The sequence below is a fragment of the Hibiscus syriacus genome, unplaced genomic scaffold (genome assembly GCF_006381635.1).
Source record: "Hibiscus syriacus cultivar Baekdansim isolate YM2019G1 unplaced genomic scaffold, ASM638163v2 tig00112488_pilon, whole genome shotgun sequence".
In the NCBI taxonomy this organism is placed as follows: domain Eukaryota; kingdom Viridiplantae; phylum Streptophyta; class Magnoliopsida; order Malvales; family Malvaceae; genus Hibiscus; species Hibiscus syriacus.
Window position 1 is genome coordinate 238,239 of NW_024063342.1, and position 72,089 is coordinate 310,327.

At 37.7% G+C, this 72,089-nt stretch overlaps 2 protein-coding genes and 1 pseudogene across 3 annotated transcripts; 2 read left to right on the forward strand and 1 right to left on the reverse strand.

Moving 5' to 3' along the window:
* Positions 1-34,720: 34,720 nt before the first annotated feature.
* LOC120180051 (heat stress transcription factor C-1-like) lies at positions 34,721-36,003 on the forward strand. 2 transcript variants are annotated; one of them, XM_039185481.1, is made up of 2 exons: positions 34,721-35,046; positions 35,146-36,003. In XM_039185481.1, the coding sequence occupies exons 1-2, from the start codon at positions 34,834-34,836 to the stop codon at positions 35,935-35,937; spliced, it is 1,005 nt and encodes a 334-aa protein (XP_039041412.1). In that variant the 5' UTR covers positions 34,721-34,833; the 3' UTR covers positions 35,938-36,003. The 2 variants fall into 2 exon arrangements, with proteins under 2 accessions (XP_039041412.1, XP_039041413.1); XM_039185482.1 differs by having other exon boundaries at positions 35,155-36,003.
* An 8,418-nt stretch (positions 36,004-44,421) lies between these two features.
* LOC120180059 lies at positions 44,422-44,934 on the reverse strand. Its single transcript, XM_039185486.1, has one exon. The coding sequence runs from the start codon at positions 44,932-44,934 to the stop codon at positions 44,422-44,424; it is 513 nt and encodes a 170-aa protein (XP_039041417.1).
* Positions 44,935-59,891: 14,957 nt separating this feature from the next.
* LOC120180061 lies at positions 59,892-62,257 on the forward strand (annotated as a pseudogene).
* Positions 62,258-72,089: the final 9,832 nt, after the last annotated feature.

Genomic DNA, 72,089 nt, shown 5'->3' on the forward strand with positions numbered 1-72,089 from the left:
TCAATCTTGATATTTCAATCCCTCTCTAGAACCAACTAAATCTCACTTATTTAAAGAAATCGGGATGGAAACAAGATAAGAAACGGGTCAATGGGTTTATTGACCCCTAGAGCAAAACCCCGGGAGCTAGCTCTTCACGAGCTCTACCTCCACCATCACCCACAGCAGACGATGATCCCGAACTTCAAGCTTTTTCAACATATAGACGATCATGTCCCGACGATGATTCTCTGGCACCGAAACCGGCACAGCAAGACGAACAAATGCCTCCATATTTTCGAACATTTATGGAGTCATTTGATCTAAGGTTTGCTTCCATGGAGTCTCAACTGACTGAGTTTCAACGAGAGATGCGTGATCGTATGGATGCTCTCACACTTGAAGTGATAGCACATTATCCTCCTCCTCCCGATCCTCCTATGGACGACTATACCTACCTTGCTTTAGACTGCTTGAATTGAACCTCGAACTCAGAACTTTGAATTGTAAACATTTTGATGTTCATGGATTGATTTTTTTTTGGATGGATGATTGGATGTTTGAACTTAATATATATATTTTGGTCTGTTTGAATTTTTATTTTTTACCTTAATGTTATTATTTTGTGCATCATTTACATATTAGTTGCATAAGACCAATTTTTTCCATTTTCACATTATTTATGAATATTGAATTATGAAACTAATGGCTAACCTTTCTCTTGATTGTGTTCTTAGTAGCTTAAGCTATATCTATAAAAATTAATTGGTTTGTCTTTTACAGAAACCTTGTTTAAAAACGTTTTTAGAGTTTTTTTTTATTTAACAAAAAGGGGAGAATATATATAGTAAGAGGGAGTAATTTCAACATTGATATTTCAAAAATTATTTTCATATAAAATCTTAAAATTACTCAAATGTTGTTATATCAAAAAGGGGAGATTGTTAAAAACATTTTAGATGTTTCAATATAACAAACTAAATGAATTTTAAGATTTTACAAATGATTTTCTAAGTATATTCGATACAATTATTCGAATATCAAAATATTACTCCAAGTCTTTCAAAGTTCAACTTCAATCCTTACTAAAGTGTAAAATTGTGTTTTATACTTAAAATATTTTTGAAACAATTTTCACAAAATATTTCGAACAAAAAATAAGCCAAAAATCAATTTTACAAAGTGATGTACCGATGCACTACATTGATGCATCGATGCACCCTTGAATAAATTGAATTTCGAATGCATTTTGTGTACCGATGCACAAGGCATGCATCGGTGCACTCCTTAATATTTTGAACATCGAATGCATTTAGTGTACCGATGCACAGACCCTGCATCGATGCACTCCAGGCTTGTTTAAAACATCGAATGTGTTTTATGCATCGATGCACTCCTAGTGTACCGATGCACTCCTAGTGTACCGATGCACTCCTAGTGTACTGATGCACTCAATCTTCCAATGGTCGAAATATTTGAATTTTACACATAGTGTACCGATGCACTATCCCTATGCATCGATGGACCATACACTCCCAACTATTTTATTAATTGTTTTCACACACTAATAGTTCTATTGACTCTACTAATGATCCCCAATGTTCAAAAGTGATTCAAGGAGTATTTAAACAAGCTTAGGAGCCATTGATCAATTAGAAGAAACAACAATTATCAAGAATCAAAGAGAAAGCATCAAACATCAAGTTTGAGCATTTTCAAGCCTATTTCATTCAATATTCAGTTTTGCTTTCAAAAAACTTATTGTGCTCAATTGTATAATTCTTGAGGGATTTGTAAGGTTACTTTTTGTCCTCAAAAGAAAGGCAAATTAGTGAATTTGTGGAAAATCCTTAGTGTGAATAGCTAAGGTAGTGGACGTAGACTTTGGTTGAGAAAGTCGAACCACTCTAAATCGCAGTGCAAAAATTTTCAATTTTCATCAAAAGCTTCCACCAAAATTTTTATTGCCAATTCACCCCTTTTTGGCCTATTCTGTCGATCGATTAACTCAACAGACTTCCTAGATATGATTCTTTTAAGCTCTTGAGTTTTCGTCGGGTTCCTAAGCCCGCGACAATTCTAACAGACGAGACTCATGGCGCTCAGCAGGGTTATCCACTAGCATCTGTCGTTTGATCAACATTAATTCCACTTTTAAGGGATGGCCCAGTTATTCCATCACAATGCTTCCTCTCTACTGCAAGATTTGTGGAATTTACCGCCACTTACATCTCGCTTCGTCCATTTTCATTTTTGTTTCATTTTTTTCCTCCATGTTTGTTACCGCTTTTCCTTTTTCTAGTTTTTGAAGAGGCCATCTCAATAGCTTATTTTTTATTCGAAGTAGTATGTGTAGAAAACTAATTATTTTCACCATGCTCTTCCACTAAATCAGTTTCATCCAATACCATAATAGCTTTAGAACCCTATTATCAGAAATAAGGTGTGCTCCTCGAATACCTCCCTCTGGAAGAGTATGACGTATCCTAAAAGATCGGAGAAAGCTTTCCAAATAAAAATCTTGTTCAGTGGAGATGTAATCTTATTCCACTTAAATGAATCCTCATCTTCGAACCCTCGAAGCACTAGCTTGGTACCAAGTTGGTCTGGCTCTAAGCCAATCACCATATTGGAGGAGGTTGGAGTTGTTCACTATGAACATTGAGCATTCCACAATGATATGCCCTAGTAATCCGCACCCATGGAAAAAAGCATGGAGTCTCTTGTACTTTAGAAGGCACTGTTAGGTGTTTTCATACGTTCTCGTTCCCATATTTAAGCACCTTCTATGAGGTTTTTTTATATCTATTTCCACTTTGATCCTTAAAAATTCACCAAGACGACCATCTTCATTCCTCAGATCCATTGTGACCAACCTGCTAATAGTGTTGCATATCTTTACTCCCGATGTTTGGTTCATAGGGGGAGCCCTATCATCCTCACCCAAATAGGAAGGGAATCAAAGTTAAACTCATCCACACTGAGCGTTGGATCAAAGTCACACACAGCCAGTAGCTCTCCATCAAAACTCCAAGGAGTTTTTCTCATCACCTCTTATTTATCTTCAAAAGTATTAAACTTAAATAGAAACATGTTAGGGCCCAGACATGACCCTTCCATGAGATTACTTGTAACATCCCAAACACCGGTTTAGTGACCAAATTGCAAAATTTTAAAATTTCATGATCCAATTAGATAAATAGAAAAGTTTAGGGACTTAATTGGAAATTTTCCTTGTGTATGATTGGTAAATAAATATTGAAAGATGGAAGGGTATAATGGTCATTAGACAAGTGATGAATTAAAAATTCATTAGTGGAGGTATTATATACACGTGGAGAATGAGGGGAAATAAAAGAAAAATCTGGAGATTTGGTAGTTATCTTCTTCTTCTCTTCCCGTGACTCTATTGGTAAGGTAAGTTGGTCTCAAGTTAATATTTCCTTTCATTTTTAAGTTGGTTTTGATTCTTAAAGTGTTAGGAAAGCTTAAGGAAGTTTAAAGAGAAGTAAAAATTAAAAGATTTACAAGTTATGACAGACTGAATATAAGGGTTTTTTAAGTGAATTGTTGAGAGAGAGTTTGTAAATGGATTTGAAGATATATTTGATTTGTCATCAGTCAGAATAAGAGATTTAAGAGGTTAGAGATGATTAATAACTAAGTTCAAAATTTGGTAAGATTTTTAGTTTCAAGTGTTCTAGTTAGATATTGGATGTTACGATAAAATAAAGTGATATAAATTTATTTGAATAAGAATAGTTGAGTTTAAAGGCTTTAAAGAAGAGTAAAGTGAGGAAATTAACAAAGCTTTGGAAAATTTTCGGTTTAAATGAGTAAGTTATGGGTAAGGGGTATCGATACTGGATGAACAATACCGATACTCCAAAGCAAAAATAGGTATTTTTGGGTTTGGATATCGATACTAGATGAACAATATCGATACCATAAGTTAAAAATTGATGAATCCTTCAAAGAGTATCGAATCCAAAGTAGTAGTATTGGTACCAGGGGTATCGATACCAATGTTTAAGTATCGGTACCATTTTTAAAGCTGAATTCCAGAATGTAGAAAAGGTATCGATACCACAATAAGGAAGTATCGGTATTGTACCTGGGGTATTGATACTATTCATAATGAAATTTTAAATTAAGTGTTTCGTTTAGCTTATGTTATTAAGGATTAATTATAGTGATATGAATTCCGATATTTATGCCAAACTTATTATTGTGTAGATTACGATCGAAAGCAAGTACAGGATAATTCAAAGCTATAAGAGTGTTCAAGAGTTATAAGTGTTTTACTTTGACTAGTGAGGCCAAGGTGAGTGCATGCTAATATGTATATGGTGTTTATGGAAATGAGACTTGTGATTAGTCTATTTCCAATGTTTTGATTGCATGATTCGATGAATACAAGCATATTGTTTACATGGTTTCTATGTGTACATGAATACAAGCATATGTCTACGTGTTATATGCATTGTTATACATGAGCTATGTGTTACATGTTATCCTATGTGACTATGATCTATGTGGATATATTAGAATAAGATATAAGCTATGTGACCAGGATTTATGTGAATACATGTCTATGTGATAAACTATGTGAAATGGTATAAAAGGTAAAGTCCATAAGTATGTGATATGAGAGATAAGAGTATAATTGGCATGCCAAGAGTCGAGGGTTCTATGCGGTCCTTCGGGATAATTCTACGTGGTCCTTGGGGACATTTCTACGCAGTCCTTCGGGACAATACTATGTGGTCCTTCGGGACATTTCTATGTGGAGCTTCGGTGCAATTTCTACGCAACACTTCGGTGCAATTTATACGAGCTGTGGTGACATCATTTGTGCATTACCTCAATGCACTCACACACTTTAAGTTCTCAAGAATGTACCATGGTCTATTAAAAGAAATAACATGAATAAACAAAACATAGTATTACATGTTCTTGTTTGGCAAAGTGTGGGATGTTGCATGTTATTGTTTTGTGAAATATATGATGTATTTTGTACATTATGAAAGTTTATGATTACATGTTTCAATGTTTCATTTATGCATGATATGACTCACTAAGTCAAAGACTTAGCGTGTGAGTGTTTCACACGTAGGTACAAAGAAGCAGGAAGAGCAGAGTTAGGATCAATCAAGACAGCATATTTCTACTAGAAAATCAAATCAGAAATGATTTACACAGTATGTATTTTGTTGTATTAAATGTGTTGGCATATAACTAAAGCTTTGAATCACATATGCTCTAATTGTTTTTGTAAAAAACACTATTATATTTATGTAAATTATTAAGTTTTTGTTTACAAAATAAGTTGAATTCTGTTTATTTATTTTTCATCAAAGGTTCTACCATTTTCATACAAATGAATGTTTAAATTTCAACTATCTTTTAAAAGTAAATGTTTTGAAAAGTTAATGCGACACCTCAGATTCGTATCTGGGTCGGATACGGGTTGGGGTGTTACATTACTAGCTCCCCAAACAGAACGTAAGACTTTGAGAATCGTATATCCGTTTGCTAGCTTGAACAAGATAAGTTTTCCAACCATCTATTTGTCAATGACATCAAGGTCTTCATCTCTGATAACGCTAGGGGTTTCAAAAGCAATAGCTTCTTCTTGAGTAAAAGATAGTTGATTCATAAGATGGAGAACCTCTTCAGACATAGTTTCTATCCAATAAAAATAGGCAAAGCTGTGAAATAATGGGTTTTCGAGAGAGAGTTGGAAATGCTTGGTGAAGGGTTATGAGGGGAACGATTATCTTTTATAACCTCAAAAAATTATTATTTGAGCTCGATAAAGACCCTTTGACCTATACAAAAATTTTCCAGAGGATAATTTAACTCTCCCTTATTCCCAAAACCACACGCTAGAAATCCTACCTAAGTGATTATTGACAGCAGTCCTCAAAATAAGGTTTTGTTCTATTTTACTATCCTCGTCATTTGGACTTATCCCTTTTAGAAGGGATGTGGGACTAAAAATATTTTATTATTTTTTTACCCCCCCCCCCCCCCGAAGGACACTATCTAAAGGCTTACCTCCTGAAATTATCTGCTCTCAATTCCTCACGCAACTGCCATATCTTTTAGTGAGAGTTATCATGATTACTTGTCTCATTTTTTTAGATTTGTTAGTTCCTTAATTAATCATTTCCCATGTTTTTCTTTTCTGATGAATTATAGCAACCAGCTTGCTTTCCTTACCAACTATGGAGTGGTTAGGTGGGAGTCCAAGAAGGAAAGCAGTCTTTGACTTCTTGACACAAATAAAACACTCACCAAGGATTGAAATTCAACCTTATTACCGACCTTGAGGAGAGATCTTGTGATAGAGTATCTCTTTCTCTCCCTCCTTAGACGAACTACTTCTCAGTGATTGCCTACCCCACCATCTCACATGTTTCCTAATATGTAAACAAGAGTTCCAAAATAGTGGAATTTTCTTTCTCTGATCCTTTGTACTCAGATACACCTAGCAAAGTTGTTGAATAGGACCTTTAGCAGTGTTAGCAGCCTTGCAAGAATGATCCAATCTGATATCTTGGTAGAACCTTAATATGATTGAACTTGAATATCCCATCAAGGATAACCACCCATCCATATTTGGTGTGTACTTCTTTTCCCACCATAAACTCGAAATGAGTTTTGATCTGTATGAAATCCTAGAGCAGCTTTCTTAAAATTAGAAGTGAAGGACCACCAAGAACCATCTTAAAAGACCATTAGGAAGAGAACCTTCTGAAGGTTTAAAAACTTTCTTTTCCGATAAGGTTTTTACCTTAGCTTGAGTTTTGAATTCTACAGAACACCTCTTCCCGAACCCATAGAAAAGCTAACTTGTTACCTAGATACCTTTTCCAGCTTGGCTTGACCATTATCACAATTGGGAACTTTCTATTCCTAATAAAAAATTAACTATATGTGCCTATCACGAATCCAATTAGTCCACAATGATCACCCGAATAATCTTCTGCCTCTTCTTTCCGATCAATATTATCCAAGTTCCCTTAATTGGCTGTTGACTTACTTCCTACGAGTTTCTTGATGAATCTCCCCTTAGCCCAGCTTTGATATCTCGTCGAGCATGACCTGAGAATCTCATGTCCAAGAACACAAGGGTTCTCTCTTATATATTTTTTATTTAGTTTCGAAGGAATAGAAATCCTACCCCCTTCCCGGATCAAACTATTTTCATGAATCCCAACCCTATTTTAACCACAATGGTTTTCCCTATTTTTCTAATAGGATGTATTCTTGGAATTTTCCTACTTCTAAGTCCCAATCTACTCTTAGATCTAGAAAATTCACAGCAATATTGGAACTTAAATGCAATAAAATGCTAGGAGTGAGAGAAAACTTACCTCTTTCTGATTCCTTCCGAGGGGTTCGCATGATGGTTAATTGCTTAGCATTATTCGGAATAAAGCCCCTAAACCTTAAATTAATGGTTGACTCTGAATCAATAATGGTGATTTTAAATTTAGTCAAATTTTTAGGGTTTTGGGAATGGATTTCAATTCTAATGGAAATGCAAACCCTACAACGAGATTCGGGGTACTTTTTTGAAGGAGAAGTTAAGAATGCAAGGAAACCCATAACAATACCAATGATAGATAGGGAATATATGACTAGATTTTGTCTTACCCAAAAAAACAACCATTATCAAAGATACAAGCCTTTGAAAACCAATGCAAACCATGTTCCCAAAAAATAGAAACAAGAGAGAGGTTAGAGGATAATCTCTCTCTACAACAAGCCATCGTAGGTGTTGTTTTGTTTATGTAATAAATTCAAGTTAGTAATTTTGTTATTTTCTTTTAATTTTATTATTTTTTTCTAAACATCTGTGTCAACTTCTTCATTTGATCGACGCTAATCATTACAATACAAAGATGATAATTAATAGTATTGATATGATGGTTCGTGATACTAATGTAATAGTCTACGTGTTAATGATGGTATCATTACAGCAGAACTGCATACTTGGTCTATAGCGGCCTTTTTTGTCCTATAGTGTCATTTAAAAGTGTCATTAAAAATGCTACCGACGTAAAAAAAGCAAAAAAAACACCGCAATTGTTAGTGGCATTTTCTAGTAATAAACGCCGCTAAAAGTCAGGTTATGTAGCGGCGTTTGTATACTAAAATGCTACTAAAGGCCAGGTTATATAGCGTCATTTTTAGTATATAAACGCCGTAACAGGTTCGTCATATAGAGGCGTTTTTGGGCACAAACGTCGTAATAGGTGTCGGAACCGTCTTTCGGTTAGGCTCGGAATTGGGCTTCGACTTGGATTAAATGGGTTAGGAGTCACCATCGATCATTTATTTTAAAAATAAAACGGGTTGATCGGATACCCTATCTCTTACATGGTCTACGCCTCACCAGTGACGTGTCAGATTCGGGAGTCGGTTACAGTCAATGAAGGGTTAGCACCCTTGAACTGCCCTTTCGGTACTGTATAATTTCCAGTTGTCTTTAATTAAGAAAATTGAAAGCTTAAATTAAAAGGTAAAAATAACGATCCAAATTACTTACTTCCAACAGTTTTCAAAACGTACCTTTACAAAGTCAGGGAACGTGTTAGAGAGCAATAGGAATAAAAATAAAAGCAAATATAAATAAATAAGATATAGGAAGACAAAAGGAAACCAGGAATATGACACAAACGTAAAATGATAAAGAAATTACAAAGGAACAAAAGTAAAATGAAGAAAATAAACAAATAAATAAAATTTATATACAACCAATGAATAAATAAATACGAAGAAAATAAAATAAAATAAACATCAAAGGAAAAACAAAGTAAAAATAAAAAATGATTAAAATATACATAATAAAATAAACATAGAACAATGGAAATGAGAAAAAATATGAGTAAAAACGGTTATAATAGTAAATATAGTAATAAAATAATAATGATGAAATAATAATAAAAATAGTAAATAAATATGTATATAATAAAATGTACATAAGAGAAATATATGTAATAAAAAGGAAATAAAATAATAGAAAAACGGGTAACACATATGTATATATAATAATAATTATCAAGATATAATATAATATAGCGCAAATAAATAAAAAAATCTCAAAAATAGGAATAAAATATAGTAATACGAAATATGATAAAATATATATATAAATGTAAAGGGGTAAAATGGAACAAAACAAAATTAGATGGCTGAACTAGAAGATAACCGAGGGAACTAAAACCGATTTGGGACTAAAAATGAAGTAGTTAAAACAAGGGGGAAGAAAATGCGATTTACCCTCTAATGCGCAGAAATGCGCGGATCCTTCCCGGGTCAGGGTCTACGCGCGGGTCACCAGTTTGAGTTAACGAGTCGCCTATTTAAGTTAAAAAAAAATTTTAAACTTCATTTGTTCTCTCCTCCAAGCCGAGGCCATCCCTCATTTCTCTTGTTCTCTGTAATGTTCATCCAAGAGATGAACACAACCATGCTTTCCAGAAAACGACCCTTGTGCCACCTCGTCGGCCGCCGTTGTACGGCGGCGAAAAATAATTTTTTTGGTTTTTGAAAAGCTCTTCTCTTTTAGTTTCTAAAAATCAAAATAGTTTTTCGAGATCGAGCCTCAGGGAGAGCAAATCTACGAACGAAAGTTCAAGAAAATCTCCCAAGTTTATCGGCTAACTTTTCTTTTGGGGTTTAGATCGAGCAAAAACGAAAGTAAAATATGAACAACACCCACATGCAAGCGTATCAAACGAAAAAGGTTAGGTTTTTACCTCTGTAGCCTTCGAAATTTTAAATAAAGCTGTTTGGATTGCTTTGAATATTGGTATAACTTTGCTCGAAATTTTCTGCCTTTTATTTTGTATCAACTGTCTCCCCCTCAATACAATAGGGATTATATCTTATTTATACTGAAAAAAAAACCTATTTTAGATTACATTTTTGAGTCCTAATAGAACTCTAATGCTGAGTTGTTTTGGTGTTTCATGTGGTCACGACGTTGAGAAAACCTACTGTAGAGGTGCGTGAGGCGCGAGGGAACTCTGATCGGGTCTGGTTGACCAAACGGCGTGGATGAACGAGATGGGGTTAGGGTTTCCAGAAACCCTAACTTGTTGTATGTGGGCTAGTTGCTGTTGGGCTTCATCTGGTTTGGGTTTCTGCTGAATTTTATAACTTGGGCCAAATATCAAGCCTGCAAGTGTAATGAAATGATGAATAAGTATTCATATATATATATTAAATAAACATAAATATATATATTATGAAAATGAGAATGGGACGAAATCGTGTGTTCACAGCTGCCCCTCTTTGCTCATTATCGTGTAACGAAAATAGAGCAAAGATTAAAAGACACAGATTTCGTCCCTATCAAATATCTTCTGTCGTAGAGTTGAAATTCGATGTTGAAACTGGTTTGTCAATCACAAAATGACTCCCTCGTCGTGAGGTTGAGTTTAAACTGGAAAATTCTGAGCATGAAATCCTTCGTCGTGAAGTTAAAATCGAACTCAGAACTTTTGGCACGTGGCCTCTGAATCGTCTTCTAGCTCAAGATACTTTGTCGCGAAGGTGAAGCTTGACCTGAAGACTTTGGTGTTGTGGGTTACAGATGACTCCTTCATCGTGAAGTTTGGTCAACCTGTTTGTGAAGTTGGAATTGTATATGGAATTGGGAAATTGTTTATTGACAACTAGTCGTCCCTTCGATGTGAAGTTGAACTTGTGTTGTCGCGAGTCCAATATCCTTCGCTGTGAAGTTGAAATTGGCTCTGAAACTGGGAAATTATTTGTTGACAACCAGCCGTCCCTTCGTTGTGAAGTTGAACTTGTGTTGTCTCGAGTCCAATATCCTTCGCTGTGAAGTTGAAATTGGCTCTGCAATTGGGAAGTTAACAGTCAGTCGCCCCTTCGCTGTGAAATTGAGCTTGTGCTGTCTTGAGTCCAATATCCTTCGTTGTGAAGTTGAAATTGGCTCTGAAATTGGAAAGTTGACAGTCAGCCGCCCCTTCGCTGTGAAGTTGAGCTTGTGTTGTCTTGTGTGGATGATTCCATTCGTCGTGAAGTTGAAACCGCGGGTTGTGTGGGTACGATATCCTCTGTCGTGGAGTTGAAATCATGGATGGCCCCTTCGTCGTGAAGTTGAGCCTTGACTTGAATATCCTTCGTTTTGAAGTTAAAATCCAAGTATTGTATGTTACGGGTGGACACGATTCCCTTCGCCATGAAGTTGAAACCGTGGATGACACATTTATTTTGGCTTCGAGCTAGATATCCTTCATTGTGAAGTTGAAATCTACTCTCGAGCAAATTGTGTCGCTTCGAGTTCAAAATCCTCCGCTGTGAAGTTGAAATTAACTCTAGCTACAACCTGGAAAAGTTATGCATATATGTGATGCTATGAATGCAATGCTCTTAGGTGTGCCTAAAATGCATATTGCAACATATGCTATCTTGGGGCTCTGGAGAGAAATCTCAATCTCCGGTTGCCTGTTGTTCTTGACTCTTGGTTTTGAAATCTTGAAGTTTTGATCCTTGATCTTGAATTCTTTAAATGTTTCAATCTGATGTGCACATTTTATTTGCTTCTTGATTTGGGAAATGCTTCTCGATTATCTCAAGTATGTGCATGAGCCTTAATCGGCTTCGGGTACCTGTACTTTTCAATGAATCTTTGTATAATAATATGTGATTATCTTTTGTATAAGTAAATAAATCATTAAGTTTAAATCCAATTCAAGATGCTCAAGCGGAATTGATTTAGAGGAAAGATTGTCTTTATTCATAAGAGAGAAAAGATCAAATAATACATGACAAACATTTTGGAAAATGAATACATGATGAAGTGTGTATATGAATGTCTTAGATCTTGATAATGTGGGCACTTCTGAGCTAAAAATCCGTCAAGTGACTTTGAACACATCCTTTGCCAAGGGATCTTTGAGAATGCGACAACGTTCTGGAGAGTGTAACCCTTCTCTGACTTGTTGAGTTTGTTGGGGATTCAGATACGGGGATGCTTCCACTGTCTGGATTTCTTGAACTGATATCCAAATCGCCCTTTCGGGTTTTCAACTTGGACCCATCCTTGATTGCAAGATGCCCTTTGCGGGTTTTCATCTTGAACCCACCTTATTTTCTTTTCTTTTTCTTTTGTTTTTTTTTTCTCTTTTTTCTTTTTTCCTTTTCTTCTTTTTCTTTCAATTTAGGGCGCCCTTTCGGGTTTTCACCCTAAATGATTTTTTTCCTTTTTCTTTGTTTTTCAATTTAGGACGTCATCTCAGGTTTTCATCCTAAGCGAAGTACTTTTTGACTGTATCCGAGTTAATGGGATGTGGCAGTTCAGGTCCGTCCATTTCAGCCAGGACAAGGGCTCCTCCAGAGAAGGCATTTTTCACGACATAAGGTCCTTCCCAATTTGGCATCCATTTTCCTCGGAAATCTTTCTGGACTGGCCAAATTCTTTTTAGCACCATATCTCCCTCGTGGAATATTCTCGGGCGCACCTTTTTGTCATGTGCTCGGATCATTCGTTTCTGATAGATTTGACCATGATGAATGGCTTGCAGTCTCTTTTCATCTATCACATTAAGCTAATCATATCTGGATTGTACCCACTCTGCATCATCCAGTTTGACTTCTGTCAAGACCCAGAGTGACGAAATCTCTACTTCAATGGGTAGCACTGCTTCCATTCCATAAGTTAGTGAAAATGGAGTTGCCCCAGTCGAGGTTCGTACCGAGGTTCGATAGGCGAACAAAGCGAAAGGCAACTTCTCATACCAGTCTTTGTAAGTTTCAGTCATTTTTTCCACTATCTTCTTAATGTTTTTGTTTACTGCTTCTATTGCTCCATTCATCTTTGGTCTGTAAGCAGTGAAATTGTGATGTTTTATGTTGAACTGTTCACAAGCAGCATTCATCATTTTGTTGTTCAAGTTTGTAGCATTATCGGTAATGATCCTTTCAGGTAGACCATACCGACATATAATCTCTTTCTTCATAAACTTGTAAATAGTGGAATGAGTGACACTGGCATATGATGCAGCCTCTACCCATTTCGTGAAGTAATCAATTGCTACGAGAATGAAACGGTGACCATTCGAAGCCTTCGGATGGATTTGCCCGATAACGTCCATGCCCCACACAGAGAAAGGTCATGGTGACGTCATTACATGAAGTGGATGAGGTGGAACATTGATTTTATCTCCGTAAATCTGACATTTATGACATCTTCTAGCATAGTTGATGTAATCACTTTCCAGTGTGGACCAAAAATATATGCATCTCATTATTTGTCTTGACATCATATGTTCATTCGCATGTGCTCCACAAACTCCATCGTGTACCTCTTCAACTATCATTTTTGCCTCTTCAGCATTGACGCACCTTAACATGACTTGATTATGGCTTTTCTTGTATAAAACCTCTCCGTCAAGGACGTATCCAGCTGCCATCCTTCTAAGGTTTCTCTTATCGATTTCGGTGGCTTCTTCTGGATAACTCTGATGCTTGATGTACTATAGAATGTCGTAGTACCAAGGCTTAGTGTCTTTCACTTCTTTAATTTGGTAACAATGAGCCGGGTACTCATACAACTGCATGTCGATTGGCATCATTTCAGCCTCCCCGCCAGCCTTGAATGCTGCTGCCAAGGTAGCTAAAGCCTCAGCCATTTGATTTTCTTCTCTTGGCACATAGTGGAAGGTGACTTCGTCGAACTCTTCGAGCAGATTCAGTACTTGTCTTCGGTATTCTAGCAGCTTTATATCCTTGGTTTCCCATTCTCCGTGGAGCTGATAGATTACTAATATTGAATCTACATATATCCACAAGGTCTTTATGCTTTTCCCCAGTGCAGCTCGGATTCCCAAGACACATGCTTCATACTCTGCCATGCATTTGACGCACCATCGAAATGCATTCTCCAGGAACTGTCCGTTGAAGTCCCTGCTTCTTCTAAGGAGATAGCCATCAAGTCTTCGTCTGGGAAGTCAAATTCCAAAGGCTCGTAATTCTCATCGGTTCTACTGGCCAAGAACTCCGATATGGCACTTCCTTTGATTGCTTTCTGGCTCACGTACTCAATGTTAAATTCCGACAAGAGCATCTGCCATCGAGCTAACCTTCCATATAGAGCAGGTATACCCATCATGTACTTCAGGGGATCTAACTTGGAAATCAGCCAAGTAGTGTGGTACAACATGTATTGTTGGAGTCTTTTTGTAGCCCAGACTAAAGAACATCAGACCTTCTCGATAGGAGGATATCTGACCTCGCAATCGGTGAACTTCTTGCTTAAATAGTAGATGGCTCTTTCCTTCTTCTCGGATTCATCATGTTTTCCTAGGACATACCCCATGGAGTTCTCGAATATGGAGAGATACAAGAATAAAGGTTTTCCCGGAATAGGGGACATCAGGATAGGAGAGTGAGACAAATACTCCTTTACTTTCTCGAATGCAATCTGACATTTTTTATCCCATGCTCCTGGAATATTCTTTCGGAGAAGACGGAAGATTGGGTCACACTTATCGGCTAACTGAGATATGAACCGAGCTATGTAATTCAGTCTACCTAGAAAACCTCAAACCTCCTTCTGTGTTCGTGGGGGAGGCAGATTTTGGATAGCCTTAACTTTATCAGGATCAACCACGATGTCTTTCCTGCTGACTACGAAGCCTAATAGTTTCCCGGATGTTACCCTGAAAGTGCACTTACTAGGGTTCAATCTTAGTTGAAACTTCCTCAATCTCTAGAAGAGCTTCATTAGATTCTCGACATGTTCATTCTCGGTTTGTGCCTTGACAATCATGTCGTCGACATAAACTTCTATCTCTTTATGCATTATGTCGTGGAACAGGGTCATCCTAGCTCTTTGATATGTTGCCCCAGCATTCTTTAGTTCGAATGGCATCACCTTGTAGTAGAAAGTTCCCCACATTGTGATGAACGTGGTCTTCTCCATGTCTTCAGGATGCATCTTGATCTGGTTATATCCCGAAAATCCATGCATGAATGAAAAGAAAGCGTTCCCGGCTGTATTGTCTACCAACGTGTCAATGTGAGGTAGAGGAAAGTTGTCTTTAGGGCTCGCCTTGTTAAGATCACGGTAATCGACGCACATGCAAACTTTCCTGTCCTTTTTAGGAACTGGCACTATGTTGCCCACCCACTCCGGATACTTGGCTACTTAAAGAAAACCGGCATCAAATTGCTTCTTGACTTCTTCTTTGATCTTAAGGAGCATTTCTGGTCGTATCCTTCTCAGTTTCTGTTGCACGGGTTTGCATTCTGGCTTAATTGGCAGTTTATGAACTACCATATCTGTGCCTAGTCCCGGCATGTTCTGATACGACCAAGCGAACACATCTCTATACTCCTGAAGTAAGACTATTAGGTTTTGTCTTGCTTCAGCTGATAGAGTTGTGCCGATTTTAACCTTTTTCTGTCATCTTCAGTGCCCAGATTCAATATTTCGATTGCCTCTTCATGTGGTAGTATTCGTTTTTCTTCTCTTTCTACCATTCTGAACAATTCGGTAGGCAAGTTACACTCCTCTTCAGTTTTGCATTCATCAAATTCCCCGAGGCAAATGACTGATTCAAAATCCACTTTCGGATCAAGATCATCGGTGCCCACATTATCGTTATCTGGGGTCCTGAAGGAACAAAAATATGTGTGTGTATGAGAGGAAATATCTCACATGAAACAGTCAAGAATTAAATTTAAAAGAGAAATGGAAATGAAGTGCTGAAATGAAATGAATTCAGAAAGAAATGAAAGAAAATTTGTTTGCCATGGACAAAAAAAATGCATCCTTATTGAAATTAAACCAAATATTTATTCACCCTTACAAAAGATCACCTATTTCCCTGGGTATAGACAAATAGGGATAGTTTGAGTATTACTCTGAAAGACTCTTGTAAACCACAGGTAGTTCTTCCACCGACCAACTGCTAGGCATGAACCCAGGTGGCAGAGGGCATATCTCGGATCTATCTCCGTTGTCAACATCTTCTGTGGTCACGACATTGATGTTCAGATCTTCCAGAGTCACTTCTAACTCGGATATGGTGGTTTCAAACACATAACCACCTGACTTTAATGTTTTGTAAAGAGGCGAGAATGCCATAGGCTTTCATTGGAGTTCACTTCCAGTCAGCCTTGCTAATCTCCTCTCCCGACTCTTTTGGAGCTCTTTCCTCTTTTCCTAATAACTGGGCTGAAAACCGAGCCCAAACTGATTTAGCTTTGAAATGGGAAGGACTGGATTAATCATTCCTTGCAGCTGTTTCCCAAACCCTCTTCTGATTTTAGCACCTCGGCCTAAGGTTTTCTTGATCTCCATCTTTGTGCATTTGGAGAGTTGGGGTTTAGGAATCTTCTTTCCCTCTGCCACGAATGTGGCATTCAAAAATTCCAAGGAACGGAATGAGCACTCTAATGCTTCCTCATCTACTTTGATGTATGGGTCCTCCATGGTCACACTTGCCACGATATCTTCTTCAGCGTTGATAATTACCAAGACCCCATCGATAATAAATTTAACATTTTGGTGCAGCGTGGAGGGTACTGCACCTGCTTGATGAATCCATGGCCTTCCCAAAAGACAGCTATAGGACGGCATGATATCCATCACAGGGAACTCAATATCATAGGTAGTTGGTCTGATGGTCAAAGATACCTCGATCTTGCCGACTACCTCTCGTTTGGTCTCGTCAAATGCTCGGACCACATTCTGACAGTCTCTCATATGCGAGGTATCTATTGGTAGCCTCTTCAATGTCACCAAAGGCATCACGTTCAGGGCTGAGCCGTTATCAATCAATACGCTCGGTAAAGCGTTCCCCTTGCAATATGTAGTAATTTGTAATGCCTTTGTTCGGCCTCTTCCTCCGGATGGAATCTCATCATCTAAAAATGAGATGAGATTATCAGCTTGAATATTGTTCACCAATCGATCCATATTCCTGACTGGTATATCTTGTGGCATGAACATTTGATTAAGGACCTTCAACAATGCTTCTCGGTGTGCCTCTGAGTTCAAAAAATAGTGCTAACATTGAAGTACGCGTAGGTAAGCTATGGAGTTATTCTATAGTGCTGTACTCACTCTTTGGCTTCTTCCTCCTTTATAGGTTCGTTAACAGCTAGTACATCTTCTTTGAAAGGTTCAAGTGGTCTTTTCCCCACTTTGCCATCACATCCTTCAAAATTACTTACTTGGCATTCGTACTTCCATGGCACTTATCGATTGTCCTTGTATTGAAAAGACCGAGGTGATGTGATCACCACCTTGGCTGGTGTTGTTATTGTCATATTTGCCTTAGGGGTAATTATCAAAGGACTACCCCTACCAAACCTTCTGTCTAATGATTCTTCGGTAGCGCAAACCTCTACTTCCAAAGAATCTTGAATTTCCTCATAAAACTCCAGCTCTTTCCGGTCCATCATGAGCTGGACTATCGATCTGAATTCTGGGCACTCTTGTACATTATGCCCCTCTTCGTTGTGGTAACAAAAATGATTACCATCTTCAATCCTTGTTTCACGTGAATAGGGTATAAGAAGCCCTGCTTTTACCACTTGGCTCCATATCCAAGCCAAAGGAGTTTTAATCTCCGAAACACAGGTTTTAATTCTCCTGCCATTCTCGGTGGTGATTGCGTTGATTCTTGTCTCCTGATGATTAGGCAAGGGATTCTGGGCGACATTCGGTGCTCTGGAGTTGAAATGAATCCAATTTTTGTTCCGCATTTATTGTACCAGTCTCTTAAATGCGAGACAGTTTTCAATTGAATGCCCCTGCACACCTCCATGATATTCACAATGGGCGTTCTTGTCAAACCATTTCGGATATTGGGGCTTTATCGGATCCATTGGGTATGGTGATACTGCGTGAATGTCGAAGAGTTGTTGATATAACTCTTTATATGTCATGGGAATATGATCGAACTGATCCCTTTCCCTTTCCCTTTCCCTCCTTAGTTCCTCTCTGAGATTGGTTAGAAGTACCAGATGGTACAACTGCAGCTGTTTTTGAGATCGTAACACCTTTGCTAGAATTGTAGGTGTTGACATTGTTGATCTCGCGGTCCTTGTTCTTCATGTGAGGATTTCTATTAGAGTCACCTCCTTCAATCTTTCCTTGTTTTATGGCCAATTCAACCATTTCACCAGCCATGACTAAATCTGAGAAACTTCCCGACGTGATTGCCAACAAAATCCCGAAGTAAAGTTCCTTCAGGGTTTGTACAAACAACTTTCTAATTTCCTTTTCATCCAAGGGTGGATGAACTTGTATAGATAAATCCCTCCATCTCTGTGCGTACTATCGGAAACTTTCGTTATTCTTCTTTTCCAAGCTCTGCAGCATAACTCGGTCTGGTCTCATATCATTGATATGTTTGTAATGCTCTAACAAAGACTTGGCTAAGTCTTTCCACATCTTGATATGAGTTCGGCTGAGCTGGTTGTACCACCGGATAGCTAAACCGGGCAAGTTCTCCTGAAAGCAGTGGATTAAGAGTTGGTCATTTCCCCCGTACCCTGTCATCTTCCAACAGAACATAGTGATATGGGCTGAAGGGTAGTTGTTCCCGTCGAACTTCTCAAACTCAGGAACCTTAAATTTTGTAGGTGTTGACATTGTTGATCTCACGATCCTTGTTCTTCACGGGAGGCTTTCTAATAGAGTCACCTCCTTCAATCTTTCTTTGTTTTATGGCCAGTTCAACCATCTCACCAGCCATGACTAAATCTGAGAAACTTCCCGACGTGATTGCTACCAAATGCTCAAAGTAAGGTGCCTTCAGGGTTTATACAAACAACTTTCTAATTTCCTTTTAATCCAAGGGTTGATGAACTTGCACAAATAAATCCCTTCATCTCTGTGCGTGTTGTCGGAAACTTTTGTTATACTTATTTTCTAAGCTCTGCAGCATAACTCGGTCTAGTCTCATATCATTGATATGTTTGTACTGCTCTAAGAAAAACTTGGCTAAGTCTTTCCACGTCTTGATATGAGTTCGGCTGAGTTGGTTGTACCACCGGATAGTTGAACCGGACAGGCTCTCCTGAAAGCAGTGGATTAAGAATTTCCCCCGTACCCTGTCATCTTCCGACATAACATAGTGATATGGGCTAAAGGGCAGTTGTTCCCGTCGAACTTCTCAAACTCATGAACCTTAAATTTTGGTGGAAGCACCAAATCGGGAACCAAACTTAGTTCCATTGCATCCACACCATAATAACCATGGTCTCTTGGACAATCTTCATTTGGTCTTCTAACATCCTGATATTTTCTTCCATCTTCCTTGCCTTATCATCCTCGTCAAAATCTGGGATAGGGCAGTCGTTCGAATGACTGTCAAGTTTTACCGCAGAAGTCTATAAATTTGCCACTGATGCAACTTTCCCTTTGGCGGCAGATGAATCACCTTACAGTCCGGGTAAGGTCCCGAATGAGACAACCACTTGTGGGGTCGATGGTATGGTTATCTACTCAGAAGCACCTTCTCTGGATGCACTTGTCTGTTGTTGTAAACCAGATAACTTAGCCACGATCTGATCGACTAAGGACTCCGTGCTTTTCTTAATGGACTCCATGGTACGTTGACTGTTCTGAGCCATTTTGTCCTCCAATTATTTCTGCAGTCTTGCCATGTTCTCCTCAATCTTCTCGATTCTGGAGTCCATTTGTTTCTTTTTTGCATGAGTGTTGTGAGGGTGATGCGTATCTAATGCTTGCGATGGTACGCTTGGTGTCTGAGACATGTTTTGTTAGTTAATACGAATGTAAAAATATGGACAATATAAAAATAAAAACAAACATGAAATATAAAATGCAAGAAATGCAATGCATGATGTATGCAATTTGGACGCATTGATCCAGAAAAGTGTCCATTATGATAAATAATCCTTATTTAGACAAAAATGTTTTATCTTTTAAGAGCCATAAAGACAAATTAAAGGTACATTCAGACTAAATCCTCTAGACCCCTAACAGCTTCTAGTAGGTTGACAAGTCTTCTGTCTTCATCCGTCACTGGTTGAATGCCTTGTCGAACCACTCCTACTTCCCTGGCCAGGCCGTGAAGATGACGAGCCGCCTTCTGTACTTATTCCAAGAAATCTCGGATAGTTGTGTCTCTAGCCCTTACCCTTCGTTGTGCTTGCTCCCAACGAAAACGCCATTGTAAACCTCCATGGAAGGGCACTATCTGAAGCTCGTTCGCTTGCCTTTTGAACCCATCTACAATAGCTTCTAACTCAGCTATTGTCTTGCCATCCTTTTCATGTTGTTTCTCTAAGTCAGCCACTCGGATTCTCAAGCGTTGGTTCTGATGTTGACTGTCTGCCAAGCGCCTCTGAGCAGTCTTCAGTTGTTCCTTCCAAGCTCTTTCATCAGGTCCCTCGAACTTTCTTTTTAGACTGCGAGCTTCGTCTTTCCAGTATTCAGAGGTTACTTTCAACTTTGAGTTATCTTTGACTTTATCTTGATACCCATTTCTCAAATCTTCGAGCTCAAAACGGACTCTTTTATGTTCTCTTTCCAGTTTGTCCGCTCTATCTTTCTGAGAGTCGGCATCTAGCTTCCATTGATAATTTTCAGCTTCAAGTTCCTTAATCTTCTGCTTAAGCTCGTTATTCACAGCTTCAAACTCTGCCCTGGCTATCTCAAGTCCAGAAGGGACAGACCTGAGATGTTCCTCCATAGTTCGGGTGTCTTCGCAGTCTGGCACCGGGATGTTATCATTCTTTCTCAATCTTCGCCACTCCACATAGTCTAGAGTAAGCATGTCTCTGGCAGCTACAACATCCATCCGAAATACTTGCTTCCATGAATCGACCGCTTCCTTGATCATCTTCTTATAACTGTCACTGCTATACACAAACTCTGATTTAATTAGTCCGTATGTTACAGGGACAAACTGACGTGCCCCATACTATCTCAGTGCCAACAACGGAGCATACCCAACTGCACCCCAAAGTCCAAGTAAAGTTATAGTATCAGAATCCCCACACCGGAAAAGAACGTCACCGAGGAACAACCAGGAGGCTCTCCAGGTAATATCCCGATCCTGAAGATGTGTAAAAACTTTCATCCACTATTCCTTTGAAGCACCTTCATGTCATTTCATTGTGATGAACTCTCCTAATGGTGAATATGTGGTGCTAAATCGACGGTAGGCAACCCCGTTAGTCTTCCATAAGTGGCTGTGAATCCAGACTTGAAGGAGCTGAACACACCCAACGAACCTTCCTCTACCAGATCTTCGATAATGATTAAGAGACAGAAAGGTCTCGGCTAAGATGGTCGGTGCTGGGTTGACTCGTCTCGGAAGTTGTTCAAACAATTCTACCACGGCTGCGTCAATGCAGCCCAATGCCTTCGGAAAGATAATCAACACATACAGACCTAGTGCAAAAAGGTCTATAGTCTTCCACTTATCAGGGTGGTTCTTCATTAATTGCCTTATGTGGATCCATTCAATTCCTTTCCCACTGCATTTATCCAGTTTCACAGGGTTTTCCAAGGTGCAAAACTTGCAGGACGAAAATTTGTACTTGGTGCCGATGTCTCTAGGCCTTTCAGTAAAGCAAAGTTCTCATATTGGGGCTAATGACTGCAACGTTTTAACATCAAGGATGTGCAAAGCAACTTTATATGAGGGAAAATAAAACAAAAAAAAAAGGAAGGAAAAAAGCATATATTTCTCCAGTTCAAGATGTAAACAAGTAACACAATGAATCTCACTGAAAAACATGGTCCATGCCAACATTAAGTAAATCATGGCCTGTGGGGTATTTAGATTGCTCAACAAGCTTCAATTCATGATTATTAAGAACAATCAAAGAGAAAAGTATAATATAATTGGGTCGAATGCCAGCTTGGCAAGCGAGACTAAGCATGTGAGCATGGACATTTGATGCAGGGGGATCCGAGACAGATGATGCTGAGCTGTCAGATTGCACGTTGATGGCGCTGAGATACCATGAGTTGGCAGATCAGCGCAAAGGCGGGAATTGATTGTGACATGTTCCTCATTGGGGTCGTTTTGAGTATGTTTTAGTCTTTTGGCCATAACTTTGGCTACAGGTGTCAGAATCGCGCATAAGACCCCAATCCGGAAAGCTCTTTTCGACGCGCACGCTCTCCACATCGAGCTACGCTCCATATGGCCTTTTTTTCAACCTCAAATTCTACCGTTTTCCCCTCTGAATCACTAGATTTAGTTATTTTTTACTATTTATGGTAATATTTCGATTGTTAATTAGGAAGTTAATTTAAATCCGATTTAGGCCGGATTTTTGGGAGATTGCTTATTTCATTTCGAATTTCAATTTAGAGTGATTTTCGGGATTTTGCTATTTTTGGCAAAATTCGAATAAAGACGATTTTTTTGCTATAACAGTCCGGCTTGTGGACTGCTTTTGGATAGTTTTGATTTTATAATATTTTATTAAACCCTAGAGACTTTTTTCTCTGGTTTTTGGGCGAATTTTCTCTTGTGAATCGTCTGTCGGAGCTAGCCTACAGGATAATCTCTATTCTGTCTGGCGTCAACATTATAAATAAACATGCCCAAAATGTTTCAGCACATAAAATTCAATAGAAAACATGTTGAGCATATGTTAAACAATATGATATCCCTTTATAAGCAACATATATAAACAAAGTGATATTGATGCATGAAACACTTACAGGATTTGCACTCCCACATAGCAGTTACTCCTCGAATATCTGGAGAATCATAATTCACCACGATGATTGAAGATGATGCACTTGAAGGTATAAGATTATTGGATTTACATATTTGTTTAGGAGATTTAGCACCTTGGTTAAAAGCAGATCCAGATACTGGTGTAGTTAAATCCACAAAGTTGGATTCCACATCAATATAACAAGAAAAAATATACAAAGACATAAATAACTAGCATGTTACCCTTGTTAAATATAGATTCTCCAAATTATTTCCTAGAATCGATATGAGCAGAAATCATGTCCCCAATCAACATGGAAAATAAGCGTCGAAACCTAAACTGGTATTTAGAACATTTATATCAGGAATGACCATAATGCATACGACGCCTTGGTTCACAGTACATTGCTGATAGAGATCCACAACAATGTGGTGGAAAGCAAGTGAAATAATAAAAAGAAGATGATGTGGACATGTTCTCATTCGTCAATTAGTTTTTTTATATTTACAACATAATCAGCTTGCTTCGATTGCTAAGGATTGACCGTACAAATAGCCAATTATTCATCCATATTGCAAAACACTGACAGCAAGGCTATAGGATTTGCAAGCAACTAAACTAGCAGGTTACCTGTTAGCAAAGGAAGCCAATATGATCTGTGATCATCAATATTGCAACTAAACTAGCGGTTCATATTGTAATGCCTGCAATATAATATTCCCGAATAAGTACTTTCCATAGGAACACGAAGGAGGGAGATAGATGCGTTGGAGAGAGCGACGACAATGATCTATGAGGCTAAAAACTTGAGGATCTGCTGGAGATCGCAGTACAAGAAACTTTCTAAAAGAAAAAAGATAAGAATCTTACGTAATTTCAACTAGTTTTATGAGGCTAAAACCACGAGGGTCCGTTGGGGATTGCAACTCTGACATAGAAACTTTGCAAAGGGCTTTCACAAATGCCATTATTGTGTCAATGCTTAACCTTTGGCTATGTGCAAAAACGTGGTTCAACTCAAAATTTCCTATCTGGTCCAATAAATTCAAGTTTGCAATGAAGTGGTTAATCTGTTCTGATGTTACCAGTTCTGAAATATTGACTCCAACAGTGGTGCTATCATATAAACCCCCTCGGACGACTGCCATTACAACTGGATTCTGGAGAGTTCCTTTTTTCATCAGATATTGAAGACCGCAGATTTTTCCATCTTTTCATCTGTTTCAGTGTTAGACACAGATAAAAATAATGCACCAGTCGCTGCACCTTCTCCCAATAGTTGCAAATGCCCAATTCTGGACAGGCATGTCAATATATGCTCCCAGGCTTCCTAAAGATGGTTACCATCTTCAATGGCTATAGATATTTGTTATGTATGGCTCATAAAAAGTCTCGTTGTGGGGTTACGAATTATGTGGGTTGGGGGTGTGGGGGCGCAGCCCCCGCGGTACGGTACAGGGTTGATTTTGTAATTATGTACCAGGGTTTTCTATTATAAATAGAGATGTAACCTAGACCTAAAATATCATTGAATAAAACTTCTAGCGCCGCCTAGGCACCGAGGACGTAAGCACATTGCCGAACCTCGTAAAATTCTCGTGTTCTTTCGTTTTCTTTACCCGTTTTCGTCAACAATTGGTATCAGATGTCAGGAGCAAAATTCGAAGTCGCGAAATTCGATGGTCAGGGTAACTTCGGATTATGGCAAACGAGGGTGAAGGATCTATTGGCGCAGCAAGGGATCTTGAAGGCTTTGCGACCTACAAAGCCGGCGTCGATGGATGAGGAAGATTGGGAAGAATTGCAGCAGCGAGCGGCAGGAACCATACGATTATGCTTGGCGGACGAGGTCATGTATCACGTCATGCATCTATCGTCTCCAGACGAAATTTGGAGGAAGTTGGAAAGTCAGTTTATGTCCAAATCCTTAACGACAAAACTGTATCTGAAGCAGCGGCTGTATGGGCTGAAGATGCAGGACGATCACGATTTGGCGCAACACGTGAATGTCTTCAATCAAATCGTTTCTGATCTGGCTCGGCTTGATGTGAAAATTGAGGATGAAGACAGAGCGATGATTCTGTTGTGTTCGTTGCCTTCCTCTTACGAACACATGGTGACTACTCTTACATATGGGAAAGAGACTATCAACGTTGAGGAGATTACTGCAGCCTTGTTGGCTCACAACCAGCGGAAGCAGAATGCAGGGGAAAGCTCTCAAGCCGATAGCTTATATGTCAAGGGTAATCGAGATCGTGGACGGAAGCCAGAGAAGGCAGGGTCCGGGAAGCGGAATTCCAGATCCAAATCCAGGGATAAGAAGACGATTCACTGTTACAAGTGCAAGGAGGCGGGACATATGAAGCGAGACTGTCCGAAGTTGAAAAAGCAGACCGATGAGAAGCGTGATGGCTCATCCAAGTCTGTGAACGTGGTCGAGGATGATACTTCTGATTGCAGTGAGGGTGATATGCTTTCTATTTCAACGACACAATTGACGGATGCTTGGATTCTTGATTCTGGATGTTCTTATCACATCACGCCAAATAGGGAATGGTTTTCGACATACAGGCCGGTTAATTCTGGTTCGGTTTATTTGGGTGATGATCGATGTTGTAATATTGTTGGTATTGGTGATGTCAGAATTAAGATGCACGATGGCTCCGTTCGGACGTTGAGTGGTGTTCGACATATCCCAGACTTGAAGAAGAATTTGATTTCCTTGGGCACTTTGCACAAGAATGGTTTTATCCCTAAGGCTGACGAGGATAGGGAAACCATTCGGATTGTTAAAGGAGCATTGACTGTGATGAAAGGCAAGATGACTGCAGGGAATATCTACAGATTGTTAGGGAGTACCGTTGCAGGTGGAGTTCACTCTGTTGAGTCCTGTGATGATACGACAAAATTGTGGCATATGCGCCTTGCTCATCTTAGTGAACGTGGTATGGCAGAATTACACAAGAGAAACTTGTTGCATGGTGTCAAAAGCTGTAAGCTCGATTTTTGCAAGTATTGTGTTCTTGGTAAACAGACTAAAGTCCGTTTCAAGACTGCGAAGCACACAACTCAAGGGATTCTTGATTATGTGCATTCTGATGTATGGGGGCCTTCCACGACATCGTCTTTGGGTGGATCTAGGTACTATGTTACTTTTATTGATGATTTTTCACGGAAAGTTTGGGTGTATTTTTTGAAACAGAAATCTGAAGTTTTTGAGAAGTTCAAGCTGTGGAAAACTGAGGTAGAAAACCAAACAGGACGAAAAATCAAGTGTTTGCGGTCTGATAATGGTACGGAGTACACAGATTCACAGTTCCTACAATTCTGTAAGGAGCATGGGATTCAGAGGCATTTTACAGTGCGCAAGACACCACAACAGAATGGTGTTGCGGAACGAATGAACAGGTCGTTGAATGAAAGAGCCAGATGTTTGCGGTTGAATGCGGGGCTTCCCAAACACTTCTGGGCTGAGGCTGTTAACATGGCGTGTTACCTTATCAACAGATCGCCAAGGGCATCGCTGGCTGGGAAAGTTGCAGAAGAGGTATGGACTGGTCATGATGTTAGTTTTGATAACTTACGGATTTTTGGTTGTCCTGCTTATGTGCATGTACCTGCTGATGAGAGATCCAAACTTGATGCAAAATCGAAGGAGTGCATTTTTTTGGGTTACAAGAAAGGTGTCAAAGGATTCAAGTTCTGGGATCCAGTTGCGAAGAAAGTTGTGATTAGTAGAGATGTCGTTTTTGATGAACAGTCTATGTTGCAGCAGAAGCAAGACACGACAGTGGTAGATTTCGAGCAGTTTCCAGTTGAGAAACCAGAAACTTCTCAACCGACTTCTGGTGGTTCCACTACGGATGATTTGCAGGATTATAGTCTCGCCAGAGACAGGGTGAGACAGACGAATATAAAGCCTCCGAACAGATTGGGTTTTGAAGACTTGGTATCTTTTGCACTTACTGTTAGCAGTGATGATCCAGTTACTTTTCATGATGCCGTTACTAGTCAGGAAAACGACAAGTGGATGGCAGCCATGGTTGAGGAGATGGAGTCTTTGAATCACAATCGCACATGGAGTTAGTTCCCCTTCCTGAGGGTAAGAAGCCGATTGGTTGCAAATGGGTGTATAAGAAGAAACCAGCAGTAACAGAAAAAGAGGGGGAGAAGTTCAAGGCTCGTTTGGTAGCGAAGGGTTTTTCACAGCAGAAAGGAGTTGATTATGATGAAATCTTTTCTCCTGTGGTCAGGCACACTTCAATCCGAGCAGTACTTGCATTGGTGGCTAGTTGGGATTTGCATTTAGAGCAGATGGATGTTAAAACTGCTTTTTTGCATGGTGATTTAGAGGAGCAGATCTACATGCGGCAACCTGAAGGTTTCACTCAACCTGGAAACGAGCATTTAGTTTGCAGATTGAAGAAATCTTTGTACGGGTTAAAACAGTCTCCGAGACAGTGGTATAAACGGTTTGACTCCTATATGATCAAGATTGGCTACAACCGATGTGAGTATGATTGTTGTGTCTATGTTAAGAGCCTTGATGATGGTTCTTTTATTTTTCTATTACTGTATGTTGATGATATGTTGATTGCTGCGAAGAACATGGATGATGTTATCGGTTTGAAAACTTTATTGAGTCAGGAATTTGATATGAAAGATTTAGGTGTTTCAAAGAAAATTCTTGGAATGGAAATTTGCAGGGACAGAGACTCAAGGAAACTGCGGCTATCTCAACGGGGTTATGTTGAGAAAATGCTAGAAAGGTTTGCGATGAGCAGCGCGAAACCAGTTAGCACTCCATTGGCGAATCACTTTAAGCTCTCATCAGAACAGTGCCCTAAGACAGATAAGGAAGCTGAAAATATGGCAAAGGTTCCGTATTCTAATGCTGTTGGCTGCTTGATGTATGCGATGGTATGTACTCGTCCTGATTTAGCTCATGCTGTTAGTCAAGTTTGTAAGTACATGTCTAAACCTGGTAAGCAACATTGGGATGCAGTCAAGTGGATCTTTCGGTACTTAAAGGGTACTGTGGGACATGGAATTGTTTTTGGGAGTCAGCGGGATAATCCTTTGGTTGTAGGATATGTGGATTCAGATTATGCAGGTGACTTGGATAATAGAAGATCTACGACAGGGTATGTGTTTACTCTTGGTGGAGGGCCTATTTGCTGGAAGTCTACTGTTCAATCTGTCGTGGCACTATCTACAACTGAAGCTGAATACATGGCAGCGGCTGAAGCTGCAAAAGAAGCTTTATGGCTTACTGGTTTAGTGAAGGAGTTGGGTGTTCAACAAGGTGGAGTTCAGTTGCTTTGTGATAATCAAAGTGCTATTCACTTGGCTAAGAATCAGGTGTATCGTGCTAGAACTAAACATATTGATGTAAGGTTCCACAAGATCAGAGAGTTGGTTGCATCTGGAGAGGTTTTGTTTCAGAAGGTACATACTGATGAGAATGCCGCTGATATGTTCACCAAGCCAGTTACGACAGACAAGTTCAAGCATTGCTTGGACTTGTTGAATGTTTCGAGTTGTTAAAGAAGCAAGGTAACCCAACCCACATTGAAGTTTCCAAGGGGCAGGATATTCGCCAAGGTGGAGATTTGTTATGTATGGCTCATAAAAAGTCTCGTTGTGGGGTTACGAATTATGTGGGTTGGGGGTGTGGGGGCGCAGCCCCCGCGGTACGGTACAGGGTTGATTTTGTAATTATGTACCAGGGTTTTCTATTATAAATAGAGATGTAACCTAGACCTAAAATATCATTGAATAAAACTTCTAGCGCCGCCTAGGCACCGAGGACGTAAGCACATTGCCGAACCTCGTAAAATTCTCGTGTTCTTTCGTTTTCTTTACCCGTTTTCGTCAACAATATTATTGCCTGTATAAAAGTAAATTTTTGAACAAATGAGATATAAAGAACACATCACAGTAAGAAACCTTTACTATATATAAAAAAGCAAATTGCTATAAAAAGGAATCAAAAGGCATAAAAAATTAAGTGCAAGAATTTAGATGAAACAATTCTAATTCTTCCTGTGACATAACACGTGAGAAAGCCAAGGGGACAGTCCCATTCTTTTTATTATGTGCAAAAAAATATTATTTACCTTTACAGCATCAACGTTCTTTTGTTTCATATCTGGAGCACAATGGAGAAAAGTAAACTTCGCCATGGATGTGACAAAAGCATCTCTTTGTATCTGCATGCCCATGACTGCAGTTACATGCACAGCATATCGAAAGCCCAGTATACACAGAGAGGTAATAAGTCTATCATTACTCTGGTCAAGTGTGACACTAAATGCAGCCAGCATGGGTCCCCAGCAGACCTCCACCATAAACCTCAAGATTGCAACATCTGAAACAACATGATAAACAGACCTGCTACAATGAAGGGCAAAAAAAGAAAACTATTAACGACCATTATGGAGTTGGTCTTCTGGGAAATTTTGGGATGAGACAAGTAAAGATCAGTTTAACACAAATCATTTGGATATACAAACCATTTGAAATATATTTAAGCAAAATCGATCTGAGCAAAAATATATATTTAACAAAAATAGAAACAAGCAAAATTGATCTGAGCATAAATATACAAACCATTTGAAAGATTTTATTCTAATTATAATGCAAAAAAATTGAAGAAACAGGAAATACCGGACAAATATGTGTCACGTTTCTCGTCATCGTCGTCCCAAATCACGACATCCTTCATATCAATCGCCAGCACCTGAAAATCGAAGCCTCCTGCAGCCATTAATCTCGGGGATGATGTCATCAAACTCGAACAGCTTTCTCCATAGAAACACCGATAGGAAAAGCTGCTGCAACTCTCGGACATACGCAAATGGGTTTGGGTAAATGGCGGGATTGAAAAAATGGGTGAAGGGGAAAAATGGAAAAGGGTTAAAGGGTGCGGAACTTAAAAACTGTAAACTAAACACAAACACCACTAAAGTACAAGTGTATAGCGGCGTTTGTATAAAAATGCCATTAAAGTACAAGTCTATAACGGTGTTTCTGTAAAATGCCATTAAGTACAAGTGTATAGCGGCGTTTGTATAAAAATGCCACTAAAGTACGAGTCTCTAGTGGCGTTTGTATAAAAATACCACTAAAGTACGAGTCTTTAGCGGTGTTTTTATAGAAACGCTACTAAAATACTACTATATCGCACCATTTTGTGGCGTTTGGTATGCAAACGCCACTATATATTTAAAATTAGTAGCGTTTACTCCCAAAACACCGCTAAAAACACCGTTGTAGAACAATTTTACTGTACTGCATGACAAATAGGTTTAATTGATATTTTGGTCAAGTTAGAGGGCACAATTAAACTCCTTTGTCACCTCATCATCCACACGTAGACTGTCACATCAACATATTGGACTGTCACATTAACACCGTAATGATCAATACCGATCATAAACAAAATTGATGTGATTAAATGCATTTACATCAAAATTGATATAATTAAAAGGTTTGAATAAAATAACTAATATAGGTTTATTATATATACAAAGTGACCATTAAACCTAAAAAAAACTTTCAAATGTTTCATTAAGATTTATATTGTTGTCTTTAGAAGGAAAAAAAAAGCTCCATAGACCTAAACTAATAATAATCGTCAATCAAGTGTAAAAGTTTGGCTTGATCTAGAACTGCTATTGCAATTTTTGTTCTGGATAGAGAAAAAAATAAGATAAAGTATATAAATTAAATTCTGTTAAAATAATATCTATAGGCCATTAAACTTTTAAAAACTATAAATTAATTATTAAACTTTTTAAACAGTTATAAAATGGTCATAGCATATTATAATATGTTCTCGATTGCTTCTAATGTTGAATCATTGAGTTTAATACAAGAAGATGGATTATTATCTCATATTTCGATGTTAGAAAAAAATATTTCACAAATGGTGTTCCAATATTGTCATGTGTCATAGGTAAAGTTTAAAGTTATAGATTTTGATATTTTTTTTGAAGCATGAGTGATTATAAAGTAATATATGTTGCACGAACCAACTTACCTCAATAGTTAAAGGAATAGTTATTCCTAGAGGTCATGGGTTCGAGCATCAGCAACTGTAGTAGGGTGATTGAGCGTTCATTGTCAAATGATTGAGAGTATTTAGAACAAATAATACTTTGTAATCACTTTAGTTTAATCTAAAAGTATATGTTCATAATTTTTCTTATTCAATTAATAACATATCATGCACACGCAGTTAACCAAACTTGTATACTTAGGAGAACAATAATTTTCTTTTACTTCCAAGACAACTCGATGAATTTGACATATAACATTCAAATAAATATATGTTTGAATTAGTTTTTTCACTACCTATGTATGAAACAATAACTTATAAAGATATAAATTGAATTACAACTAAACCAGTACAAAATGTAAAATCTTAAGAAGAATAGAAATTTGATGTATAAAGATTAGATAGATGAATAAAAAGATAATGTAGAAACCGAAATATAAATAAATAAAAGTAAAGGAAAAGACAAAGGAAAGCATATACTAAAACTAAATACATGCAAATTGGAGACAAACATAGATTTGGGGGTATTCAAATGTGCTCCCCAATGGAGAAGCAGCGATCCAAAAGTAATAAAAAAAATGTTAGGCCTGAGGCGTGGACCAATAGGGAATCAACACTTGCAACCCCTGTAATAAAATACGGCTTGAAGCCAACGCACCCTTGGCTTTCGTAAAGAGCCGAAAGCAAACCGGATTCCTTTCCTCAGCCAACCCAAGCCACTGTCCACTCTCTCTTAGACTTGTATTCCACTCGCCTTCTTCGCAGCGCGTGCCCATTTGTTTGAGAAACCATCAAGATATTTATGAAACAATAAATTTAGATTAAGTTCTTAGCTTACACGTGATAAATGAACTAAGGATAGACTTTAGGTATTATATGACCTCTTTAATGAAACTAATTAATTTAATTCTCTCCTTTTTAAGAAAAACACTACTTGTGGTTTAGAAAATGCTCATTTAACTACATTGTGTTTGAGGAAAAAATACATAAATCCTCTTTTATATATATATATATATATATATATATATATATATACAACAACAAAACCCTATTCCCATATGTAATGGGGTAAGAGAGAGGTAGGGTAGTATGCTGACCCTAAACGCAAGGTTGAGAGCAGCTTCTGTGGAAGACCTCCGTCAGTCAGAAAATTAAAAATAAAGATAAAATGCAATGTATAAATAAATAAGTAAATACATAGTTGAACAGTCTTCATATGCGCGTCTGTAATGGGAAGTAATCCCTGCAAATAAATCCCTGCGTAAAAATTCTCTGCATATAGACAGAAACATAAGACCCGGCTAAATTTAAAAAGACGAAACCTGAAGAGAATGATACACAGAAGTCAACGATAGCAAGCTACGATAAGGAATAAAGTCAAATGGGTTAAAACCTAAACTAAGGCAATACTACTCCGCTACCCTACTTCTAAGCCTTCATAAATTCCAATGACAGAAACGTATAAAAAGTATAAGTCAGAAGACAGAGATGTTACACCGTATGGTTGTGACCCTCACTACTCGGCTACCCTAGTCTTAAGTCTCCATACTTTCCTATCAGAGGTCATGTCCTCGGTAAGGGCTAAATCCTTCAAATCATATCTCAAGCAGTCTTCCCACATCCGCATTGGTCGTCCTCTCCTTCTGACACCGTCGACTGTAATCGACTCTACCCTCCTGACCGCATCCGACGGTTGTCGCCTAAGAACATGCCCAAACCACCGTAGTCTTCCCTCCCTCAATTTTTCGGATACATGCACCACCCCCAAGGACATCCTAATGGCAGAGTTTGGTGTCATGTCCGACAGAGTCCTACCACATGCCCATCGAAGCATTCTCATTTCTGTGGTCTCCATCCTCCTTACGTGATCCTTCTTGATTGTCCAACATTCTGATCCATACAACAACGCTGGTCTTATTGCCATTCTATAATATTTTCCCTTAAGTTTTAGAGGCACATTCTTGTCACACAAAACTCCAGTAGCAGCCCTCCACTTTAGTCATCCCGCCTTTATACGGTGTGTAACGTCATCATCTACACCCCCCATCTTTATATATCATATACCATAGGTACTTGAAACAATCCTTCGAGGGGAGAACATGTCCTTTTATGCATACTTCTGCATCTTCATCGTTTTGGTTTCCACTGAAGTTTGAACATAAATACTCTGTCTTTTCAATATTGATCCTTAGACCTTTTTCTTCCATAGCAATCTTCCAGGTAGCCAGTATACTATTCAGCTCAGTTTTTGTTTCAGCAACTAGGACAATGTCATCAACGAAAAGCATACACCATGGAACACCGTCTGGTGTCGCGCAATAGATGCCGTCCATAATCAAGATGAAGATGTAAGGGCTAAGAGCCGACCCCTGGTAGAGTCCGATTTCCACCGAGATTGCCTCGGTGTCGCCAACTGTAATCCTGACGTATGTAGTAGATCTACAATACATATCACGAATCGCCCGGATATAAACAGTTGGGATCCGTCTTGTTTCCAAGGTCTTCCAGATCGTATTGCGGGGAACGCTATCATACGCCTTCTCAAGTTCAATGAACGCCATGTGAAGATCTTTATTTTTTTCCCTATATTTCTCCATAAGCCGTCGAAGTAGATGAATCCCCTCCGTAGTAGACCTGCCTGGCATAAAGCCAAATTGGTTTTCTAAAACCCTAATAACCTGTCTCAACCTAGCCTTTATCACCTTTTCCTATAGCTTCATGGTATGGATAAGTAGTTTAATACCTCTGTAGTTGCCACAACGATGGGGATCTCCTTTATTCTTATTGATTGGTATCATCGTAGACTCTCTCCACTCCTCTGGCATCTTGGCAGTCTCTAAAATAATATTAAAGATGTTTGTCAACCACTTAACTCCCTCTTCTCCTAGGGCCAACCATACAGTATTGGAATTTGATCTGGACCGACAGCTTTGTCCCTCCCCATCTTTCTCAGAGCCATTTTGACTTCCTCAAACCCAATCCTACTTGTAGGGCAGTCATCTGCCGTAGTATGATGGTCGGCTGACCCATCAACGGTACTATCTCTATAGGAGAGGCACCTTTATTAAATAAGCCAAAGAAGTAACTACCCCAAACCTTCTTAATATCATGATCTTTCACTAAAAGAACACCATTGTTATCCTTAATAAACCTAATGCTACCTAGATCATTTTTCCTATTTTCTCTGGATTTTGCAAGCCTGAAGATGCCGTTTTATCCTTCCTTGGTGTCTAATCTCTTGTACATTTCCTCGTATGCCTTATCCTTTGCTTTAGCCACTGTTTTCTTGGCTTCCCGCTTGGCCTCTTATATATATATATATATATATATATATATCCTTTGTCTTTCTAGTTGCAATTGTTTGAAGGGTAAATTAGGCATTTAGTACTTAAACTATCAATTTTGATCATTGTAATACCTAAACGTTTAATTTTTTCAAAGTCATATCTAACGTTTAGTTTTCATTTGATTTTAGTACCTCGCTTTTATAACTTAACGCGTTTAGTACTTAAACTTTCAATATTTTCAATACTTAACGTTAAATTTTAAACGAGTAGTAAAATGAAATAAAAACTTAAAGTTTTTAACGACGGGGTACTAAAAAGAAATAAAAACTAAATTTTATATATGATTTTAAAAAAATTAAAAGTTTTGATATTAAAAAAGATTAAAATTAATAATTTAGATACTAAACACGTAATTTACCCATTGTTTAAACCCACAGGGAACCACGTCACCAAATCTAAATAATAGAACCAATGAAAACCCCGGACACTTAAAAATATCTAAACCCATCAGGACCAAAAAGATGATAGAACCGGAGCAGTGTGGGTCACCCAAAGGAAATATCAAACCCCTCCTGATTTTTAGCCACGTCAACCCCATCCTTTTTTCGTCACTGTAAATCTGTGAGTGCCATCCTTTTTATATCACGTTTCTGCGCATAGGGGAAAAAAATAAGAAAAGGAGACCAGCTCAGCTCTTTTTCTCTCTCTGTCTCTGTGCCTTCTTCTCTAAAGAAAGATACCTTTTCTTCTCTAAAGAGGTGAGGCAGAGAATCAAAAGGGTTTGTTTTTTGTGAAATGGATGCTAACGGTAGTACTGACATGGTAGCGCCATTCGTCGCTAAAACTTATCAGATGGTGAATGATCCGATTACTGATGGTTTGATCACTTGGGGTAAAGCTAATAATAGTTTCATAGTCGTCGACCCTTTGGATTTCTCTCAAAGGATCTTGCCTGTTTACTTCAAGCACGGCAATTTCTCTAGCTTCGTTCGCCAGCTCAATACTTATGTAAGTCCGTATCAGAGTACTCTATTAAATTGCGGTCCCGGTTACGAAATTTGTTCGATTGTTTTCATGGTTTTGTATTCTTGTATTGTTTGTGTTTAGGGATTCAAGAAGGTGGATCCGGATAAGTGGGAGTTTGCGAGCGAATGGTTCTTGAGAGGGCAAAAGCATTTGTTGAAGAACATAGTGAGGAGGAAGCATAATAAAATTCCATATGTGCAAGTGAAAGCCGATGATTTAGACGACGAAGAAATAGTGATGGAAATAGCGCGGCTAAAGGAGGAGCAGAAGTCGTTGGAACAAGAGCTGCAAGGGATGAACAAGCGTTTAGAGGCCACCGAGAGGCGGCCGGAGCAAATGATGGCGTTCCTCCACAAAGTCGTCCAAGACCACGATTTGCTTCCCCGTATGATGCTCGAGAAGCAACGCACACGGCAGCTCAAAGCCAACAAGAAGCCGCGGTTGACCATGATGCCGAACTCATCATATTCACCATCTTCGAGCATCGCCGTCTCTAATAACGATTCCGTGAAATCGGAGGAGGAAGAAGACGGTCACCCGGGAGCCGCCGCTTCTCCGGAAATTGATTTTTTTCCCTCTAGTTATCAATCGTCGCCGTCGCCCGATCAGGATTCGAAGGAATTGTTGGGGCCGCAAAATATACAACTGATGAACTACGGTTGCGCCACGGGAACGAGTCAATTACCGGTGGTTCTGGTGGCTCCGACGGTGATTGGAAACGGCATGGTGATGTCGCCGTCGGGGACGAGTAACGTAGTTGGGTATGGTGATAGAAATGGGCAAGTGGGTTATTTCGGAGAAATGGCGGCGGCATGGGTGGAGGCGCGTACACAACCGCCTTATCCATTTTCACTATTAGAGTGTGGCTTTTAGTTAGCTGCTTCACATGATATATGTTGGATTCTATCTTTAGTATACTGATTTTTGCTTTTAGTATTAGATTTTGCATATTTGGTTTTCGATTTTCTTTTCTTTTTGGCATTGTATATTAAAATGATTAATAAAAATTATAATCAGAGTAAAATTAGAAAAAAAATTGAGTAATATACTATATAAATGCAATCCAATCTAAAAATAATAAATTTATAATCCAGTCTTTAGAAGATTATAAAGTTATAAATTAATATACTAGTAAAATTATCTTTTAACTTATATAAAATAGGCACGAGGGTTAAAGAAATTATTGTTATTTGTAGAGTTTTAGGTTTGAGCATTATGATGATTAAATATTCCTGTCAAATAAATGTTTGAGAGCATTTAGAATAAATATTATATTATAAAAAAATTATATAAAATAGAGTTATCAAAAAGTTTTAAAATTGATCAGTTTCGATTATATATAATTAAGTTAGATTTTTAGAAGTTAGATATAGATATTGATCAAGGTTTTAAAAAATTTGGGTTGAATTTAGAAATAATTAGTTTATATTTTTATTAAAATATTTTTATAATTTTAATTTTTTAAATTAATAATTTGTTTTCATTCTTCTTCAATTTTTATAAATTTATTATCTTTTAAAATTTAAAAAATTTCATCCAATTTTAAATAACCAATATTTTTTTAAAAAATGTACTTATATTGTATCACATTTTCAAACTCACCAAATGATATGATCTCCGCTATTCAAACTTTTGCTCGCAATTAACTTTTCAACCATTAAAAGCAATATTTACGACATAAAAGCAATGGTGAAGTAAACATTTAATATTTAAACTATTAATTTTAGTGTGTTTTAATATTTAAATTTTTATTTTTTTAAACTATATTTAATATTTAATATTTGTTTTATTTTAATAACTCACCATTAAAAAACTTCACATCTTAATACTTAAATTATCAGTTTTGGTCCGTTTTAATACTTAATTTTTTTAAAAAACTTAGCGTTAAATTTTGAACGGTGATACTAAAATAAAATAAAAACTAAACTTTAGATATAATTTTTTAAAAATTAAAAGTTTAAGTAATAAAATGAATTAAAACTGATATTAACTAGGTATTAAACACGTAATTTATCCTAAAATGTAATAATGACTGAAAAATGTTAAGATATAATAAAAGAAAACAGCCTCAATATCTCTCAACGTCCATATACTTCAAAAATGTCCAAGAAAAAAATACGAATAAAATCCATTAACGACTAAAAAAGAAGAATTAAAAAAACAATTAATTTAATCATTGCCACATTTCATCAGTAACACCTATAAAGTTTATTTTACTTGAAATCATCATCAACCACTTCAATCTTAACAATCAAATTTCATCACATCGTCTAATACCAAATAACATATGTTTCTAATAAAATCCATAATTTCATCACTAACACCTAATTTTTCATTAAATTTCTAAATCTAGTAATCAAAATAAGAGTATAACTAAATTGAATGATAAAACATATAACTTAATTTAATTTTCACTAGGATAAAGTATACAAATGGGCCCGATTATATGATATTATTTTCTTGAGTCCCTCAGCTATCAAACGTTACAAATTGGTCCTCTGACTATATAATGTTAGTTTGTCGAGTTCTCTGACTATTAAAAGTACAAATGATCACCCGACTATTAATTATGTTCTAAATCATCATTATCCATTACAAATTAACGACAATCTAAGCTGGATGTTAATCTGTTGTCTAAGATATGATAAATTTGATCCTAGAATCTCAAACGACTATCATATCTCAGACAACAAATTAACATTCAATTGAAATTATCGTTAATATTTTAACAAAAAATGATAAATTTAAAATATAATAAATATTTAATGACTATATTATAATTTTTAATAATTAAAAAACTCAATAAAACGTAAATTTATAATTAAAAAATTATTTTATAACTTTTAATAATTAAACAACCCAACTCCACACTCAAAGGCCATTTATATGCTAACATAGGTATGGTGAAACTATGAAGCCGTATGACGACAGAATAACGTGAGGGTCAGATCACGAGGGGACCCGATTCTATTTCGGGCTTTTCGGGGCGATGGAAATGGGTAAGTGGGTCCCATTATTTGTCAATAATGGAAAGGCAGTGGGTCCAAGTGGCATCTCAAGACTGTTTTGATTAATTATTATAACTACTTTATGTTTTTGGGTTTGGACCATGTCGGCCGACGCGTGTCAGATATTGATTGGTGGGATGGAGCTTGGAATGGGTTTCGGACACGTGTAATGAAGTCACTGTTGGGACGAACGTTGACAACTCTTTTGGTTGACGTTTTAGGTGGGGTAAAATATGGACCATGCATTTAGGTTTCGTTGTTTGTTTTAGACAAATACTATATTTTATGTTCCAAAGGTTGTAGTTAGAGAGAGCCCACGTTTTCATTATAAAAGTTGTTAACATAAAGTGCTTAAATAAATGATGCTTAAGCTTCCAAATTTTTTGTTATTTGTTTATGTTTTGCTTACTCCACCATACTCCAGGGAAGAAATAAAGGTTTTGATTTAATTGTTAAGGAAATTACCTTTTAATCACCTCTATATATATTTTTAAAATTTTATCAGTAATATTATCGTCTGTCTTTACTTGCAAGGGAAAATATAATAAATATGAAATCAAATTGATTATATAGAATACGTGACTAATGTTTATTTTGTGTTATATTTTATGATTAAATACTCCTCGTTTGTTCATCTTTATTGCTGATTTGGACGTTTTTACATGATTTTTTGTAGGACTATGACTTCTTGAAAATGTGCTTAAAAGGACTAAAAATTGCACTTTTTGTTCTAGAATCAAGGCTTGAACATTGGACATGAAATGCTTACATGACAGTGAGTCAACAGCTTCTAGAAGATCCAGTCAGTGATTCTGGAAGATAGATGGACGACTAGAGCATTTCAAGCATTTTAAATTCAAGTTTAGGAATTATCTTTTGTATTTTCTTAGGATTATTTTTAGCATCTCTAAGGTTTCCAAAGGTTATAAATGCCTTCCTTGGGTGAGCCTAAACAATCATCACTCGAATCTTGAAGTTCTTTAATTTTGTTTTTATAAAACTTTTTTCTTTTTTTCTCTTACTCGCATTTTCTTTATTTTTATTTTAAAGCTTTATTTTTAATATGCTAAGTATGACTTTTGTCATGCTTAGCTAATTTTCTTTTAAGCCGAGGGCTAAAGCGATGATTCAATTCCAACGCGTCAATTGAAAAAAGTACTTGAACAACTTTAGAAATCTCTCTCGATTTCTTGCGCTTATTTTCAAAAATCAAAACAATTTTCAAAACCAAAAATTGACCTTGGTTAGGATGTTATTGCGATTAACCGTGTGGGAGGAAGGATCAGCTTATTGAAAGTACATTCGACTTCCTGGGAACACACTTAGCAAATGGATTGCTAAGAGGGAAATTGAGATTGGAATATGTTATTATTGAAACAACATAATTTGAGTCCAAAAGGCATTCTTCGAACCAAGTATAGAGAAAATTGAGATTGGAATATGTTATTATTGCTAAGAGTTCGACTTAGAGGTAGTTGATAGGAAAGGTATAGAGAACCAGGTTGCAAACCATTTATCTAGGCTAGAAAACATTTCTGAATGCCATGACATTTTTTATATTAAAGAAGAATTCCCTGACGAGAAAATTTTATATGCCACAACAATTTCGTGGTATGCTGACCTCGTTAATTTTCTTGTTAGTGGTGTTTTTTCATATGAATTGAACAACCAGGGAAAAAAGATGTTTCTGCATGATGTCAAGTTCTATTTTTGGGACGAGTCGTACTTGTTCAAGCAATGTGCCAATCAAATGATTCGACGGTGTGTCCCCGAAGAGGAGCAACACGATATCTTACACCATTGCCACACAACACCATGTGGATGGCATTTTGGAGGTGCGAGGACTGCTGTCAAGGTCCTCCAATCAGGCTTCTACTGGCCATCACTATTTAAGGATGCCCACGAATTTTTCAAGGCGTGCGACAGATGCCAGCGTACTGGGAACATTTTCAGACGACACGAAATGTCGCTGCAAAATATTTTGGAGATAGAGCTATTCGATGTTTGGGGCATCGATTTTATGGGACCGTTCCCATCTTCTTTTGGAAACTTATACATTTTACTCGCGGTGGACTACGTATCCAAGTGGGTTTAAGCGATTGCGGCACCAAGGAATGACTCGAAGATGGTGCTCAAGTTCCTTCACAAGAACATTTTAACTCGATTTGGAGCACCAAGAGCCATTATCAGTGACGAGGGCACCCACTTTGACAACAAGCTAATTGCCAAGGCTTTACAGAAATATGGAGTGCGACATAAAATTGCCACGGCATATCACCCACAAATAAATGGGTAAGCTAAAGTGTCCAATCGTGAAGTTAAGCAGATTCTTGAGAAGGTGGTGAATTCCCGAAGGAAAGACTGGTCCCCAAAACTCGATGAAGCACTCTGGGCATACCGAACGACATTTAAAACACCTTTGGGAATGTCGCCCTTCAAGATGGTATATGGAAAAGCATTTCACCTGCCAGTTGAGCTAGAACATAAGGCACACTAGGCAATCAAGAAGATGAACTTCGACGTATAACTAACTGGGGAGAAACGACTACTCGATCTGAATGAGATGGAAGAGTTTCGAGCACAAACATATGAAAATGCCAAGCTCTACAAGGAAAAAATGAAGAAGTGACATGACAAAATTATTTTGCCACGACATTTTCATGTTGGAAAGAAAGTGCTCCTGTTTAACTCTAGTCTCAAACTCTTCCCTGGCAAACTGAAGTCACGATGGTCGGGACCATTCGAAGTCCACCATGTTTACCCGTATGGCGCTATGGATATCAAGAACATGGATGATGGGTCCATATTTAAAGTCAATTGCCAGCGCCTGAAGGCATACCAAGGATTCCCACCATTGCGTGACAAGACTGCATTTTTCTTGCATGAAGTTGATACTGGCCCAACATCTTAAGGATGTCGTGACATTTTAGATTTACTCTTGTGCATAAATAAATGTTTATTTTGTTACTATTTTTATTCAGTGTCCTTTTATTTTACTATTTTGTTTTTCTTTGCAAGGTTGGGGTCCATCCAGATTTCAACCGTACTAGCATCATATTCTGAACATTCCAGCCCCACACAATTACAAAAGCACACACTTCGCACGACTTCCGCACCACCACAAGCATGATCAAGGTACCTTGCATTGTATTGAATTTCATAGCATGTAGTTTAGATTTTTCCTTAGTTTTATTTAGCATTGAGGATAATGTTTCTCTCAAGTTTGGGGGAGGTAGGGTTCTTAAATCATTGCATGATAGTATTAGTATAATGAATATGCTATGACATTAGTAAATGGTTGAATTGGTTTTATGGAAAAAATTAAGGATGCCCGATGATGATGAACTATTGATGGCTAGGATTGAATGTACATGACTGTTGAGGATAATAGAACCAACTCTAGGACTTGCTTCTTTGAAACCCTTGAATTCACGATTGTATGTTTTTTCATGCTTAAGGAACTTAAATTTTTATAAGAGGATTATTGCATGTCTTGGCATAAACGATGAAAACCCCACTTAGTAAAAAAAAATTGAAGTTGTGAATAAATGCTTCGGCATATCTGTAGAGGGACACTCCACTATGCCATGGAATTTTCTGGAAACTACAAATAAATAAATGGAAGCTATGGTGTATGAGTGAATGAAAGTAGTCACGGGATGACTCTACCTGACTAGCTCGGGGGTGGAAGGTATGCTCCCTTTCACCTAGAGTGTGGGATAGTAGGTGTGATGGGCTGACTCCCCTCGTAGCAGTGTTAAAAAAAGAAAAAAAGGAAAAGAAAACAATGTGGGAGTAAAAATTATAAATGTTGTGGCAAAACAAGAAAACTTGCATAGAAATTTTTTAGGTTTGTTAAGCATGGACTGGATACACACACGCACACACCCACACAAAGAATCTTGCCCAATGGGACAGTACTTGATTTCTCAAACTAGTCTAGCATGTTGAAGCCAAATGTTCTGAGGGCTGAAATTATATCCCATATAAATATTCTGCTTCTGAACTTGCCATGGTATTTTTATTTTGCTTAATACTATCCATTGCTTGAGGACAAGCAATAGCTTAAGTTTGGGGGTGTGATAACTACGTAAAAAGTCATATTTGGGACCTTTTCACTTAAGTTATTGACTGTCTTAGAGCTCATATAGGATCATATAGATGCATTTAGGAGCATATAGTTGCATGTGGTGAAATTATGTTTGCCGCGACATTTTATTTTGTAATAAGTGCTGCTTTATGGGGAAGGTGTTTGTCTGGTGATGTGCAAGATTTGGGAGCAAGGAAAAGCAAAAGGGAAATGCCATAACATAAGGAGACTTTTGAGCAGAATGCAAATGCCGAACCAGTTGGCATTTCGAGAGCGATCAAAACGAAAGAAGAATATTTTTAGTAAGAGCTAGCAGTCATGGCATAAAAAGTGCTTTCTGCAATCAGCCATAATGGAGGGGTCACTTACCATCTTTGCACCGACTCTCACATAAAAGGAATGAACTTTAGGGTGCTAGTGTAATTTTAACACAAAACCCTAGGTTTATTCTCCCATATAAATAGAAGATGAAGCCTGACTTTTTGAGGAGACTGAGAGTTTTTTAGACAGCCGCCAAGAGCATAAAAATTCAGAGAAAAAGTTCTCTCTTTTTCCGTCAATCGTTTTTGTTGTGGCATTCCTCCGTTGACAGACTATAGGGAGTGGTGAACTAGGTGTCCGAGATGAGCTAGATCGTTGGGACTATTCGTGGTGGCTAAGGGAAGCTCCAACAGTGCACGTCAAAGGCTTTACCTCATTCCCTTTGCCCTTTGCTTTCGTTATTTATTATTTGGGTTGCAAAGAACGGATTAACTTACTTTGTGCTTGTTTATTTCGAACCCCACTATGAACTAATCCTATTTGGTGGGAGTTTATTTTTGATATTTAAGTTTTGCTTTAATGAATGATTATTTTTTATGTTATATTCTATTTTGTTTATAAAGCTTAGAGCCTTAAGGTTGTAGGAGCTACGAGAGTAGCCGTTCCTTAGGAGATTACTTAGTGTTCGAGAGAATTTCTAGGTAGCACGTCCTTAGTGTTCGAGAGAAACTAGGGAGAAACCACATAAGCAAGGGGTTCTAGGTAGTAACTAGGCCTAATCCACCTTAGAGATAAGGCTAGGATTTCATTCGACTAAAAGGAGTTGTGTATGAGTGATAGGTTAGATGTTAATGTGCTGCAAAAAGGTATTTCCGAGACATATCCTGTTATCTGGACCAATAGGATGCCCCAATAGGTCGCCAATCGGTTTTGCCAAGGCATCTTCAATCTGTCGAGTCCCTTACTAGAGATAGCATAGGGCACCTTTAGTAAACTCTGTCGGGCAGATAAATCATAGAAGTAAAACCATTTTGAGAAGTAGACTTAAATTTCCTAAGTAACTCATATCACTCATTCCCATAGTAGCTTGTCGTGTGAGGAGTCTAAAGTCCTTATAATCAAATCCAATATTTACAGTTTATTTTGCCTTTACATTTTTATTTGATTACAGTACACACAATTCCTTTTGCCACAACATATCCATTTGCTACCACATTGTCATCGTTCCATTTCCATACCATCTATTCATTTTGCCACAGCATTACCATTTGTATATATACCATCTCTAACTTTACTTCGGTGACAGAGTAAAGTTTCGTGACAAAATTATTTGATTTCCCCCAATCCCTGCGGAGAACGATACTCACTCATCACTTTATTACTTGTTCGATTGTGTATACTTGTACACATATCCGCACCATTTATACTACTCACAAACAACGGATAAAATCTCACTTCAATACTTGAATCTAAAACTCACACCATATTTTTAAACATGTTCTTAATCCTTTCTAACCTCAAAAATCTCACTTGATTCTCTTAAACATCCCTAAAAACCTATTTTTGGTTTATAAGCTCAAAACTTGAGATGTGGAGCTTAAAATGAAGCTTGAGGGATGAAGATTAATATTTTCACCTTTGATTAACCAACTAAATTTGAAATGCTTGAAATCTTCACCTTAGAAACAAAGAAGAAGAGAAAAATGATGAGAATGAGAAGATGAGTGTTTGGTGAGTGTTTTGGGGGAGTGGTTACATCAAAATCATATAATAGAGAGGGGATTTTTTATCATTCAAAATAACAAGGGGAATTTACACTTTTAGTCCCTCTGCTTTCTGTTTTAACTTGAATCACCACTAAATGTTGGGCCCAACTCAAGTCCCACTCTCAACTTAATTAAGTCCAAACTATTCTAATGGGTTATTTGGCTCAATTTATGGGTCTCGAGTTGACTCGAACTACTAACCCGAGATTCAGGACGTTACAACTCTCCTCTTCTAATAAGAAATTTCATCCTCAAAATTTACCTGGATAAAAGAGATGGGGTACTGTAATTGCATGTCTTCTTCGGTTTCCCAAGTAGCTTCCCTGATTCCATGATTCCTCCAAAGCACCTTTACTAAAAGAATTTTCTTGTTCCTCAACTCTTTCACCTCTTTTGCTAGAATTTGGATCAATTTCTCTTCGCAGGTCATATCAGAGCTCAACTCGACTTGCTCTAAGGATAGGACATACGATGGGTCGAAAGGATACCTTTGAAGTATGGATATATGAAACACATTATGAATGTACTCCAATTTTGGGGGTAAGGCTAAACGAAAGGTTACCAGTCTGATTCTCTCAAACACCTCATAATGACCAATGAAATGCGGGGTCAAATTCCCTTTGTGTCCAAATCGAAGCACTTTCTTCCATGGAGACACCTTAAGGAATACATTGTCGGTCACAACAAACTCGATTTCCTTGTATTTCCAATTCGTATAAGACCTCTGCCTATCTAATACCTCCATCAGTCTACTTTGAATCATTCTGACATTTTTTTGGTTTCTTTGATTAGATCTAGTCCTACTCTCTTCCCTTCACTAAGCTCAATCCAACAAAGAGGAGTTCTTTACTTACACCCATATAGAGCTTTGAACGGGGCCATCTGAATGGTCGACTGATAACTATTTTATATACGAACTCCACTAAAGGAAGTGGTCCTCCCAACTACCCTTAAGATCAATAACGATACACCTAAGTATATCCTCAATAAACTCAATAACGGGCTCTAACTGACAGTCTGTTTAAGGATGAAACGCGATGCTAAAATGGAGTTTGGTCTTAGGGTCTCACACAGAGCTTTCCAAATTCGAGAAGTGAACCTAGGGTCTCTATCTGAAATGATTGAAGTTGGGACTCCATGCAACCTCACTATCTCATGGATTTAGAGCTGCCCTAATCTTTTTAAAGTGAAATCATTCCTAACTGGTAAGAAGTAACCATACTTGCTCAACCAATCTACTATCACCCAAATTGTATAATGCTTGAGTCTCGTTATCAGTAAATTGGTTACAAAGTCCATTGTTACGATATCCCACTACAACTGTGGTATCTAAATTAATTGTAGAAATCCCAAAGAAACTTAATGTTCCACCTTGACTTGTTGGCATACCAAACGCTTCGCAACAAACTCAAACACATCTCTCTTCATGTCAGGCCAAAAATACACAGGTCGAAGCTTTTGGTGCATCTTGTTGATACCAGGGTGAACTGAAAATGGACTACAATAGCCTTGTGAAGGATATTATTATGCAACTTATTGATATCGGGTACACATAACTGACCCCTAAAGAACAACATATCACCATCTCGTAACTCAAACCCTGGGGCCCTACCTCAGTAGACTTGCTCTATACGAACCCTCAAACGATTATTTTCACTTTATAATCTCTTGACCTTACTCATTAACTCTGATCCTACTCGGAGTTTGGCCAACATTCCCCTATCACTAGATAAACTTAAGCATGCTAATAAGGCCCTCAGCTCTGACATCAACTTTCTTTTCAGAGCATCATCTACAACGTTTACTTTTTCCGGGTGGTAATTGATAATAAAGTCATAGTCCTTTAACAACTCAACCCATCTACTTTGTCTCAGGTTTAACTCCTTATGAGTAAGTAGATACTTTAAACTCTTGTAGTCGGTGAAGATAAGATATTTTTCCCTAAACAGATAGTGCCTCCAAATCTTGAGCATAAAAAAATATGACTGCAAGCTCTAAATCATGGGTGGGGTAATTTTTCTCATAAGGCTTAAGCTAACAGGATGCATAAGCTACCGCTTTTCCCTCTTCTTCAACATACACCCCAAATAGTTTAGCGAAGCATCGCTAAACACTGTGAAATATTTTCCTGACTCGGGTTGGGTTAAGACTGAGGCTTGGGTCAAAAGAGTTTTCAGCTGTTCAAAACTACTTTGTTGTTCAAAACTACTCTGGGTTTTCTCACCCCATGCAAACGAAACTCTCTTCTGAAGTAACTTAGCTATTGGGGTTGTTATCATGGAGAAACCCTTCACAAATCAATGGTAATAGTCGATAAGGCCTAAGAAACTAAGCACCTTGGTTACGGTCTTGGAAGCTCCCACTTAAGTATCACGTGATTCTTTTGAGGATCAACTCAAATACCATCCACTGCTACAACATGCCCCAAAAATGAAACCTTAGATAACTAAAACTTACACTTCCCAAACTTATCAAACAACTGACGGTCTCGATGAGTCTAAAGAACTATGCAAATATGACAGTTGTGTTCATCCTCTGATCGTGAGTATACCAAATATCGTCTATGAAAACTACCATAAACTGGTCCAAGTATGAATGAAAAATCGGTTCATTAGATCCATGAATGTCATTGGGTGTTGATAAGTCCAAATAGTATTACAACGAACTCATAGTGACCATATCTTATCCTGAACCCCATCTTTACTATATCATCTTCTTTAACCTTCAACTGGTAGTACCCTGACCTCAAATCTATTTTGGAGAAAACATATGTTCTCTTATGCTGGTCAAAGAGGTCATCGATTCTAGAAGGGGTGTCAGCGTATTGTGACTACTATATATGATCACGAAAATATGTGCAAGTATACACAATCGAACAAGTAATACAGTGATGAGTGAGTATCGTATCCACAGGGATTGGAGAGATCTTGAGTAAAGTTTATACACTATTCTAAAGTAACTAAGTATAGCTAATGGTATTCACAAATGATAATGTTGTGACAAAATGACATGGATATAAGTGGGAATTAAATAACAGCAAATATAATGTGTTGGGCCAAATGGATATAAATTTCGTGACAAATTAAATTGTAGTACAATCAAATGAAAATGTAAAAGCAAAACTAGTTTGGTTATCAAGACTTTAGACTTCCTCACACGATAAGCTATAATGGGAATGAATGATAGGACTCGCTTAGGAAAATTTAAGTCTACTTCTCAGAATGGTCTTACTTCTATGCCTTATCTTCCCGACAAAGTTTACTTAGAGTGCCCTATGCTATATCTAGTTAAGGGACTCGACAGATTGAAGATGCCTTGGCAAAACCGGTTGGTGTTAGCCCTTGCAGTGATCCTATTGGTCTAGAAAATAGGATATGTCTCGGCAATACCTTTTTGCGACAACATTAACATCTAACCTATCGTTCATGCACAACTCCTTTTAGTCGAATGAAATCATAGCCTTATCTCTAAGGTGGATTAGGCCTAGTTACTATCTAGAACCCCTTGCTTATGTGGTTCCTTCCTAGTTTCTCTCGAACACTAAGGATGTGCTACCTAGACATTCTCTCGAACACTAAGTAATCTTCTAAGGAATGGCTACTCTCATAGCTCCTACAACCTTATGGCACTAAGATCCATAAACAAAACAAATAATAACATATAAAAACAACCATTCATTAAAGAAAATCTTAAATATCCAAAATGAACTCCCACAAAATAAGATTAGTTCATGGTGGGGTTCGAATATATCAATCACAAAGCAATTAAATCTGTTCCTTACAACCCAAATGATAAATAATGAAATCAAATAGCAAAGGGAAGGAGGAAAAGCCTTCGACGTGCACTGTCAGAGCTTCCCTCAACCACCACGAACTGTCCCAGCAAACTAGCTCCTCTCGGATGCCTAGAACGTCACTCCCTCTAGCTTGTCAACGGAGGAATGCCACGACAAATAGGATTGGTGGAGAACTTTTTCTCTGAATTTTTAGGCTCTTAGTGGCGTGTGTAAATTCGTTTTTCATTGTGGCTTTATCTCTTATTTATAGGGGGGATAACCTAGGGTTTTGTGTTAAAATTATCATAGTACCCTAAAGTTCATTCCTTTTATGTGAGAGATGGTGCAGAGATGATAATAGGCCCCTCCTATGTGGTTAATTGTAGAAATCACGTATAGATAATGACAATTGGCTCTTACTAAAAATATCTTCTTTTATCTTTTCTGCCCAGAAATGTCGTTGGCAATTCCTTTTTTCTTATCCTTGCTCCCAAATCCTGCATATCATCAAACAAACACTTTCCCCATAGAGCATCACTGATTACAAAATAAAATGTCTCGGCAAACAGAATTCCACCACATGCAACTATATGCTCCTAAATGAATCTATATGATCCTATATGAGCTCTTAGACAATCAATAACTTAAGTGAAAAGGTCTCAAATATGACCTTTTTATGGAGTTATCACACCCCAAACTTAATTTATTGCTTGTTCTCAAGCAATGGATAGTATTAAGCAAAATAAAAATACCATGGCAAGTTCAGAAGCATAATAGTTATATGGGATAGAATTTCAGCCCTCAGAACATTTGGCTTCAACATGCTAGACTAGTTTGAGAAATCAAGTACTGTCCCCTAGGGTAATATCCTTTGTGTGAGTGTGTGCATGTGATTGTATCAAGTCCATTCTTAACTAACCTAAAATTTCTAAGCGAGCTCTCTTGTTTTACCACGACATTTACAGGTTTACTCCCACATTGTTTTCTTCTTCTTTTTCTTTTTTTTTTTACACTGTTAAGAGGGGAGTCGGCCCATCACACCTACCATCCCACACTCTAGGAGAAAGGGAAATACCTTCTACCCCCGAGCTAGTCAGGTAGAGTCATCATGTGACTCTTTTATTCACTCATATGTTGTTGCTACCATTTATTTAAATGTAGTTTCCAGGCAATGCCGTGGCATAGCAGAGTGTCCCTCTACAGATATTTTGAAGCATTTATTCGTAATTTCATTTTTTTTATTTTTTTCATTCATTTTTTACGGGGTTTTCATCATTTATGATATGCAAGAGTTCTCTTATAAAAAATTTCTAAGTTCCTTAAGCATGGAAAACATACAATTGTGTATTCAAAGGTTTCAAAGAAGCAAGTCCTAGAGTTGGTTCTATCATCCTTAAAAGTCATGTACATTCAATTCTAGCCATAAAGAGTTCCTCATCATTGGGCATCATTAATTTATTCCAGAAAACTATTCCAATACTTACTAATGTCAAGGCATATTCATTCTACTAATACTATCATGTAATGATTTGAGAACCCTACCTCCCCCAAACTTGAGAGAAGCATTATCCTCAATGCTTACTAAGAACTAAGGTAAAACTAAACTATGTGCTATGAAATGCAATGTAATACAAGGTACCTAGGTTTTTATGCGGGTGATGGTGCGCCGGGTCGTGCGACGTGTGCGCTTTCACATTTGTGTGGGGTTGGAGTGTTCAGAGTCTGATGCTGGCACAGCAGGGGGAGTACTTGGTCCTTCTGGGACTGTGGAATGCTGAGGCTCCTTACGTCTCGACACCTTCTTCAGACAATATCGACTCCTGTGCAAAGGGATTTGCTGTGGCAATTCAGATTGTGCTACATCGTGTGGCTTCATGGGTTGTGGTGGTTCTGTCAGAGTTGGTAGTTAGAACTCAATCTCTTGACGCTCGGTTGTAGGCACGGTGTGGATCGAGTTAACATATTTCGACTCATCTTCATTATCTGGCTGTTGAGCATCTGCTGATGTCGTAGCATTCGTAGATGTTTGTAAAAGTGTATCAATGAAGACTAGAAGATCAAGATCTACGTGTGGAAGAAGCTCCATGAAGGTTGTTGCCACATCCTCATCACGTTGCTTGATATAGGCAAAGAAGGTCATCAGGTTGCTGGTCAGATTTTCCACTTGTTCTTGGGTCTTTTTCCACATATTTGTGAGCCTGTCCTTTCCGAAATATCTCAAATTGTTATGAAAATTTTGTCGTGTTCGATCGGAGAACCAGTATAGACCAAAATGCCCCACATATAACAATTCCACCTTCAAAATATTTTACCCTAGCATTTTGTTCTCTTTTCGCTCTTTTTTACTGTGGCAACTTGAAATCATTTGGGCAACAAATTCTTTGAAAAGGTCAGGGTCATCCCTATAACAGTAGCCACCATCATGTATGACCTTATTCTTTCCTAGGCTATTCAAGTAAGACAACAAAACAACACTAACGAGAAAATTGGCAATGTTAGCATACGACAAAATTGTCGCGACAAATAATAATTTCTCATTAGGGAATTTTTCCTTAATATCCATTTCATTCTTTAATTCTTTTAACATTTATAGCCTAGACAAATGGGTAATTACTTGGGGTTTAGGATGAGTAAATTCAATATAATCCAAAGGTTCAAATTTCATACTTGGTCTAGCTATAGGTGAGCTAGACTGACTCATCTCCTTTGCAATATCCTCGAGTTCCTCTTCATCTTCTTATCAAGCTTTAAGTGATTATCAGTGCATAAAAAATTGTTGCGGCAAAATTTTGCAACTTTCTTTTGGTCATCAACTCCTATTGATGGGGACTTTTCTTTTGCCGTGGCAAAAATTTTCTTGTATTCATTGGCTACACTCTTCGAACCCTCATCATTATTTTCTAGCGAATGTGAATCTTCTTGCATCTTTAAATCTTCGTGCGCATTCTCATGATCGAGCTCTTCGAGTGTCTCCCCCCAAACTTAGCATCTTTGTAGATTTTGATGCCACTCCTTAAGGTGAATATACCACAATGATCCCTGTCTTAAACCTTAGTGACTTCAGTATCACTAGGAAGACTGCCATGTGGGCGAGACTGTAATGTCGTGGCAATTTGACCAACCTGACCCTCCAAGGCCTTCAAAGATGAGCTATGGCTTTGAAGCAAAGCTTCTTGGTTTTTTATAGAGGTCCTATGTTCAGGAAGCATCGTGTTCGTGGTTGCTATAAAATCTTGCATTGTGGTATCCAAAGAACTTGTGTTGGATAAAGATGGCACTCCCTCGTTAGAATTATGGCATGACATATTCGTTTGAAAACCCTAGGAGTTACTGAAGTTCTGTTGCCTAGCGGCCTGACTAACATTACTTGTTCCTTGATATCCCTAAGAGAAGTTTGGACGCTGACACCATCCAAGATTATTAGAATAGGGTTATTATTACCTCGATTTTAGTTCTCTACATAGTTGATGGACTCCAGATTGGTCACACACTCGCTCTCATGGTAATTGCCATAACATAATAGACATGCTGAGTTGGCTGCATTCACTTCTTTCATCTCACTTGATTGTTGCAAATTCTTCAACATATTGGTGATGTCATAAAGTTAGACGGACACAAAATCCGTAGTATCCAATTTTTCCGACTCTAAGCCTTGAAGATGAAAACTGATAATCATTGTTGGCAATCCTATCCAGAATGTCGAATGCCTCTATAGGTGATTTATCGAGCAATGTCCCATTTTCGAGGCATCTAGCATCATCCTCATAGGTGCATTGACTCCATTGTAGAACATCACAACTTGAGTCCAGTCGTGGAATCCATGATTAGGGCACTTGCGAAGCAAACTTTTGTATCGATCCCAACACTCATACATAGACTCTTCATCGTCTTGATGAAACAAATACTATGGCATTTCTAGTATGGTTGTTCATATTCGGTTGCTTATGTCGTAGCAAAAAAAAATTTACACAAGTCAGCCCAAGACCTTATCGAGCCGGAAGGTAATCCATTGAGCCATGCCCTGCGTGATCTTTCAAACAATATGGAAATAACTTCAATTTCAGCACATCTTCATGCACACTTTGTCGTCAAAAGGAGTCACAGACCTCTAAAAATGCTCGAACATGTTGTCTTGCATCCTCATGAGGAGCACCACCAAATTGTCAAATCAAGTCCAACATCTCGAACATAACCGATTTGAGCTCGAATTGGGTTGCATGAATCTTGGGAGCTACAATAGCAGGTTCTAGGTCGTCCAATGTGGGAGTTAAGTGATCTTTAATAGTTCGTGGTTGAGCAGTATTCCCAGCATTTAGAATTGTCGTGACATTTAGAACTGCAGGATCCTTCACCTGATTTTGAACAACCTGAGCCTCAGGTTTAAAATATAAAAATAGTTTTTGGTTTTATTACAAGTCATGCGACAACGTAACACCTGAAAAAGGTAAACACAAAAACAAGTAAATATGTACAAAGAGAAGAAATAAAACAGTGTAACAACTAAACTCAACATCGTCAATTGCTAATCCCCGGCAACGGCGCCAAAAGCTTGTCTACTTATTGTGACTACTATATATGATCGCAAAAATATGTGCAAGTATACAAAATCGAATAAGTAATACATTGATGAGTGAGTATCGTATCCACAGGGATTGGAGAGATCTTGAGTAAAGTTTATACACTATTCTAAAGTAACTAAGTATAGCTAATGGTATTCATAGATGAGAATGTTGTGACAAAATGACATGGATGTAGGTGGGAATAGAATGATGGTATAATGTAATGTGGCATCAAATGGAGATGTTGTGGAAAAATGGATATAAATGTCGTGACAAATTAAATTGTGTTTAGTGCAATCAAATGAAAATGTAAAAGAAAAACAAAATGTAAATACTAGTTTGGTTATCAGGACTTTAGACTTCCACACACGAAAACTATGGGAATGAGTGATAGGAGTCACTTAGGAAAATTTAAGTCTACTTCTCACAATGGTCTTACTTCTATGCCTTATCTGCCTGACAAAGTTTACTAAGGGTGCCCTATGCTATCTCTAGTTAAGGGACTCGACAGATTATCTGACAAAGTTTACTAAGGGTGCCCTATGCTATCTCTAGTTAAGGGACTCGACAGATTAAAGATACCTTGGCAAAACCGGTTGGTGTTAGCCCATGCAGTGATATTATTTGTCAAGATAACATGATATATCTCGGCAATACTTTTTTGCGGCAGCATTAATATCTAACCTATCATTCATGCACAACTCCTTTTAGTCGAATGAAATCCTAGCCTTACCTCTAAGGTGGATTAGGCCTATTTACTATCTAGAACCCCTTGCTTAGTGCTTTCTCCCTAGTTTCTCTCGAACACTAAGGATGTGCTACCTAGACATTCTCTCAAACTCTAAGTAATCTCCTAAGGAATGGCTACTCTCATAGCTCCTACAACCTTAAGGCACTAAGATCCATAAACAAAACAGATAATAACATATAAAAATAACCATTCATTAAAGAAAATCTTAAATATCCAAAATGAACTCCCACCAAATAGGATTAGTTCATGGTGGGGTTCGAATATATCAAGCACAAAGTAAGTAAATTCATTCCTTACAACCCAAATGATAAATAATGAAAGCAAAGGGAATGAGGAAAAGCCTTCAACGTGCACTATCGGAGCTTCCCTCGACCACCACGGATTGTCCCAGCAAACTAGCTCCTCTCGGACACCTAGAACATCACTCCCTCTAACTTGTCAACGGAGGAATGCCACGGCAAATAGGATTGGTGGAGAACTTTTTCTCTGAATTTTTAAGCTTTTTGCGGCGTGTATAAAGTTATTTTTCATTGTGGCTTTATCTCCTATTTATAGGGGGAGAATAACCTAGGGTTTTGTGTTAAAATTACCATAGTAGCCCAAAGTTCATTCCTTTTATGTGAGAGATGGTACAGAGATGGTAATGGGCCCCTCCTATGTGGTTGATTGCAGAAATCACGTATAGACAATGACAGTTGGCTCTTACTAAAAATATCTTCTTTTATCTTTTCTGCCCAAAATATCGTCCAAGTTGTTACGGTAATCGTATTTTGCTCAGTAGTCTCATCATGTCATGGCAATTCCTTTTTGCTTATTCTCGCTCCCAAATCCTGCACATCATCAAACAAACACCTTCCCCATAGAGTAGCACCGATTACAAAATAAAATGCCTCGGTAAACAGAATTCCACCACATCCAACTATATGATCCTATATGAGCTCTTAGATAGTCAATAACTTAAGTGAAAAGGTCCCAAATATGACCTTTTTATGGAGTTATCAAGGGGATAACGGTTCTTAATTGTCAACTTGTTTAATTGATGGTAATCGATGCACAGCCTCATCGACCTGTATTTTTTCTTAACGAATATAACAGATGCTCCCCAAGGAGAAATACTTGGCCGGATGAAACCCTTCTCCAGTGACTCTTGAATTTGAGCCTTCATCTGTTTTAGTTCTTTCGGTGCCATGCGGTAGGGAGCAATGGACACCAGAGCAAACCCTGATATTACCTCTATACAAAACTCTAACTCTCGATCCGATAGTAACCTTGGAAACCCATCTGAAAATATATTTGGGCAATATTTGACGGTCCAGATGTCCTCTAACATCATAATCGTGACTCTAGTATCAACTAGGTGGGAAAGAAAGGCTTCACAACCCAGCTCTAACATCATTTTCACTTTAAGGACTATCACAACTCTTGAACACTTGGGTTTCTTGTCAAACTCATGATCTTAGTCTCATCCTCTTTCTTGAGTTTAAGCAGTCGAAGCTTACATCTTAAGCTTGCATCATGCTCCTACAACCAATCCATATTCAAAATCAAGCTAAACTCTCTTAATGGCATCTCCATAAGATCGATCAGAAAGGTCTCACCTTGAATCTCAATTGGGCATCTGCAATCGACCTAGTCCACAAGAACTTCTAATCCTAGAGAGCTAGACACCTTAACTCCTATCTTAAGATTCTCAGTTGGGATGTTTCTCTCTTGAACTGGATCATAACAGATATAGAAATTGGTGGATCCTGGATCAAATAGTGCGGTAACTAAAGGGAAAATACTATAAAATTACCTGAGATCACGTATATGGTGTCTTAATCCTCTTGAGGTTGAACTATATATTGATAGGTGGCGACTTTAGGCTCTGTAATGGCTCTAGATCGAGTTGCACCTCTACCAGCTTGACTGGATGCATAACTCTCTCGTATCTGAGATCTTTTAACCCTCTGAACTAATGGAGTTGACCTCTGGGTCGACACTGGAGCTACGTCCTGAGCCTCTGGGAACTCTCTAATAAAGTGGTCCAGGGAACCACAACAAAAATAACCCCTAGACCTTTGACGGGAAACCCCCACTTTCCTTCTGCCACATACTAAACAAGTAGGCTAAGATTGTGCCCTTAAAAAACCCTTTGAACTCACCACTGATTCGATAGCCAACGGTCTCCTACGTTGATCAGGCCTACCGCCCCCTATGATCGTATTCTGAGTTGACCTACTAGATTGATCGGATGGTGCCCTTTAAGACCCTTGATAATTCCTCGCCCTCTTAAACGCTGGCTGGAGTGGTCCAGATGACTCTATCGCTCCTGTAACTTACCCGAAAATAGCACATAAAACTATAACACTCCTCCCAAAACCCTCTATAAGGCTTTTTTCCTAGAGAACTAACTCAGTGAAGACTCTAGGTGGATCGAAAACTATATGGGTAAGGATATCAAACCGGAGGCCTCCCTGAATCTCTTATAGTGATAATACTCTGATGATACTAGCTCTGGTGTGTACCATCTCAGTCGAAGAAACTCCACCTCATATTCAAACATAAAATTATTCCCAAGTGGGTCGCTCGGGCTGCATCGAGATCTCTACTGCTTCGACATCCATGTAAGCATCTCATATATACTTCTGGTGAATCTCCTCTAAGAAATGTTCCCAGGTGGGTCGTTCGGGCTGCATCAACATCTTTACTGCTTTCCACCAATTGATAACATCAGCCTTCAGCAGGGAGATGACACTCAAGCATACCATCAGGAGTGAGGTGTAGCTAACTAAGGGTCCTAAGGGTCTTTCTCTACCACTAATCGAACGCCACAGGGTCATCATCTCATGAACCAGAGAAGTCTATGGCACGGTACTTCTAAAGCCTATTAATTAGGAATTCTGCGGTGTTATGGTAGGTGGGGTTAGAGAAACTGGCTGGATAGGTAGGGTAGCAGGCGTTTTGGGTAAGGCTCTAGCTATGCGCCTTAAGGTCACAGTCAGATCCCTTAAGAAGGTCACCTCATTGACCCCTCACGTCCATGTGCTCCTCAAACTCTATCTCTAGGATAAATTCATCATCTACATCACTCGCAAGAAAAGCTATACTCTCGTGCCTAACCTCATGACTATGACTAGGCTCTCATCCATATCTCAACTCTGAAATTAAGACAATACAAGGAGTTATTATCACTATTTCATACGTAGAAGTACTCTTAACATTCTTAGAGGCATGTATACTCAAAAACTCTTATTGACTCTGACCCGCAAGCCCTAGGAACGTTTAAACCTAGCACTATGATACCACTAAATGTAACACCCTAAACCAGTGTGACACACAGCTGACCAATTAAAATACCACACGAAACTACCGAAGTGGCTAACCAAAAGTTTTCTAAAATAAACGATTTCTTTAAAGTGCTCATTTTATAATAAATTAACCGCATATATATATAAGTTTACATTAGGAGCTCCCAAAATAAATAAACCAAAATATACAGACCATTGTTTAGAATAAGGTTACGACTCGAATACACAAAAAGGGTATATAAATACACATGCTCACTAAAGGCATAAACACGAGACGTACTCTGCACTCAAACTCGGTCTGGATCTCTGCTATTCAAAAGGCTCCTCGTCTTCTCCTTCTACTAACCTGTGTAAAGAAACAAATTCCAAACGCTGAGCTTACTAGCCCAGTGCCACATTAACAACTGAATCATACAATATGTGTTTATCTAATACTCAAGCTATCAAGGAACATGCAACAATGAGTATACTCGTATAATGCATTCTCTACTCTATGGTAGACATCATGGTGCGACTGATGGTTCTGCATCTCGGTGCTCACACATCCCTCTACTCTACTAAGGATGAGGCCCAGAATCTCTACATCAGACACAATACCCTCGACTAACCCACCCCTCGCGAGTGTCTGGCCTCGGCCCTAGTTAGTCAAATTAAAGTTCCTCGTACACACTTAATGATATCTAGACTGATTCTATTACTCGATACTATCATCATTTACTAAAGTGACCCAGATGTCCTGATCAACTAAAGGTATCTACCATGATTACTCCATAACTCAACTTTAGGCTACAATGCATCTCTAATGACTCACAAGTGATATGAAAAAGTTGTGAATGTATTACCTTAGCTTTTCAGCTGCTAGTATTTCTCCCAAATCAACTAAGGGTTACCTTTTCTTTCCCCTAGCTTTGGAGCTCTCTCTCACATCCTTCACTAACAATGCAAGAAATGAATTACTACTTTATCAGAAGACTTTAATTAAAGTTAAGAACACTTTATATAACTTGAAACTACTAAAACAACTAGAATAACTTGATTCTCTTAAATCTCCCTAAAAACCCATTTTTGGTTTCTAAGCTCAAAACTTGAGATGTAGATCTCAAAATAAAGCTTGAGGGATGTGGATTAATATTCTCACCTTGGATTAACCAACTAAACTTGAAATGCTTGAAATCTTCACCTTGGAAAGGAATATGAAGAGAAAAAGGATGAGAGGGAGAAGATGGGTGTTTGGTGAGTGTTTTTTACGTGAAAATCATATAATAGGGAGGGGATTTTTAGCTTTCAAAATAACAAGGGGAATTTTCACTTTTAGTCCCTCTACTTTTTATTTTAACTTGAATCACCACTAACTGTTGGGTCTAACTCAAGTCCACTCTCAACTTAATTAAGTTCAAACTAATCTAATGGATCATTTGGCTCAATTTATGGGTTGACCCAAACTACTAACCCGAGATTTGGGGCATTACATGACTATTAAAAGTTACAAAATGGTCACTCGACTATTCATTATGTTCTAAACTTGTCATTTTTCGTTAAAAAATTAGTAGTTGTCTAAGCTGTACGTTAACATAATGAATGAGATTTGTAGTCCTTTGGGATTCTAGAATCAGGTTTTATCGTATCATATAGTCAGCAGTTTAATGTTCATATCAAAATATCATCATTTTTTAAACGAGAAAGGACGGTTTGGAACATAATGAATAGTCGAGTAATTTTGTAACTTTTAATAGTTGAGGGACTCGACAAAATAATACTCTTTAGTCGAAGTACTATTTTGTAAATTTTAATAGTTGAAGAACTTAATAAAGTAGTATCCTATAGTCGAAGAATCATTTGTGTACTTTAACCTTATAAAAATAGAATCATCGATAATACTTTGAAGTTAGAGTATCTTGGAAATATAAGCATGTTATTCCCTAATAATAGTTGAAGTTACTTTTCTAGAATTATCTTAATTAAAAAATATTATTCTATATTGTTTTTCATGCCATTTAGGGTTATGCTTTACAAGTTTTCCTTCTGTCATTGAATAGTTAGAGAATATTTAAAAAAACATTTTCCCCCTAATTCAGCCCCGGAATGTCTTTTCATACAAAGGTCACTCTTATTTTGTTCTCTCTTGATGTTTTCATCAGTTGAAAAACATGACGTTTCCTCTTTTTGGACCAGTTATGCAGTTTGACGCAGTCAGTTTGATCTATTGCATGCTGAAATCTTTTCTAATAAGGATAAACATGAAACAATCAAAATCATACCTTGAAGAAGAAAAAATGAATTTAAATTCTTTATATTGTAATTTCATCTACATATTATTTTTTATAACCATCGATTTTTGATTTATTGATCGATGAATTCAAATCGATTTAATGATATATTAATCGATAAATTCAGATCGATTTAATGATCTATTAATCTACAAATTCATATCAGTTTGATGAACATCATTAATATATATTTGTATTTGTTTACATATTTCTTTGGAAAATAACTAGTGTGTGTACCAGTGGCGGAACTAAGTGGGTCATGTGTGGGCTATGATCCCTTAAACTTGAAATTTTCAATGTTAGACCTTTAAATTTTTTTAGAAAATTAATTTGATCCCACAAAATTTTTAGAAATTTATATTAAGTTTTGAAAATTTTGAATTTATCAATTAAAATCCTCTCATAATTTTAAAAAAAAATCATTAAGTCTTTTAAAATTTCAAAAATTTTAGCTAGACCCCCAATTCTTTTTTAAAAATGTAAATTGAGCTCTTCAAAATTTTTTAAAGTTTTAATTTAAACCTTTAATTTTTTTAAAGTTTTAAGTAGATCCCAAACTTTACCAAAGTTACGCCATTTGTGTGTATATTTGTGTGTATATTAGAGCAAAGCAAAGCTTCAAATTAAAGCACATCACCTCCACACATTGGATTCATCCGAAAACACTAGAAAAAATATCCACATTCTACACACCGGTTGGCATTCCATCTTTGAGTAGTGCCATTAACACTGATTTCCCCCCTATAAACAACACCCTTATCCTTGTGATATACTTTGATAACATTTGCTCTTGCTTTCTTGCTTCTTCTTGTTATTGTTGGTTGAAGTTATCAGAAATTCTCTTTCTTCCTTTCTTTACTCACTCTAGACTGTTTCAATTCATACTTACAAGAATTCAGGAGTTGAAAATTCGTTGAGCATTTCTCTCTTGTTGTAGATAAGATAAAACCATGTCATCCAAGAGACGAATATATAAGTATGAGTACTATCAACTGATAATCACTCATCTATTACCTTTTTGATTCTTTCAAAACTCTGTGTTTGTGTGTGTTTGTTTGTTTGTTTGTTTTCATGGAATATAACAAGGAAGTTGAAGGGAAAAGAGTCCATGATCCTTTTAACAAGAGTATGACGGTATCCAAGTGTATATGGGTACCGTATCCTGTTATTATCGGTGCCGGCCCTTCGGGTCTAGCCACCGCGGCTTGTCTCAAACGAGGAGGCATCCCTAGTTTGATCCTGGAGAGGGCCAACTGTATCGCTTCGTTGTGGCAGCTGAAAACCTACGATCTTCTTCGTCTTCATCTTCCGAAGCAATTCTGTGAGCAACCCTATATGCCATTTCCCGATAGTTTCCCGACTTATCCGACGAAGAAACAGTTCATGGCTTACTTGGAGTCGTACAAGGACCATTTCGGTCTAGAACCTGTTTTCAACAAGACGTCGTGAGTGCCGAATTCGATCGCCGATGCGGGTTTTGGCGTGTTAAGACAGTGGGGCTGAAACGGGAGGAAACCGAGTATGTGTCGAGGTTTTTGGTGGTGGCGACCGGGGAGAATGCAGACCAAGTGGTGCCGGTGACGGAATGGATGATTTTGGTGGGCCGATACTTCACTCGAGCTCGTACAAAAGTGGCCGATTGTTCCGAGGGAAAGATGTATTGGTGGTTGGATGTGGGAATTCGGGCATGGAGGTTAGCTTGGATTTATTCAACTGTGAAGCTCGCCCATCACTCGCCGTTAGAGGCTTGGTGAGTATATGCTTTTATCTGTTTCGTACATCAAAATGTTTTGTTAAGACCTATATATATATATATATTCATTATCACCATCTTTCACATGCATAAATATATTAGTCTTCAGATCAATTTTCTTGGAATATGGTTGCATGAGCAACAATGGTCTGTAGCCCAAAGTTTCAAGGCATACAATTGTTTTCATACTGCTAAATTATGGTTTTAGTCGCGATTATAGATGTATTAATGTTACGGTATGATTTATTTCTAGATATATATATATATATATATATGCCCTAGAGGAACCAAATTCATATGTGAGGGTGTGGGGGCTAAAGTTATCATCTCATCTTTTACATCTTTAGAAGCACTTTTCCTTTTGAAAAGGCCTTTTGATTGCAGGTACACGTCTTGCCTCACGAGATGCTAGGCACATCAACTTTTGGATTGTCCGTGTGGTTGCTCAAGTGGTTTCCCATGCGCCTTGTGGACCGGTTTCTGCTTTTCGTGTGCCATTTCATGCTCGGAGACACCGAGAAGCTCGGCCTCCACCGTCCCAAGGTCGGCCCTCTCGAACTCAAGAGCCGATCAGGGAAAACACCTGTTCTGGATGTAGGGACACTGGCCAGGATCAGGAGTGGAAACATCAAGGTAGTTTTGTTGCCAAGATCATCCATTTTCAAATATAAAACATTGATTAAGCTTATCTATTGAACATATTATTACTACTTGTTTATTTATGCAATGTTTATGTAGGTCTATCCAAGAATAAAGCGAATAACATACCATGCCACGGAATTTGTAGATGGGACAAAAGGGAATTTTGATGCCATCATCTTGGCCACTGGTTACAAAAGCAATGTACCGCAATGGTTAAAAGTGATTCTACTCATTCCCTTCAATTTTCTATTTATTTAAAAAAATTCAAATGGGATTTTGTTTCGATTTTTATCGAAATTTTAACAAATATTCAATCAATCCATATTAATTTTTGGGTAAAGTGCACAGGTGGTCCTAACTATAGATTGTTGTTTTATTGAGTTCTTTAACTATTAAAAGTTACAAAATGATCATCTGACTATATGGTGTTATTTTGTTGAGTCTCGCGACTATTAAAAGATACAAAATAGTCATTTAGTTATTCATATATTTCAAATCCGTTCTTTTTTATTAAAAAAATTGACGTATGAGCTAGACGTTAACATGTCGACTGAAATATGATAATCGTTTGAGATTCTAAAATCATATTTTATCGTATCCTAGTCAACAGGTTGACATCCAGCTTAGACTGTCGTCAATTTTTTAACGAAAAAAGACAAGCTTGGAATAGTTGAGTGACCATTTTGTAACTCTTAATAGTCGAGGGACTCAACAAAGCAACACACTATAGTCAGGGGACCATTCTATAACTTTCAATAGTCGAGGGACTCAACAAAACAATAGTCTATTGTCAAGGGACCATTTATGTACTTTACCCTTAATTTTTTTGGGTTTTTTAAAGATGGTTAACTTAAATTTCTTTCATCGATTAGGATCAAGATTTATTTTCAGAGAAAGATGGTATGCCTCGGGAGCCATATGGTTGGAAAGGTGAATGTAGACTATATGCCGTAGGGCGTGGCCTGTTGGGTGCCTCTTTCGATGCTAAAAGGATAACTCAAGATATTGCTCTTCTATGGAAAGCTTATTAGTTGAAATTTATCATATCTTTATAATTCTCCAACTTTAGAAGTTTCGGAGTTAGAATTTCAAACTACTTAACTAGCTAGGCTTTCGCTTTTGCTTTTTAGAAGGAAAATATTGACCCAATCGTTGTGAATATCTTGTAAACATACCAGTTTTGTCCATAGCTAAGTAAAATTTTCTTTCATTTTGAGAGTAGCGTTTGTTGGTCTACCACTGTTTTATATGTTGCCAAAACTGATATTTTATGTAATAAATTTTCATTTATGGGAAACAAAAACGTGTTAGTATTGAATTTCTTTACTATAATCTTTGTAGTATTTAAATCGAATATTTACTATATATTTCACAGTGAACAGCTTTGGTACATACATAATAAAAAAGCTGGACCAGGCACCCATTATCTGTGCACATTCCATGCAATTTTTCACCACTGCTTATTCCATGTCAACTCTTGGCTGGTGTCTTCGATATGACAATTATTTGTTGAAGGAAGGAAAGAAAGAAAGCTCACTGATAACTTGCATGCACTTATAATACATGAAGGTAGGGACATACGCAGAAATTTACGTTAGGAGTGTAAACTTAAGAAGTTATGTTAAAATTTTTAGAGGGAACAAAGTTATAAAATTTTAAGAGGAACCAAATTTGATAATCAATAACAACTACAGAGAAAAAGTCTGAAATATAAGGGAATTTAAAAATTCTCGGAAGTAGATCGTATCCCATCACCCCCTCAGTCCATCCCTAGATGCTGGTTCATGTTTAGAATTTGCATCTCTAAAATTCGACTCTAAATTTTCCGATTCGAGTTCAAATCTAAAATAATACAGAAACTTTGTAGACTTTTCTAATTAAAGGGTACATTTCATTTCAGCATTTGTTTCTTTTATTTCCAGCTGGTTAGCTACTTAGCCGTGACCAGGTGGAGAGATATGGCATAAGCAGGTTAACTGGTTAGCTGCTATCTTAAACCTGAAACCCTAAACTTCAAGGTTGGATACACATGGTGCACACCACATGCTAGCCTGTGGGAGATTTGGAACATCTAAAACTAAATATTGGGGATGATAGATTTGAACTGCTTTTATGGCTTCGTGGTCCTATAAATTATGCATGGAAGTAGTAGTAACTCTCTTACTTCTATTTCCCTTTTTCCTCCCCCAATGGATCATTTTCCATTATTACGATTAAATGCACAGTCTCAGAGCTGTTGTACTCTTTGATTTACCTTTTTGCCCAGCAATGACATTGTATTCACCACTCATCATTCATCACCATCTCTCGTGTCCAGCGAAAATAATTAGACTTATCGGTAAGTTAAAGAAATTAATAATACGCGTTCGAATCTTAGAGACTATATTATCGGAAAGAACAATCACGAACCCCGAACATAAATAGTAAAACAGACATAGAAAATACTAATACAAATGATTTGGTTTTAAAATTTAGGGTTTGGTCAATCCTTAGGAGTTTGGCTAAACTTACACAAGGTGAAGTAAAAAAGAGAACTGCATTCTGAATTTCAGGGTTCTGGCCCTTGAATGTAAAAAGAGGGAAATAAAGCGAAAGTGAAAAAAAAAGTATGGAATAACAATCTCCGTAGGGCAAATCTTTCAGTGAACGAGTGATATTCACGTATGTGCAATCAGGCTGTACAGTTTACGATAGGCTGGCATGATCTTGGTGTGTGTATAAATATAAGTTTGTGCAGACACTTTATTATGCAGATGAAAGGGGCAAGACATGCAGGCGCGCCATGCTGGTGGCGAGGAACAAATATTGCAGATCATGACTCATCAGAAGCATTAAGTAGGATTCAGGTATGGACAAGTAGCTAACCAAACTAGCTAGCATTATTATTATGATAATTATAATGATTGTCACTAAACATTTTAGGGCATTTTCATTTGTCGCCACACTTTTAAACCATGTATTACAATCACTAAACTTTTAATTCATTTTCATCGCGATCATTGTCATAAGCAAATTGTTATGAAAAGCTGATATGGCACACTAGAAACCCTAAAAAACTATGGCAGTTGTCGCCCTTTTTTTCTGTTGTTTCTCCGATCGAAAAGATCACAAAAATCTTCGTTTTCTTCTATTCAAATTCATCGAAAGCCTCCCTATCTCTTCAAATCCGATCAAAAAATCAAATTTAAAAATTTTCAATCCGCCGCTGCCAATCATTAGATCAATTTGAAGCCAAGCAATACTAATCTCCTGGCCAAAGTGAAAGCACCCTAAAATTTAAGTGACCATCAATATAATATTTTACCCTTAATGTTGGTATCAACTTTCAACTTAAATCAACTACATTGAATGATTCAATATTACATTTAAGATGAGACCAACAAATACCCAGAGAGGTCAAAATCAGTTTACTTATGTCAGTTTGTCGTCATATATACATAGTTTCTTCTTGCTCAATTTTTATGATTGGATTATACTTTATATTTTTGTTAGAAACATTACATTCGGTTGAATAATCAAATACATATCTGAAAATACTTAATCTCGGTCCCGTCCTAACTCCTAAGGTCCTTACAGAATCACTCGCTAAATTGATACGTTGATATTACTTTAATAGTTCCTCATATTTGAAATATAGAAAATAACCCCAGTGATCAAAAATGCCTTATAATATACGATTTTAACCAACTTTTTTTGGATTTGCCAAAATGACCAACTAAATCGCAATGCGATCGATAATTCGCAACGCGATCTCCGGTATCGCAAATCAGTTTCCAGATTCGCAACGCGATTCTGACTATCGCATTGCGATTTCCCAAATTCGCGTTGCGATTTTCCTAATTCGCAATGCGAATACGTAAATCGCAACGCGATTAAGTAAATCGCAATGCGAATTAGGAAAATCGCAATGCGATTACGTATTCGCATTGCGATTTTCCTAATTCGCATTGCGATTTACGTATTCGCGTTGCGATTTTCATAATTCACAATGCGAATACATAAATCGCAATGCGAATTAGGAAAATCGCAATGCGAATACGTAAATCGCAATGCGAATCTGACTATCGCAATGCGATTTACATAGCGCCATTTGTATTAACGTGTATTTTTTTTTCAAATTCCAAACACGAATTTTTTCTTAATATATCGGAAACTGAACCGTCCACAGTAATCGCAACTCATAACCTCAAACCTAAAATCACAACACTCAGTCCCATCTCCATCTCTCACTCTCTACGGCGAAATCCGTCCCCATCTCCGAAGATTTCCGTCCCCATCGCCGGCGAAATCCCTCACAACCATTCACGGTCAGAAATCCCTCACAATCATTCAGAAATGAAAATCAACCTCCGAGGGTTAGTTTTTTTAATTATTTTTATTTTGAAATTTTTGCATTATTTTAGGTTTTTCATATTGAAATTGATGATAAGTTTACTGGTAATTTCAATAATAGATTAACCATTTCACTTAGATTTCTTATTAAATTCATTCGATTGCTGCCAATACTGCTAAACTGTTTAGTATTTAACCCTGTGAAGTTAGTATTTGTCTTTTGGTTGAAGTAATGCAGAAGAAGAATAGTTTCGAGAATGAAAATCGCAACGCGGAAATGACTATCGCAACGAGAGAATCGCAACGCGAAATGAAAATCGCAACGAGATAATCGCAACGCGAAACCAAAATCGCATTGCGATTCTCTCGTTGCGATTTTCATTTCGTGTTGCGATTCTCTCGTTGAGATAGTCATTTCCGCATTGCGATTTTCATTCTCTCGTTGCGATTTTCATTTCAACCAAAAGACAAAACAGTGTTGCAAAATTTAGTTTCAAGAATAAACTACTATTTATGTTTATTATTTTTGGTATATCTTCACAGTGTAGTTTTGGTATATCTAACTTGGTATGTTTATTGTTTTTGTAGAAATTTTTTTCGGCTTCATTGACATTAAGGAATAAAGTTAGCCTAGCCACTACAATTGCTTTGAAGCTTTCACCTGCACAAAGAAAATTGTTTGAGGAAACCTGCTTCGGGCCATGGCTTAGAGTACAACATCCGGGTAGAGATGCTAATTTGACCCATTTGTGGCTTCAGACCATGACTAGCGATCTACCCGACAGTATACAACGTGGTGAGGAAGAGATATGGTTTCATTTTCCACCGGCGTATACTTGTTTTGGGCGGAAGAAGTTCTGCTTAATCACTGGTCTACGATTCGGACACGATGATGTAGGTCGGTACACTCGTCATATCACCCGCCCATCATGGTTATCCGGGGTTTTTCCTGATGAGTCAATAGAGAAGCCGAACTTACACGTCGACGACCTGAAGAAATTGTTTAATAAGAAAGATGGTTTTACTTGGATGAATGACGTCGATGTTGTTCGAGTATGCCTTCTACTACTTTTGTATGCCAGCTTTTTAGGCAGAGAGGCCAGACAACCTATTCCTCAGGAGCTAATATTATTGGTAGAGGACCTAAATGCATGGAATCTGTTTCCGTGGGGTTCGTATATATGGAAAGCTACCTGGACTAAGTTGTCGTCTGCCTTTGATGACCGCAAAAGTTTGCGGGGCGATGGGTCGAAATACACTTTGTCAGGCTTTGTTTGGGCCTTTAAGGTAAGAATTTCTATATAATATTTTCAAAATTATAATTAATTATTTAATAATTACTAATGTTTGTTATTATATTGTTTGTAGATTTGGATATTCGAGGCTTTCCCCAGCATGCGGACATATGCATTAAAAACCTCAAATGATATTCCTAGGGCTATTTCCTGGAAGAGGAAACGTCTGTTCGATTGGGAAGACTTAATACCATATGCGACAATAAATAATGTAAGTTAACACAAATACTATCATATATAAACAAGTTATTAATAGTAGACGTTTAACTTTGTTTGAGTTTTTATATTTTTAGGAGGCCAATACTCCATTAATGAGACTGACACCCACGGAGGCTGAGCTTGCCACTGATTGGTGGCAAGCTAGTCAGCGTTTTCTTGATGGCACGAATGATGAGCAGCCTCCACTTCCTCCACTTCGAGAGCCATCACCTCACCCAGAGCCATCACCTGATCGACCCGACTATACACCTCTACAATGAGAGCCATCACCTATCCCGTCACATCATCGAGCCTCTTCTCCACCATCACCTCATGATAGGCGACCGACAAAGATGTCACGACTTCTATCTCCCTGTTCTCCACCTCCACGGGATGAGTCAAGGGAGTTACGTGATGAAGTCAATGCCTTGCGTGAGGAGATCGGTATTCTACGCGATAACGATGGTGCATGGCATGTGGAGGTGTCTACTTTACGTGGTGAGGTTGCTGCTCTACGTGAGATGGTAGTATCGTTGTAGAATAAGGTTCATACTCTACGCAACGAGGTAAGTTTAAGATTTTCCATATTTAACTTGATGATAAATTTACTCGTAATTTCACTTAGATTAACCATTTCACTTAGATTGCTTAGTAAATTTATTCGGTTGCTGCCAATACTGCTAAACTGTTTATTAACACTGTGAAGTTAGTATTTGTCTTTTGTTTTGTCTTTTGGTTGAAGTATATTCGGTTGCTTCCAATTCTGCTAAACTGTGTATTCTTTAACACTGTGAAGTTAGTATTTGTCTTTGTTTTGTCTTTTGGTTGAAAGTAAATTTGTTCGTTTGCTGCCAATTCTGCTAAACTGTGTATTCTTTAATACTCTGAAGTTAGTATTTGTGTTTGTTTTGTCTTTTGGTTGAAGTAATGCAATCCATTCAAGTTTCAATTTGCAGAAGAAAAAGAAATAGTTTATTCTTGAAACTAATTTAGTAACACTGTTTTGTCTTTTGGTTGAAATGAAAATCGCAACGAGAGAATGAAAATCGCAACGCGAAATGAAAATCACAACGAGAGAATCGCAACGCGAAATGAAAATCGCAACGACAAAATCGCAACGCGAAACCAAAAATCGCAACGTGAAACTATAATCGCGTTGCGATTTTGTCGTTGCGATTTTCATTTCGCGTTGCGATTCTCTCATTGCGATTTTCATTTCGCGTTGCGATAGTCATTTTTCACGTTGCGATTTTAAGTTACAAAAACTATTCTTCTTCTGCAAATTGAAACTTGAATGAATTGCATTACTTCAACCAATAGACAAAGACAAATACTAAGTTGACAATGTTGCAAGTTTGAAACATATTTGCCTTTGTTATCTGATGCATTTTGTGAACTATGATAGAATAATGACTTGGGTGAATTCAATGCAAGTTTGAAACATATTTGTCTTTGTTTTCACTGCTTAAATATCATGTCTGTTTATTTACTGATATTTGTATTTAATTATTTAGCGGCCCGATAAGGTGGATGCTTTACGTCGGGTTTTTCTTGCACGACAGAGTTCACGCATCAGACGGCGTGCACGTGCTATTAAGTCTCCGTACACCCCAATAGTGCGAAGACACCGCAAGAAGAAGCCCGACTCGCCTGTCATCCCTCAAGAGTCCACTCCTATTGTTGTAGAGGCCTCTATCATTCCTCGAGAGTCCCCTTCCACCGTTCAAGAGGCCACTGTCATCGTTGAAGAGGTCCCCTCCCACCATTCAAGAGCCCGATTCACATGGCGTCATATGTAGGATTCTTGAGAAACCCTCTGACGTGCCGGACATGATGGATTTAAGTTGGCTCTCATATGATTTACCAGCCAGTACCATACCGGTATCTGAAGTGGAGAGGAGACAACTATCGGACACAATTTTGGATAACACCCTTTGGGCTAAGACCGTAGTTGATTTTTATCTACATGAGCGGAGCCAGGGGTGTTTCACTGACATATGCAAGCTCAACGATGATATCTATTTGTTACTTGATCGGTCTTGGTGGGGCGTATTATTAGGGGTCGAAGACAATGGCTATTTCGATGGAGGGGTAAGTCTTATATTTTTCTTATATTTCAATTTGATTATTTTTTTTTAAATTTATGTAAGTTACTAATATATGTCTTTTTTTGTAAAACAGCATATCGATGCGTGGGTGTCACGTCTTCTAATAATTAGGAAACTTAAGGAAAATAAAAGAAATACACGATATACAATTATGCCGACATCTTTTAACGTCGTTCACTTGAAGAATCAACGAGATGAATCATTTGCGTTGGGCAATGGACAAGCTAAACTTTATCCTGCATGGTGGGAGGTCAATAAGGTTAGTATTTATTTTAGATTGAGTTTAAAGGTATTCATAAATAAGTGCGCAAATGAATGAATTATTACTTATGATTGCAGGTGTTTATCCCTGTTTTAGAAGTAAACATTGGCTTCTCATCATCGAGCTTCAGCTCCCATCCCTTAAGGCAATAGTATATGACAGCATGATAAATTACATATCATTGGTTGATTTAAGAGATATTATTAAGGGATGGAGCTCTCATTTGGCTAAATTCTTGGATGTGATAAATTATTGGACTCGTTCAGGAAACAAGAAGCCAAAGAAGCTCAATATTACAATTAGCAGAGACGAGACCGCACCACAACAAACGAAAGGACCCAGAGGGGATTGTGGTCCTCTCGTATGCTTGGCGTTGGAGCGTTTGATCACAGAAAGTATAAAGTATCTACCTCCCACCGATAGAGATAGAGCTGTAGTAGGCTTGTGGTTTCGGCATTATATGGCTAGATTGATATATACGAGACGCTGCCTACCTGCATCTGCGTTATAAAAATGTCCATAAACAATTGGTAAGTTTATAGGCTTGTGCTTTGAAAATATTTGGTTAAGTACCTAGAATTCAATAATTTGCTGTTTGTAGGTTTTAGATGTGTAGAAAGTGTTATTTGAGCAAATGTTTGGTTTCTGCAGGTTAATCTCAGAAGTGAGCTACGTGAAAATGATGTATGGTTGCAAAAGTTGATTCAATAGTAGATGAGGAAATAAGAATTATTGCTTATTTTTTATTTTAATTGATTTGTAAAAGATGATTTGTAAAAGTTGATTTGTTTAATTGATGTGAACATAATTCTTATTTGTGCTTGTTTAATTGATTGAAATGTAATGGTTGATTTTGTTGATTTCAATTTGCATTATGTTGAAGGCAAAAATGACTATCGCAATGCGAAATGAAAATCGTAACGAGAGAATCGCAACGCGAAATGAAAATCGCAACGCGCAAACTAAATTCGCGTTTCGATTTTCATTTCGCTTTGCGATTCCCTCGTTGCGATTTTCATTTCGCATTGCGATAGTCATTTCCGCGTTGCGATAGACATTAAGATGATTGCGAACGTCATTTCCGTGTTGCGATAGTCAAATGAATGCCTAATAAGTGATAAAAACTGAACAGATCATAGCAATTTTCAAACTCAAGTTACTAATACATGCCTAACTGAAAATGTTAAAAGTTCACACATAAAATCCACATAATACAACGTTTGCATTTAAAAATCACCTAAGTTAACAGTCCCAAAAGGTGAAGCCGGTTGTGATTGGGATTTTAAAGATGATTGCGATTTTGATTGCCTTTTGCTTGACACCATATGAGCTTTGGATTTTGATGAGGATCCATATTTTGGTAGAGGAAAAGATAATTGTGATGGCACTGGTGATCCACATGTCAACCTTGTATGACCACTTTCTTTGCATCGACTACATGTCGATCTCTTATTCTCTTCACCCTTAGACGGTATACGATCGTGACTTTTTGGTCGGCCAGGTAGCCTTCTGTCCATGGCTGGTGGTAAAACTGTTTGTAAGTCATCTGGTATGTCCCACTCAGAAGGATGTGGAATAGGGTAGACAATCTCGCCATATGTCTGTCGATATACTTCTGTAGTGTAGCAATCCATAGCGTATGTGCTTGAATCATCTTGGTTTAGATGAAGAGAAACTTTTATAACATGGCCACACGGATAACCAGATGTTTTCCATTTCATACAACTACACGTCTTTGCATTTAGATCGACAAGCCCATTTAAGTTATTATCCAGTACTTCAAACAAAGTGTTAGAACATGGTTCAACTCTCCATGACGTTGACTTCACAACACGTTTCGTTATCTTTTTTTCTGTCCATGGTGTAACACGATGTTCCAATGTTCCTGTAAATTTAAATAAATAATACTTAGTAAAATATATGATAAGTTACAAATTTAAAGAAATAATACCTGCATAGTTTCTTTTCTTGTAGTACCACTGTTGAATAGAGGCTCGAAAAAACTCCATTAACATAGTAATGGGTAATTTCTGGGAATGACGACTTAGAGCGTTGATTGATTCTGCACTATTAGACGTCATGAAACCATATCTTGCTCAAAGTTGATATACTCTTGACCATCTTTCAAACTCGACATCTTCTAGTGTTTGAGCACACTGAGGAAAAACACGTCTTAAACAATTTATATGCTTATTAAAATCCACTTCCCGATAAGCTTTTACAGCCTTCCAGTATGTCCATTTGTGATTTTTTATACCAGCAGACCTTGATTTTAGATTTCTATACAAATGAACACCACAAAGTCCATGAAAAGCATCTGGGAAACACCTTCTAACAGCGTTGTCAATTGAGTTTGCCCTATCGGATATGATTGTCAGATTGCTAATAGGACCTATGCAATCCCTAAGATGACCCATAAACCATGTCCATGAATCAGAGGTTTCAGATTTTCCAACCCCGTAAGCTATTGGCAGTATCCCATTGTTAGCATCCATGGCTACTGCTAATAAGTTTACTCCAAGGTATCAACCTTTTAAATGTGCTCCGTCAACTATAATAACTGGGCGCATGCAATTAATAAACGAACGAATCTACAAAATCATATACACAAGAAATATAATCATTTAAATGTGAAATGCATGTAACTAACAAAAATGAGTCAACAAAA

Bases quoted from the DNA above. Each gene is read 5' to 3' on its own strand.
- LOC120180059 (XM_039185486.1), bottom strand. From the start codon at position 44,934: ATGGAGGTATTAGATAGGCAGAGGTCTTATACGAATTGGAAATACAAG.
- LOC120180051 (XM_039185481.1), top strand. From the start codon at position 34,834: ATGGATGCTAACGGTAGTACTGACATGGTAGCGCCATTCGTCGCTAAA. The intron at 35,047-35,145 runs GTAAGTCCGTAT...GTTTGTGTTTAG, and splicing joins TTCGCCAGCTCAATACTTAT to GGATTCAAGAAGGTGGATCC.